At 45.2% G+C, this 72,089-nt stretch overlaps 3 protein-coding genes and 2 non-coding genes across 6 annotated transcripts; 4 read left to right on the forward strand and 1 right to left on the reverse strand.

Annotated features, from left to right (window-relative positions):
* Positions 1–9,337: 9,337 nt before the first annotated feature.
* Positions 9,338–9,411, reverse strand: TRNAI-AAU. Its single transcript has one exon. It is a non-coding gene; the product is annotated as a tRNA-Ile (tRNA).
* Positions 9,412–12,719: 3,308 nt separating this feature from the next.
* On the forward strand, positions 12,720–12,793 carry TRNAV-AAC. Its single transcript has one exon. It is a non-coding gene; the product is annotated as a tRNA-Val (tRNA).
* Positions 12,794–16,142: 3,349 nt separating this feature from the next.
* Positions 16,143–43,053, forward strand: LOC125546365 (metallothionein-like protein 2C). Of its 2 annotated transcripts, XM_048710613.1 has the most exons (3): positions 16,143–16,380; positions 16,495–16,594; positions 42,854–43,053. In XM_048710613.1, the coding sequence occupies exons 1-2, from the start codon at positions 16,244–16,246 to the stop codon at positions 16,592–16,594; spliced, it is 237 nt and encodes a 78-aa protein (XP_048566570.1). In that variant the 5' UTR covers positions 16,143–16,243; the 3' UTR covers positions 42,854–43,053. The 2 variants fall into 2 exon arrangements, with proteins under 2 accessions (XP_048566570.1, XP_048566569.1); XM_048710612.1 differs by lacking the exon at positions 42,854–43,053 and having other exon boundaries at positions 16,495–16,780.
* LOC125546364 (metallothionein-like protein 2C) lies at positions 20,447–21,064 on the forward strand. The gene is made up of 2 exons (XM_048710611.1): positions 20,447–20,680; positions 20,780–21,064. The coding sequence occupies exons 1-2, from the start codon at positions 20,544–20,546 to the stop codon at positions 20,877–20,879; spliced, it is 237 nt and encodes a 78-aa protein (XP_048566568.1). The 5' UTR covers positions 20,447–20,543; the 3' UTR covers positions 20,880–21,064.
* LOC125546363 (metallothionein-like protein 2C) lies at positions 42,395–43,053 on the forward strand. Its single transcript, XM_048710610.1, has 2 exons — positions 42,395–42,654; positions 42,754–43,053. The coding sequence occupies exons 1-2, from the start codon at positions 42,518–42,520 to the stop codon at positions 42,851–42,853; spliced, it is 237 nt and encodes a 78-aa protein (XP_048566567.1). The 5' UTR covers positions 42,395–42,517; the 3' UTR covers positions 42,854–43,053.
* Positions 43,054–72,089: the final 29,036 nt, after the last annotated feature.

Here is a 72,089-nt window from a genome sequence, read left to right on the forward strand (position 1 = left end):
CGAGATTATATCTATTATTCGAGACGACGTATCCGAGATTATATTCGATGATGCTTATTATGTACTATGATTGATCCTGTTTTTCCTTATTAATTGACTGCATCCATGCATTGTAATTTGAATATATATCTTTTGGATTAGTTAAATAAAACCTATGGCGGACAATACCGGCAGAGAGGGAGAAGAGGCCCTGTTCAATATCATACGCAATCCTCACGGGCCATATGATGATCAGAATGAAGAAGATTATGACGGCTCCGAATATCTAAACAACACCGGGGAGGGTGATATGATATTCGATCACGATGACCGAATTGATGAAGTCATGAACTATGAACATGACGAAGAAAATGTTGATCTTGAAACAACAAAGAAAAAAGAATCACTGAAAAATCTATTTTCAAAGTTAAGTTATTCACAAACTATTGATTCACACAAATTTCAAATAATTCAAAATTTAAACTATTCAAATTTGTAAACTACCGGTACTAATAGAAAGTTTGTAAATTTTTGTACCTAAAGCAAAAATATTCACAAAGAAACTCTAAATACAGCAAAAAAAATTCAAAAATAAATAAAACAAAAATAAATAAAGCAAAAAAATAAGAAAAAAGCCCACCTACTGCGCCACAGCGGCCTGCATACGACTAGAAACCCAACCTGTTGTTCCGCCAGGATGCAGGCCCGCAAAGGCCCAGTAGGCCCACAGGGCAGCACAGAACATTTAGGCCCAGTAGGCCTGCTTTGGAGAGGAGCTCGAGGGAGCTACCACCTCGAGCTACCACACTGGGGCTTATAAACCAGTGCGGACGCCCCTCGGCTAGCGAGGTGGGACTAAACATTTCGCACCGCATCTGCGCCAGCGCACCCCCTTTAGTACCGGGTGGTGGCTCAAACCGGTACTAAAAGGGGGGTCTTTAGTACCGATTGGAGCCACCACCCGGTACTAAAGGGGTGCCGTCCCCGCCGCTTGGCCTGGCCAGAACAGACGTTTAGTATCGGTTGGTGGCTCCAACCGGTACTAAAGGTTGTTCTATATAAGAAAACACTTCAAAAAATTTGTCAGTTTCTCATCTCTCCCTCTGCTTCTTTCTCCTCTGCCCCGTCGCCGCCGCCCCTCGTCGCCGCCCCCGTCGCCGTCCGTCGTCGTCGCCGTCCCCGTCCCCGTCGTCCCCGTTGCCGCGCCGTGCCCCGTCCTCCCGTCGTCCCCGCCCGGCCCGTCCCCGTCCCCGTCGTCGCCGCCCCGTCCCCGTCCGCCGTCTCCGTCTCCGTCCCCGTCCCCGTCGCCGCCCCCCGTCGTCGCGCCTCGCCGGTGAGCTCCTGCCCCGGCCGCCATGTACCACACATACACACACACACACACACACACCCACACCCGCACACACACAAGCACGCACACAATCTTTCTGTTTTTTAGTTATAGAATTATTAGAAATGTTAGTTATATAGAAATGTTTTTTAGTTATAGAAATATTAGAAATGTTAGTTATATAGAAATGTTAGTTATATAGAAATATTAGAAATGTTAGTTCTATAGAAATGTTAGTTATATTAGAAATGTTAGTTATATAGAAATGTTTTTAGTTATAAAAATATTAGAAATGTTAGTTTTAGTTATAGAAATAATAGAAATGTTAGATTTAGTTATAAAATTTAGAATTTGCATATATGAAATCACAATCCATCATTTAAAAATGTTACTTTACTTTTGCGGCATATAGTATTTGTTGTCGATGATGCCCGGCCCGCATCCTCGCCGTCGACCCGTTCGCGATGACATCCTGCTTCAGAGGACCCATGTCCGGGACTGGGCTCCGCCGGGCTGGCACTGGGAGGTGCTACCTTCAGGGGCGTGACGCTTGGTGAGGAACCCGGCCCTGGGTCCCGTCGTCGACCCTCATCTCCTCTTGTGGCGTTCGCGTGGGCCACTTTCGGTGCGTAGGGAGCCGGCCCCGCCAGAGGTGGTACGTCGTCGTGTTAGGGAGGAGGACGAGCACGTCCAGCGCTACATGGCTTCTATGGACGTCAGGTTCTCCAATACCTGGCAGGTATTTTGGGGAGATCACCCGAGCTATGATCCAATGATGGTTCCTTCACTTTGGTTGTCCACCGCCTAAATTACTCTCTAGTATTCGATCTTTATTAGCTAGCTAGCTAGCTAGCTAGTGATGTATTTGATATATAATATTCGAGATGATTTATTCGAGATTATATATATTATTCGAGACGATGTATTCGAGATTATATCTATTATTCGAGACGATGTATCCAAGATTATATTCGATGATGCTTATTATGTACTATGATTGATTCTGTTTTTCCTTATTAATTGATTGCATCCATGCATTGTAATTTGAATATATATCTTTTGGATTAGTTAAATAAAACCTATGGCGGACAATACCGGCAGAGAGGGAGAAGAGGCCCTGTTCAATATCATACGCAATCCTCGCGGGCTAGATGATGATCAGAATGAAGAAGATTATGACGGCTCCGAATATCTAAACAACACCGGGGAGGGTGATATGATATTCGATCGTGACGACCGAATTGATGAAGTCATGAACTATGAACATAACGAAGAAAATGTTGATCTTGAAACAACAAAGACCGGCGAGGTATATATATTTATATAAGCAGGCATCTGGTGATCATCACATGATTTAAATGACTTGAATATAGATTAACGAATCGATCTTTCTTCTTTCAGCCATCCGGATCGAGCAAATCTTCAGGCAACAGGAAACCAGGCCCGAACAAAAAGTTGAAGGAGGGCGTAAAGTACAATATCGAGGCCATCAAACCTAATGGCGAACCATTAGCGCCTAAGAAGATTGCGGACAAGTTCATTCGTCAGTACGGAGTTCTTGTGAAGGACCAACTCCCGATCTCCCTTCAAGAATGGAGAGAGCCAGCAAAGCCACGTCCAGGAGTTACTTTTGTCGACGACAGACAACAGCTTCTGCTTTGGGAAACGCTCATGGAACATTTCACCCTACCAGATCATTTCACAGATGCAGATGTGGAGAAAGTCAAGGACGCTGCTCTTAGGAAGATGGCGGTTGCATTCAACAACCACAAGAATCATGAATGGGCCAAGTACGTCAAGGGAGGAAGGAAGACTCCGGTATTCGAGGGAACACTAGAGAAGCAAAGTGCTCATTGGGACGATTTCGTGGAATTCAAGGATTCGGAATTATCTAAGGAACGGTCGAGAATAAACAAGGCCAATGCCGCAAAAAGGGTAAGTTCCATAAGCTGGGGCCAGGTGGCTATGCGGTGGGAATGCCTAAGTGGGATAAGTCTGAGAAAGAGATGGAGGATGCAGGTGTCACTCCAGAAACATTGAGCTGGCCCCCCAGGTGCAGGACTTGGTTCTATGCGCATGGTGGGGAGTTGGACCCGAAGACAGGCAAAGTTTCGAAGAAGGCATGTCTGGACGGAGCCAAAGATAAGCTACTTGTTGCAATAGAAGAGGCTCGATCGGGGGTGTTCCAGTCCAACAGAAAGAACGACGAGCTTACGCGTGCCCTGGGAAATCCTGAACACCCGGGAAGAACACGAGGCATGGGCGCTATTCCGTGGTATGAGGGGTTTTCGGACTGGAACGCCGACTACAGAACCCGTGCGAGAAAGAAGATTGCGGAGGAGAAGAAGAGGAAGATGGAGGAGGAGCAGAGGAAGCTGGACTATGAACGCCTTCAAGGCCTAGAATCAGCGCACGCGGACTTGGAAGTCAAATTCCAGCGGCGGCAGGAGCAGATCGACTCACTTAGCCAGCAAAGGGGGTCTCAGCAGCTAGCGGATGATCCGGCATTGGATAGCACCGTCCCATCCATGTCGAGAAGCAGCGTGGGTTCCGCCCCGGGCGACGCATTGCTGGATAGCTACCCAGTGGATGACATCATGGAGAACACTAACTGCGAGCTACACTTCAAAATGAAGAACATATCCATGAAGGTGGCAGACGCCCTTGCTTTTACAAATCCCCCTGAGGCAACCTTCCATTGCAACCCGTTTCCAGCGGGCTATGCTCGTGTCTTGGTTGATGAGGTGGTGGACCAATATTCGGGGCTAGAGCTTGACATTCCTGGAGGTGACGATGAGCACACACTGGGAGAGGCCAACCATCGTATCATCCTATGGAGAAAGGATTGCATCATCTTTCGAAGGCCACCGACACCGCGTCATCCGACTCCTCGTCGAAGTCCGCCACCAAGTCAGCAGACTCCCGCTCCTCCAAGTCCACCAATGCGTCAGGCCACTCCTCCTCCAAGTCCGGCACAGCTTCAGGCCACTCCTCCTCCTCCAAGTCCGGCAAAGCGTCATGCCACTCCTCCTCCAAGTCCGGCACAGCTTCAGGCCACTCCTCCTCCAAGTCCGGCACAGCTTCAGGCCACTCCTCCTCCTCCTCTAACTCAGCCACGTCAGCCGTCTTCGCCGCCTCAGCAATCACGGAAGAGAGCTGCCTCAGCTAAGGTGCGTAGCGGTACAAGTCGAGGTAGTACTGGAGGTACAGGCGGAGGCAAGCGATTTCAATATGGTTCAAGCCTCGCGCCTCTTCCGCAGAGGCCTTAGGACAAGCCCGAGGAGGAAAATGTAGCCATATCGAAGGCCGAGGTGGAAACCCATTTTGCACCGAAACCGCCACCGCCGCCAAGGGAGAAAGTGCCTGAGGAAAAGATTGACCACTTCATTCGTATGGCTAGAGCACCAGCTCCCAAGCCTGTTGACACAGACTATGAGCGCCACATCAAGAAGTTAAATCGAGCATGTCTACAGAAAGAGGTGAGCTCGAGCTCGAGCAAATCAGCTAGCAAAAGGAGCGGTAAAACCGTTCCCCAGCTAGGAGAACAGGCGGCGCAATCAATCCCCCCGCTTGTTGTGCCAACAACACATGAGAGTAGGCGCTCCCAATATTATTGTGGGCAAACCGTTAATGTTTCCCGGGCTGGGCGATGTGGTAATAACCGAGGAGCATATTGAGCGGGCTGAAATGCTCATGATCACTGTTGGACAACTCCTCGATATCGAGCCCATGTCTCCGACTAGAGAGTAGGAAATAAAACGGAAATATGTCCGGGGCCAACCTTTGGTCAAGCCAGACGAGGTCAAGAAGCTCCCAACGAGAATGTATGAATTGCATCAATGATACATGGACATTACCAAGATTTCCAATCGAGAGTCCCTCATGGTGAATGTCAAGAAGGATCATTACTACCATGAGAAAGCTATGTCCGTTGAGTATTCAGAACTATTTCAGCTATACAATCAAGACGCACTCGACAAATCTATCGTCAGTTGCTATTGTCTGTAAGTGATTTCTTTCTGTAATTTAAGTCTCAAGCTAGTTGTAGTGATCATTTTGATCAATCATTACCTGTATAATTATCCTCACTATATTCTTTTCTATGGTATTATGCAGGATGAAGATTTATGAAATGAAAAAAGGTGGACGCTATGGCATTGGGTCGACCCAAATACCATTAATGAATACACATGGAAATTAGATCCATATTACGAAAAAAGTGTAGACGAAAGCATGCTAGAGTTCTTCAAGCGCCTCAAATACAATAAAGATATACTACTTCCTTACAACTTCGAGTGAGTCACACTGTCTTGTACTACAAATTCTATTTTTGCCTACTAGCTAGCTACATGTTTTTGCTTACATATGCCCGCTTAATTAAGACACGCAAAGGTGTGTGCATGCAGATTTCACTGTATCTTGTTAATCATTAAAGTTGATGAAGGAACAGTTGAAGTACTAGACCCACTACTTAAGAAACCAGCTAACTACACCATCGTGAAGGGGATAGTCAACAGGTAATTTCAATCATTATTAACTATATCTCGGCCTATTTAATTAGTTCGTCATTTCCTGATAACAACTATTTAATAACCCATTTATTCATTTTCTTTGTCGGCGGGCAAGGCTTGGTCAAAGTTCATCAGCGTCACTCCAGGCCAATGGAAACCAAATCTGAAATGGTATCGACCCAGGTAAGTAATTAAGTAGTACTAGCTAGCTACCATCTCTTTAATTATCATGCTTGATTAATTATTATCTGATCAAATTCCATTCTCGTAAAGGCCTTGAAGCAGGCGCCGGGGAATAATCTGTGTGCATACTACGTTTGCGAGAACATTCGCATGATGGCGTCCGAAAGGAGCAGATCTCAAAGACAGGAGTGGGTACGTTTGTCAGAATACTATTCACAATTTTTACACCATTATCGATATCTAGTCACACAACTAATACACATGCATATTGATCTCCTTCTTAACAGTTCAAAGAGGTGCGGAAGAAGCTCCTACCCGAGGACCGCATAGAAGCAATTCAAGAGGAAATAGCGGGATTTTTGCTCGACCAGGTCATAGATCCCAAAGGAGAATACTATTACCCGCTATCGTCCCCATGAACCACTTCCAATTGTTATCGTGCTCCGAAGGCACCAATTAGAAGAAATTGTATAGCTAGCTAATTGTATATATATATATATATGATCGGTTCTACTAGAAATTCTATTTATATATATGCATAACGTGTACAATATGTAGTATCGTAAAATACCAGCAAACGAGAAAGAATTAAATGGAAAACACAAAACTAAATGAAAAAGAAATCATAAACCCAAAAACCCACAACCTTTTAATACCGGTTGGTGTCACCAACCGGTACTAAAGGGCTCCCTGCCCCCGGAGCTGGCTCGTGCCACGTGGTTGCCCTTTAGCACCTATTCGTGCTGAGCCGGTACTAAGGGGGGGGGCTTTAGTGCCCACACTTTAGTGCCGGTTACCGAACCGGCACTAAAGGGTCTTACGAACCGGTGCTATTGCCCGGTTCTGCACTAGTGTACCCACGACCACAAGGGGTTAGGCTCCGGCAACGCGGAATTCATTAACCTCTCATTCAATGATGAGTAGTTTTAGCTTAGTTTAGCTTTAATCTAGGAGCAGTATTGTGTAATTAAGGTACTTTTATGTTTAATGCAGGAAATATTGTATCCTTAAGCAGTAAGTTATGTAAATCTAGTTTTAATTTGTGTTTTAATTAATATTTGCGCAAATTTTAGCATTCGAGGAGTTAAGAATATGGGGGCAGAGGTAGATGCAAAAAGCTTAAATTTGAGGAGTTAAGTTTTAGGGAATCATTTGAGGGGTAAAGCATAGGAGAAGAGCTAGAGATACTCTTAGCTAGTGAGTAGCCCCCTCAAGTACGGAGGTCGTCTGCAGGTGATCTTGATCTTGTGGAAGTAACTACAACTGGATATGTTGTTTTGCTTGAGACTCACACTTGCACTGTTTTGTTCGGCGGAAAAATTGCACTCAACCGTACTATAAGTTTCGGCCCACGTGCCCTGCCGGGTGAAGAGCTAAAGACGTTCTTTCTTTGCTTTGATAATATGCTCTTCTTTAATTTACCATCTTGAACATTTACCCTTTTTATTTACTTTAAGTTATTTTCATGTTGCTGGTTGGATAATGATCAGTATTCTGATCGATTTTGTTGGAGGTGATAACTGATTAACCAGAGTATTTGCTACCGAAACAGGCCCTAAGTAGATGCTCTCCTTTGAGCACCACCTTTCATCTCATGTTCACCCCCACCCGTCACTGCCTCCCAATTTCTTTGCGGACTATGTTTCCCTATTGAAGGGTCGCATCTCCTCTTCATCCTACTCTTTCAAGCGGAATTAACTAAATGCGCGAGGACATTAAAATGTTTGCTATCACTGAGAAAAAATGATAAGCAATGATAAAATAATCTCCGACCAAAAGCCACCAAGCAAAATCTTATCCAAGGACATCAAAGAACACTTCAACCACACACAAAATCATTCAATAGCTGCTAGCGAATACGATATCTACAACAACAAAATCATCGATGATATATATGAAGGCATTTTAACATCGAAGTACCTTGAAAAAGGATACCCGGCACACCATAAGAAAATATCTCTCCAGTAAAATATTGTTTGACGGCATAAAACGGTTTGCGAACACACAAGAAATGAACAAAAAATAGTTATCTGTGAAATTATCCCGGCTGAGAAAGCGAGTCCACCAAACATAACAACCATGAAATATGGGAAAGTTGCTCGAGGAGATCACATTCTCGGAACAAAAGCATTTCAGAGAACAACATAAAGTATGTGCTAACACGAGAGAAATATGTAAAGAAAACATAAAATATGTGATAATATCCCATCACTTAGAAACCAGTTTATGCAGCAATGCGGAAACACACGAGGACAACAATTGTGGTAGACGCCCAAAATTACTTTACATGGTAGCATGCCACAGATGTGTGCGTAGTATGACATGGACGAGTGTACGATATTGTTAAAACAATGTATGCAACCAAAAAAGTTCATATAACTAGCATCTTATTTTAAAAGATGGCTTGGACTTGATGTTGTTTGAATGCATGCCATGTCAATAAAGGTGGTGCAATTTGCTCATAATTGCTTCCTGTTGAAAGATTTGATGTTTGGTTTTATAAAGAAGCTTGTTGTGACTCTGATGAATATAAGAACTTGTACGAAATTGTAGACCAGAGACCAACATTTGCTCTGTTGAATAGGTTAACCAAGCTGTGTGGTTTTTTTTTTTTTGCTTTGAAGTCTGTGTCATTTTGACATATGATATATCATGTTTATCTACTTATTGGAGATTAGTGTTCTTTGTATAATGATTGGATCCTTCTAGGCTGTTGAGCAAAAACAAGCATTGGATTGTTTCTGAGGTTCTTCACAGAGCTAAGATGTGGAAAATTCTTGTAAGATTAGAGGATTTGCCTGTTTTGTAAGCGTTGAGTACAAAATGGTGACGAAAGAAAAAAAATTGATCTCAGAAAAGTGGAACAGTTGATATAAAGAAGCGTTGAGTTACAGATGTGTTGAGCCAGCTATATAGTGCATTTGAGCTTATACTCCCTCCGTTCCTAAATATAAGTCTTTTTAGACATTTCAAATAAACTATAATATACCGATGTATGTAGACATATTTTTATAGTGTAAATTTATTTATTTTGCTTCATATATAGTCACTTGTTGAAATCTCTAGAAAAACTTATATTTGTGAATGGAGGGAGTACTAAAAGGTTGCATGATTTTCCAGCATCTACGGTGAAAGCCACTGCAAGATTAGTGGGTCTGCATGTCTTCTAAATAGTTTGGACACACTAATCATCGAGGTTTCATGGTGTAGTTGGTTATCACGTCCTTCTAACACACTGAAGTTCTCCGGTTCAAACCCGGGCGAAGCCACTCTTGATTTTTGTTTTTTTTCTCGCGTTTTCCATTGTGTAGAAAAGAAAAAGAAAAAAACAAATTGGCCCATACATGTCTCGAACCTGTGACCTTCGCGTTATTAGCACGACGCTCTAACCAGCTGAGCTAATAGGCCTTTTTCTATGTCAATGGTCGGGTCTCAATGCTCTGGTTCGCTCGTCGAACTCGCCCTCGGTGCTCTAGTTCGTGCCCGTGATCGGGTCGAGGCAGACAACTTTCCATGCTTCGGCGAGGCATTTCTCCTTCTTGGACGCCCACTTGATGCGCGGCTCGTCGGAACTGGCCGCCTACTTCTTCTTCTTGCTCCTCCTCCTCCTCTTCGTCCTCCTCCTCCTGCTCCTCCTCCTCCTCTTCGTCCTCCTCCTCCTGCTCCTCCTCGCCGTAGACGTAGCCGAGCTCGCCTTCCATGCCGCCACTCAGATCCACGGTGTCGTCCGGGGTGGCGAACCTGGGAGACATGGCGGCCGCGGCCAAGCCTGTCGCGATGATGTCATCCATGTCGGCCTCAGTCTCGTCGGTGTCGCCGAGGTGTGAGAAGGGCAGCGCGCCACGGCGGAGAGGGGGCGTCGAGGAGGACGTGTAGGCGGGTGGCGAGTAGTTGTATGGAGGGTACTGCATGCCGGTGAAGGCGGGCGAGGGCGTCCGCTGGGCCGGTTGTCCATGGGGGAAGGCGACGTTAGGGTTAAACCCACCGTGCGCGTCCCCGTCGGCGTAGCCCGATGAGGGCGTGCATCCCCATGGCTGCGGCGACGGATAACCAACGCCTTGCTGGCCCCAGGGCGCGTACTGGGCGTGGCTGCCGAGTGGATTCATCATCCCCGCGCGAGTCGCCTCGGCCTCGGCTTGGTCCGCCGAAGCTGCCGCCGCACGCGCCGCGTTGTCACGGGCCTTCTTGGCGATCGCCCTATTCCGCCGGTCGGCGGTGACATCCTCCCGTCGCTGAACTTCCACCCTCCACTCGGCGTTTGTCATGCCCAGTGGCTTGGACGGCGGCGCCCTCGGCTTCCTCTGCTTTGGCTGGGCGATGGGGGCGGTCGCGGTTGCCGCGGCGCGGGGGGCGACGTACTTCTTCGGTGGCATGGCGGCGGAGGCGAGCGGGAGATTGGCGGGAGGGATGGAGAGAATGGGAGGGAAGTAGGGGGAAAGCGGGATGAAAAGGCGGGAAGAGGCGCTCGACTCGCCGACAGGGCGGACCCACGTGACCTTTTCGCTTGTGCCGGTGCCCCCAGGCGCCCCGCAGGGCGTCGGGTTCGGCCTGGGTCCGCCGGCACCAGTTTCGGCCCGAGCCGGCGAAAAACGGGCGTCTGGGGATGCGGCTGGGCCATTTTTTCGGCGCCGGCGAGGCAAAAACGCATGAGGAGGGCCTGTTGGGGGCGCGGCTGGAGATGCTCTAATGTTCACCTCTTGAAGCAAACAAGAACACGGAAGAACAAGTTGCTAACATTGAATGATATTTTTTATATACTTAGCTAAGATGATTTGAGTGTAGGGCAGACTTTTGAAACTACACAATGCATACAGTAACTAGTAATCCTCTGCGGTCTATATTTAGGCCTTATCCAAGAAAAAAAAGGAATTCCAAACCTCAGGGTACCCAGACTCGACCCCAAACATGAAGCTTACTAGATTTGATTATAGAACATGGTAGCGAAATCAGAAAATATGAAACCTACCATGGTGTCACAATGTCATCTCTAAAGGGTGTGCTGAAATTTTGAGAAGGTTTTCACAAAAGTTGCAACGTACACTGCTCAGAAACCGAAAGAATCATGGTTTCGAGAGGGAATTGGTCAGGTTTTAAGGCCAAGAGTCGGTGGCTTCGTCGGTTGACCTGGATTTCTTTTATACGCCCAACATGCACCATCACATATTTCATGCCAAATTTTGGTATCTTTCCGGTTTTGGTTGCTATATTTAGGCCATTAACTGCACTTATGGGCTTTAAAATATATAATTCAAGTTTTAACAAATAGTGCGTGAAAAAGTTAGCAAAAGTGGGTTGAAAAAAGAAGACATGTTTGGGGTGATATAATCCATGGTAGACATCATCACCGGACGCAAGGCGACCTCCTATTACCGAGCTGGTGCGCTCCTCCCTCTGTATCCATTGCAAGTCGCCCCCCCCCCCAATCCGGGCTCTTGCTGCTCCGTGAGGCGTTGTCTCCGTCACGACTAATGTTGGAAATATGCTCTAGATGCAATAATAAATGTTATTATTTATTTCCATGTTTGTAAGTCATTCATATTTCTATGCTAGAATTGATATGGCACTTGAATGTGAGATTCCAAGGAAAACTCATATGCATGTGTAGAAACATAAACACAAAGTAGGTTCGTAGTCTCACCTCTCCATAGTGGGAGATTACACAGTTCAAACAATTAGGAATTTTTCTGAACGTAAAATAAACGAAGAAAAATCTTTGAATTCAAGAACAACTACTGATTACTAAACTCTGATTTTGCCTTTTTTGTTATAAAAAATAATTATTATTTATTAAACTAAAAAACTAACTACTGCTTATTGGAAATTATTTCTTAGTCTGAATCATACTAGATTTTCGTGATATAATATAATTTCTAACTATATACAACTTATACACAGAAAATTTACCTTGATCTTTTTTTCCTCTTGAATCCTTTAGTTTTAGTTAGCTCATGAAAAATTTAAATTTCTAACTATATACAACTTATACACAGAAAATTTACCTTGATCTTTTTTTCCTCTTGAATCCTTTAGTTTTAGTTAGCTCATGAAAAATTTAAAACTATTAATTTAGTATTATCCATAATGGATTTATCTAGACCAATATATTAGATTTTTATGCTATTTGGGGGATTTCTTCTTCTACTAGGGGGTTTACCAGTAGTATTAGTTACCGACCCTATTTATTCTGCCTTTTCGTTGGGATTAGTTCTTGTTTATATATCCGTATTCCATTTTATTATTTAATTCATACTTTGTAGCTGTCGCACAACTTCTTATTTATGTGGGAGCCATAAATGTCGCAATCATATTCACCATAATGTTCATAAATCGCTCAGAATGGTCTGAAGATAAGAATCGTTGGACTATTGGAGATGGGTTTACTTCACTCTTTTGTATAACTATTGTTCTTTCACTAATGACTACTATCCCAGATACATCATGGTAGAAGGGGATTTCTGAAGCAGCATGTATTCATGTTGGACAGGTGTGTTTGGGTGTCTTTTCCATGTGCTTTCATTTGGCACCGATGTATAATTTATTGCAGGTTTGTCTCCATAAATCTTAGAACATAATGCAGTGAATTATTGCTATGGAAAACTTAAAGGACAACCGTCTTGTAAAAATAGTGGTCAACAGTGAGTGATGATATTCATGTCTTTGGAGATTGCTGGACGCTTATACTGATCTTATAAGCTTTACCGATCAAAAAGTCCACTGGTTTCGTGGTGTAGTTGGTTATCACGTCAGTCTAACACACTGAAGGTCTCCGGTTCGAACCTGGGCGAAGCCATCGAATTAATTTTAATTTTGCTCGCATTTTCGAGTAAAGAAAGAAAAAGAAAAAAAGATATATTTGGCCCATACAGGTCTCGAACCTGTGACCTTCATTGATATTTACGTTATATATCTATACGCTCATTACAAGGGGTTTATTGGCTAATTACCTTTATTACCTCGTTGCCACGACGATCCATAAATCAGTTTGTGCCTTATATTATTGGCTAATTGCCCATTTCACTGTCTATATTTGCAAGTATCCTTCCCTGTTGGAATCTCCTTTTTGCCACTGTTTCTCACTTTCTGTGGTGTGATGTGTGCGCAAATATTCCCACAGCAACTACACAATAATAAAGCCATATACGCAGGCGACCGAATAATGGCAATGATATATTACTGCTCAAGGTGCATCTCCAAACCAACCTACGGGACTAGTAGGGCTGGGAACAAGTATCCTTCCCTGTTGGAATCTCCTTTTTGCCACTGTTTCTCACTTTCTGTGGTGTGATGTGTGCGCAAATATTCCCACAGCAACTACACAATAATAAAGCCATATACGCAGGCGACCGAATAATGGCAATGATATATTACTGCTCAAGGTGCATCTCCAAACCAACCTACGGGACTAGTAGGGCTGGGAACAAGTATCCTTCCCTGTTGGAATCTCCTTTTTGCCACTGTTTCTCACTTTCTGTGGTGTGATGTGTGCGCAAATATTCCCACAGCAACTACACAATAATAAAGCCATATACGCAGGCGACCGAATAATGGCAATGATATATTACTGCTCAAGGTGCATCTCCAAACCAACCTACGGGACTAGTAGGGCTGGGAACAAGTATCCTTCCCTGTTGGAATCTCCTTTTTGCCACTGTTTCTCACTTTCTGTGGTGTGATGTGTGCGCAAATATTCCCACAGCAACTACACAATAATAAAGCCATATACGCAGGCGACCGAATAATGGCAATGATATATTACTGCTCAAGGTGCATCTCCAAACCAACCTACGGGACTAGTAGGGCTGGGAACCATAAGTTGTTTTCTATGGACTACTTGACGTGTATTTTTTTTTCCTTTCCCCTTGACATGTATTCGTTAGGAAAATTTATGTCGAGCCAAATCTCGTGGAAATAATTTTGTTGGTTCAGTGACAACTATGTGCTTGCAACTAATGCTTTCGACAATTCTTGCGTTTTTTTTCCTTCTGTAGTAAATAAACATCCTTATTTTAATCATTAGTCTATCTTCATTCCCACAGGATTCAACGCAGCATGACATGAAATATGAATGGTAATTTTACCAGTTCCCTTCTTTTAAAATGCTACAAACAGATGCGGCATGTAATATTCAAAAATAGTGGTAGTGTGATAGTTATTGAAATGCATGTAGGATGGAGACTAAATTTCAGTAAAATTCAGCTTATAACACTGAAACTGGAAAAGTTGCCAGCAGGGACGAAGCTAGAAAAAATCGGCACTGGTGTCAGCCAGTACCCACTACATACTAAACTACAGCAGGGAGATATAAATAAAACATACAAATCCGAAGATAATACAAAGAATGAAAATATGCAATCAGCAAACAATATGAGAAAAGCTTGCCATACCCAGTAAACTCAAGAAATCACTTACATACAAATTAAGAAGAAAAAAATCTAAGAAAAAAATGGCTACTTTGGAGTTAGATTTGTAATTTCGAGAAATAGATGAACAAACAAAACATATCAGACTACCAAAAATGAATATCGTCAAGCGAAAATATAAAGTGACTCCAGACTCACATTTCCCTTCACGCCCTTTCACCTCTTTCTTTTACGAGAACATGAACTTTCACCTTCTTAAAGAGATCAGTCATGCCATCATTTGTAATGGAAGAAAATATATTTTTCCCCACATACGGAGTAGCAAATTAGTCAATCACTCATAATCTGCTCACCCATTTTGTTATGCAAAATATGGTTGCCAATATTTTTTTTTAAATCATCGACAATCAACAAAATTAGCACCAAATTTAGAAGTAGATGCACCAAATTTTGCGTATCTACGTACGATCATGGTGTACCTTGCAGGAAACAAGGACTAGGGGACTTCCGTCAGCGACTATATTAGATTAAAATTGTGTCGTTGCCGCTGTGGCCGCCCGCCCGCCATCAAAACAAACTGTTGTTGATTCGCACTTGTGTTGTTCCACTGAGAGGTGAGAGAGAGATTGGAGATTTCTGCGGTTTTTTTTTTGGGGTGCGAGAATTCAGGACCGAGGCGGCGAAGAGACGAATAGGCACATGGGACGTGCGACCTGCACGTACGGCCGCGTATATCGGAGGCCAAGCAGCGATCATATCAATGTTTTGTGGGCTTTGTGTTGGCTACTTATTACCTTTTTGTTTGCACGACTGTAAATCAGGCTGACACTTTGGGCCTGTGCTGCTTTTTAGCATCTAGGCTGGGGTCAATCGATTTTTCTGGCTGGGGTCAAATGTAAAACTTGTTAAGCGTGTTAGAAGTAACGTTGAACTGCACCGGTGTCAGTTGACACCAGTGCTTGTACGGGAGCTCCGTCCCTGGTTGCCAGACCTATGGCAACCAAGAGCAGCCAAGATTTCTTAAATAAAAAAGATTTTCGGCGACCTCCCCCTAAGAAGCCATAACTTTTCCTTGTCTTGACATTTAAAAACATTGAGTGAGGGTTATCGACCCAATATATTTACTAAGGGCGTGCACGAAAGAGGGCTATCTATTTTTATTTTTGCTAAGGTTTCAGAATTTAGTTTGACTTTGATTTAATTTAAATTCATAACTTACCGAGAAATACCGCTATAAAGTCAAGCAGCCCTAAACCTGACCATTATGGCTGCATGCATCAATGTATGCCGAAGGCCGCGCGCGGGGGGTCTTGTTTGGAAAATAATAATGATCTTATAGTGCAATGATTGGTCATTGCCTAAGGTATTTCCCTCTGTTCCAAGATACAAGGTGTATTAAAAACATTCTCTATAAACATCTCTATGTTTGATCAAATTTAAAATAAAATGTCTCTTGGTGAAACATAGAAACATTTGACTTCTGAGAAAAAAAATGAGTACAGGTTATATTTTGAAAGCCGGGGTTAGTAGGTACACCAATAATTCGATATACCCACAAAATGCTGGCTCTTGTTCCTTTCATGGTTCCTTTGATGTAAGAAAGAAGCTAGTAGAGACAAAGGGAATCAAATTATGAGAGGAGGCGGCCCTATCCTTATTCCTCTTCCCCACGCGGTTGCTCCCGTCCGTCCTTTCCCAAAAGTGCAGCATCTCTCATTTCCTTCTTCATCTTCTCCTCCCCCTCCTTCCGTGATGCTCACTCGCCTATAAATAGCCCTCGCTGCCTGCCATTGTTCCTCAAGCCAGCAAGCAAGAAGCACACAGGAAGCTCCTAGCCAACACCAATCAAGGCCTCCATCCAATCCCAAGCAACCTCGAATATGTCTTGCTGCGGAGGAAACTGCGGATGCGGCACCGCCTGCAAGTGCGGCAACGGCTGCGGTGGCTGCAACATGTACCCCGAGGTTGAGGCCGCCGGCGCCACCCTCCTCGTCTCCGCCACTGCCACTCACAAGGCGTACGTCCCTTCTCTTGACAAAATTTTCTCCACAGCTCATACATCATCATGCACTCGATCTTAGTAATACAATATGACTGTATGTTGATCTTGGTATGGATGGGGTACGTGCAGGAGCTCCGGCGGCATGGAGATGGCGGCCGAGAACGGCGGCTGCGGCTGCACCCAGTGCAAGTGCGGCACCAGCTGCGGCTGCTCCTGCTGCAGCTGCTAGATCATTGATCATGCATGCGCCGCGTGCATCATATCTATGATCTACGTATCCATCTACTACCATGTAATGCCACCTGATCGAGGGTCTTTGTATGTATGTAGTATGTACGCACCTGCCTGCATGAGCAGAGCAGGTGCCATTCCATGCATGTAAACCCCTAAATAAAATCTCCCGTGGTTTTGCTTACATCGTGTTGTTAGATCCTCCTCCTATTAGTGTTGCTTTCGGGTACTTCTTATGCACTAGCAGGATCAGAGGCCGGTCTTTTGTTCTTGGTCTTCTCCTCAAACTGTCGTTTTCCTCTTCTCTATGGTTCCATGTGCGGCAGTATTTTCTTCTTCTGTTGCCGAGTGTTGTATCAGACTGTACCTTGTTTTGTGGTTTATTCCTATCCATCTCGAAATATAGTGCAGGAATTTATTTGCAAAAGGTGGATCTCAACAAGACACGACGGTATGTGTATCTTGCAGGATTTATTGATCGGTCTATCTTATGCGTCTTATTAAAAAAATACATTAAGGTCTCATGGTCAAGCCAAATTATCATTGTTTTTCCTTGCATGCAAAATGCAGCAATAAATCTTCGTCCTTGGCTTGTTTCCCATTTCACTGCCTACGTTGCAGGTATCCGACCCTGTTGGAATCTCCTTTTCTGTCATTGTGTTCACTTTCTGTGATGTGATGTGTGCGCAAATATTCCCACAACAACATAATAATAATAAAGCCATATACGCAAGCAACCGAATAATGGCAATGATATATTACTGCTCAAGGCGCATCTCCAAATCAACCTGTCATGTCCATGGCTGCGTCTAAGCACTCGGGGCAGAAATACTCACTCTCCGCCACTGATTCATATCACCGAATCCACACGGCCAAATTACGTCCTCCATGTTTTAAGCGATGCCACTATATCTCGTGGGAAAATTGTTTCCACAGTTCGATATCCCTCCCTTTGATGAAAAAAATTCACGCTTGGCTTCTGCATCACAGAGTGCAGATAACGAATATTGTTTTCTATGTTCTGAACTGGAACACTATATCTTGTGTAAAAAATTGTGTCAACAATATCGATATTCCCTCCCATAAAATAAAATCATCAATAGCTCACTTCTCTATATAACTGGATGCAAAGTAATGGGCGGTGTGGAGCACCCAAGACAGCACGCAAAATATCGGTGTTATTTTAACTCCACTACGTAGACAAGTCACTATATTTACACAATTATGTAAGAAAAAGAGCTCTTTTATGGTACCCTGTATTGAATATTGACCGTCCATCTGCAAAGATCCAATGGTGGGTACCTATCTGTACTGGTGAAACTGGATTAGCAGCATCGCTAGTACCGCACGTCTCACGTCCACCGGTATACTGCTCGGAGGGCATTATCGGTGACTCTGCATCACCGGCACCCGCCCCCCGGGGCTCGCCTCCTCTTCGACCCCATGCCCGCCGGGGCGCCTCCTCCCTGCCTTTAATCCGCCGTGCTATGCATGCTTCTATGGTTTTGGACTTCTGGCATGCCACCGTGCGCCCCATCCCCCTTCTACGCTACGGCCGCGATGTTCTTTGCCGCCCCGCATGGCTGAGCAGTGAGCACCTTAGCATCGCGTTTATTGTGTTGCCTCGTTCATGACGACAGTGCATGCCAAACCACCCTGCGTCACGGACAAGCTCGCCGTCGTTGACGATGAGGCCAGGATGTGTACAACGTCGTGGTCTTCATGGAGAGCTGTGGCTACGAGAGTGCCGGAGCCTGGCGGAACCTCGCCTATTTTGTGCTAACCATGCCCTCGCTACGCTCATGGCCGTCCTCCTTTATTTTACTACCGCTTGCCTTCATGATCGAGCTCTTCATGGCCTGGATCACGCTTTACTTTAGCCTCAGCTTGCCGGACGTGGAGCAGCTACTCATCTGCCTTTGCTGTGAGGTCGACGACCACGTCATTGTTCAAAAGCTCACCCAGGCAGGGCTCAACATACCTGTTTCCTCGCCGTCACCCCGCTGTCACAGACTCACAGGAGTGCACGATGCATTCCAAAATATTGATCCGCCAGAGCAATTCCCTTCACGAACACAAGAAGAGCTTTCACCGTCACATATACTGCTCCCTCCCCAGTAGCAGTATAGGGTACCATAAAAACCCTCAAGAAAAATAAATAACTCGAGAACTGTCTGGCCATAGATGGAGCTTTCTACAAATGGGGACAAGAATTTGGCACCACCCACTCAATTTCCCTCTCACCTTTTTGCATTGCTTTCATATGTAAAAAAACTAAAACAAAATAGTGAGTTGACTTGCGATCTGCCTTAAAATGACAAGATGACGGTTGGGGGTTAAAAAAACATTCAAATGCATTTTATATATTCATATGTTTACTTATTTTGTATTTGTTTGTGCATGTCATAAAAATCATCAATTTCCACAAGCATACATAATACTCAATGATCTACATTGACAATAGGCTTTGAGATTTTTCAACGCATGACAAAAAAAATCAAATGAGGTCAGCTGGAAATTAAAGATCAGTTTTGACTTCCAAAAAATTATGATCTCTTTTGTCCAAACTTAAAAGGAATCATTACAGAAAATTTGGAGATTCCAATTGTTAGAATATTTTCCTACAGGACTAGTAGGGCTGGGAACCATAATGATATTTTCTATGGCCTAATTGACATGTTTATGTTGAGCCAAATCTTTTGGAAATAGTTTCGTTGATTCAGTGACAACTATGTGCTTGCACCTAACGCTTGAGAAAATTCTTGTATTTTTTCCCTCTTGCAATAAATCAACATCCATATTTTACGCATTTACTCCATCTTCAATTCCCACAGAATTCAACACAGCATGACCTGAAATCTGTGTGTTAATTTTTCCGGTTCCTGTCTTTTTAAAATGCTGCAAAAGTATGTGCCATGTAATCTTTAAAAATAGTGGGAGTGTGATAGTTATTGAAATGCATGTAGGATGGAAACTAAAATTTCAGTAAAATTCAGCTTATAACACTAAAATTGAAAAGGTTGCCAAGCCTATGGCAACCAAGAGCCGCCAAGATTTCTTAAATAACAAATATTTTCGGCGACCTCCCCCAAAGAAGACATAGCTTTTTCCTTGTCTTGACATTCAAAAGCACTGAGTGAGGGGTATCGGCTGAATATATTCACTAAGGGCATGCACAAAAGAGAGTTGACTATTATTATTTTGCAATGCTTTCAGAATTTAGTTTGATATTGGTTTAATTCATAGTTCATAATTTACCGAGAAATACCACTACGAGGTCAAGCAACCCTAAACTTGACCGTTATGGCTGCATGCATCAATGTATGCCGAAGGCCGCGCGCGGGGGGTCTTGTTTGGAAAATAATAATGATCTTATAGTGCAATGATTGGTCATTGCCTAAGGTATTTCCCTCTGTTCCAAGATACAAGGTGTATTTTTTATTAAAAAAACAAAATTCCCTATGTTTGACCAAATTTAAAATAAAACGTCTCTGTGTTTGGAAACCATTTATATTTTTATAAGCTAGATCAAACATAGAAGATTTGACTTCAGAAAAAAAATTAGTACAACTTATATTATGAAACGGGAGTTAGTAGGTACACCAATAATTCGATATACGCACAAAATGCTGGCTGTAGTTCCTTTCATGGCTCCTTTGATGTAAGAAAGATGCTAGTAGAGATTAGAGACAAAGGGAATCAAATTATGGGAGGAGGCGGCCCTATCTATATTCCTCTTCCCCAAGCGGTTGCTCCCGTCCATCCTTTGCCAAAAGTGGAGCATCTCTCATTTCCTTCTTCATCTTCTCCTCCTCCTCCTTCCTTCGTACTCACTCACCTATAAATAGCCCTCGCTACCTGCCATTGTTACTCAAGCCAGCAAGCAAGAAGCACAAAAGAAGCCAACACCAATCAAGGCCTCCATCCAATCCCAAGCAACCTCGAAGATGTCTTGCTGCGGAGGAAGCTGCGGCTGCGGCAGCGCCTGCAAGTGCGGCAACGGCTGCGGCGGCTGCAACATGTACCCTGAGGTCGAGGCCGCCGGCGCCACCCTCCTCGTCGCCGCCACCGCCACCCACAAGGCGTACGTCCCTTCTCTTTCCTCATACATCATGCGCCTCGCTGTAATATGACTATATATGTTGATCTTGCTATGGGACTAAGGATGGATGGATGGGTGCAGGAGCTCCGGCAGGATGGAGATGGCAGCGGAGAACGGCGGCTGCGGCTGCACCCAGTGCAAGTGCGGCACCAGCTGTGGCTGCTCCTGCTGCAGCTGCTAGATCATCGGTCATGCATGCACCGCGTGCCTCATATCTATGATCTATCTATATATCCATCTACCACCATGTAACGCTACCTGATCACGGTCTTTGTATGTATGTACGCACCTGCCTGCATGAGCAGAGCAGGTGCCATGCCATGCATGTAAACCCCTAAATAAAATCTCCCGTGGTTTAACCCCCTATACATGTGTTTGTGTTATAGTCTTATAGACCAACTTCTGGCCCATGTTTACTATGAACTTGCGACTTGCGAGGTGCCTGGGTTGTTAATAGACCAGCTGGATGCTCTCTTGAAGCAACGTATGCACCGCTTGGAGTCGGTGTATCTTTATACACATGTATTTATTTTACAGGTGTATATCATCGGCCACACCTGGGAAAAAACGATGGATGGAGAAGTGTAAATTTACAGGGGTATTGCTCTGTGAAACGAGAATCGAATCAGGGCCTTAAGGGTAGGGATGGCAATGGGTAGGGTATGGGCGGGTACGACCTTTTTCTGCCCAAACCCATACCCAAATCTTTTTTCTATACCCATCCATTTCAATATCCATGGACACAAATTGGTACCCATGCCCATACCCATCGGGTATATTATACCCAATGGATATCCAATGGGTATAGTATCTAACATTGGCATGATAAAGGTAAGCCAAGAAAAGGGCCTAAAACTAAATTTAGGTACTCAGCCATCACAATCCGGTTTGCACTTACATCAAAATTTTACAATGTGGATTGACACACAAATGTCTTAATCTTCATTACAAACTAACTTAAAAAAACAAGTTTGCAAACTTGTAATGCCAATCACCGTAGGTATTATAGGGTTTAATTTATTTATTAATTTTTCTGGGTATCCATTGGGATACCCATGGGTATAATTTCATACCCATACCCTACCCATGCATTTTGCGGGTATGGATACCCATTACCCATGGGTATGAAGTAGTAAAAAGTCTTATCCATGCCCACTGTTTTCGGGTAGGGTACCCGCGGGTACCCATACCCATGGGCAAAACTGCCATCCCTACTTAAGGGCGTTTGATACGTGTGAATATTACTAGCCAAAGTTGAGTATGAGATACATACAATACAAACTTGACACTTTTGAAAGTCGTGCTTGTTGGAAATATGCCCTAGAGGCAATAATAAATTAGTTATTATTATATTTCCTTGTTCATGATAATCGTTTATTATCCATGCTAGAATTGTATTGATAGGAAACTCAGATACATGTGTGGATACATAGACAACACCATGTCCCTAGTAAGCCTCTAGTTGACTAGCTCGTTGATCAATAGATGGTTACGGTTTCCTGACCATGGACATTGGATGTCATTGATAACGGGATCACATCATTAGGAGAATGATGTGATGGACAAAGACCCAATCCTAAGCCTAGCACAAGATCATGTAGTTCGTATGCTAAAGCTTTTCTAATGTCAAGTATCATTTCCTTAGACCATGAGATTGTGCAACTCCCGGATACCGTAGGAGTGCTTTGGGTGTGCCAAACGTCACAACGTAACTGGGTGGCTATAAAGGTACACTACAGGTATCTCCGAAAGTGTCTGTTGGGTTGGGACGAATCGAGACTGGGATTTGTCACTCCGTGTAAACGGAGAGGTATCTCTGGGCCCACTCGGTAGGACATCATCATAATGTGCACAATGTGATCAAGGAGTTGATCACGGGATGATGTGTTACGGAACGAGTAAAGAGACTTGCCGGTAACGAGATTGAACAAAGGTATCGGGATACCGACGGTCGAATCTCAGGCAAGTAACATACCGATAGACAAAGGGAATTGTATGCGGGATTGATTGAATCCTCGACATCGTGGTTCATCCGATGAGATCATCGTGGAACATGTGGGAGCCAACATGGGTATCCAGATCCCGCTGATGGTTATTGACCGGAGAGTCATCTCGGTCATGTCTGCATGGTTCCCGAACCCGTAGGGTCTACACACTTAAGGTTCGGTGACGCTAGGGTTGTAGGGATATGTATATGCAGTAACCCGAATGTTGTTCGGAGTCCCGGATGAGATCCCGGACGTCACAGGAGTTCCGGAATGGTCCGGAGGTAAAGAATTATATATAGGAAGTGCTGTTTCGGCCATCGGGACAAGTTTCGGGGTCACCGGTATTGTACCGAGACCACCGGAAGGGTCCCAGGGGTCCACCGGGTGGGGCCACCTATCCCGGAGGGCCCCATGGGCTGAAGTGGGAAGGGATCCAGCCCAAAGTGGGCTGGGGCGCCACTTCCCCCTAGGGCCCATGCGCCTAAGGGTGGGGGAAACCCTAAGGAAGAGTCCTAAGAGGGGAAGGCACCTCCTAGGTGCCTTGGGGAGGAGGGATTCCTCCCTTGGCCGCCGCCCCCCTAGGAGATTCGATCTCCTAGGGCCGGCGGCCCGCGCCCTAGGCCCTCCTATATATAGTGGGGGAGATGGAGGACTTCTTACCTTGGCCTTTGGTGCCTCCCTCTCCCTCTCCAACACCTCCTCCTCCTCCATAGTGCTTAGCGAAGCCCTGCTGGAGTACTGCAGCTTCACCACCACCACGCCGCCGTGCTGCTGCTGGAGCCATCTTCCATCAACCTCTCCTCCCCCCTTGCTGGATCAAGAAGGAGGAGACGTTGCTGCTCCGTACGTGTGTTGAACGCGGAGGTGCCGTCCGTTCGGCGCTAGGATCATCGGTGATTTGGATCACGATGAGTACGACTCCATCAACCCCGTTCTCTTGAACGCTTCCGCGCGCGATCTACATGGGTATGTAGATCCACTCCTCCCTCGTTACTAGATGACTCCATAGATAGATCTTGGTGACACGTAGGAAAATTTTGAATTTATGCTACGTTCCCAACAGTGCTATCAATCATGAGACGCATAGTCTAGCCAAATTCTCGCTTAATCTTTGTCAAAGGGTGTCACATCTGGTTTGGCCAACCCCATGATCCGATATGTATCCTACTCTCTGTGGTTTTCGATGAATAAAATTTGGTCAAACCCTAAAAAAACTTATTTGACGCGCCTTAGTTTTTTTCGAGAATTTTTTTTAAATCCATTCATCAATCATGGCAGTACAAAAATCACAACCAGGTCCATGAACCACCTAGCGACGACTACACTCACTGGAGCGAGCTAAACGTGCGCCGCCATTATCGCCCCTCCCTTATTGGAGTCGGACAAACCTTATTGTAGTAGACAGTTGGAAAGTTATCGTGCTAAGACCCTCAAGGACCACCGCACTAGCGTAGCAACCATCGTCGATGAAAAGAGTTGTAGATTGGAAAGATCAAACCTATAACCACACAAGCGAAGACGACCAAAAATGGATCCAATAGATCCACCAAAGTCCAGCACGACAGAATCCTGTGAGATCCGGCGGGGACACACCTCCACATGTCCTCCTCCGATGTTATTCGCACCACCGGGACGAGGATCGGATGTGGGAGACATTATTCCTACCCAGGGACATCACTACCGTCACACAGCCCCAACCAAGACGTTAAACCTAACAAAAACGAGAACGGGTCCCTCCGGCTGCCGGGGGGCCAAGATCCTCCGCACTTCGGGGAATCGGCGCCGGGTGCAACGCGATGAGAAAGGAAACTTTTCTTGAGAAGGAGGAAAGACAGACACATACTGTTGTGTCTAAATTACCGCGTCTTAGTTTGATGTACTATTTGCACCAGCTACTTCATAACTAGATTGCCATGGTTGACGATGGGTGTGTTCCCCTCTACTAATAGTGCGGCAGTGCCCTAGCGGCGACAACTATATCATGAACAATTAAAACTTCACGAAATTGGTGGCCTGGTGACTTATGCCTTGGTGCCTATATCGCACGCTCTTTTGTGATGACAAAGAAACAAATTATCATTTTCGGAGGTTAAATGGAAACAGATGGAGTGAACCACATGTATGTTGTACCAGCAAAACAATATTTAAATCGATTCGTTGATGATTTCCTTGATATAAAATTTGAGGTGTGCTCTACAACAACCCAACCTACCCCCGGAGCTCCTATTTGGCACGCTAAGCGCTAGCGGTCGAGCCAGTGCGTGTCCCCTTCCCTTGCACACCCATTTGGGACGGCCCATGCGCGGGGCGGGACACGCCATTTTTATTTTTTATTTTTCGTTTATTTATTTTTTAAATAATTCAGGATTTCAAAAAGTTTCAAATTTAAAAAATATGTCAACTTTGAAAAAACAAAGAAATCATAAAATGTTCATGGATTCAAAAAATATCTTGAATTTGAAAGACATGTCTGGACATTCCCAAAATGTTCATAAATTTGAACAAAATGTTCACAAATTAAAAAACATGTTCAAAAAACTACATAAATGATTCTCAATTACGAAAATATTGAAAAATCAAAAAATGTTCGTTGATTCAAAAAATGTTAATTAATTTCAAAAAATATTTGTCAAACAAATAGTATTCATGAATGTCAAAAATTGTTCCCAGATTTCAAAAACTATTTCTTGTCAAAAATTATTCAGCGATTCAAATGTCCATGAGTTTTAAAACAATGTTTACAATTTTGAAAAAATTCTTAGATATAAAAAAATGTTTGTGAATTCAAAAAATATTCAAGATTAAATTAAATTCATGAATTTTTAAACATGTTCATGAATTTGAAAAATAATCACAACAAAACAATGTTCATGAAATTGGAAAATGCTCACAATTTAAATAATGTTAAAAATCATTAAAAAGTTCATAAATTTGAAAATAAGTTCAAAAAATGAAAGAATGAAAAAAGAAAAGAAAAACTGACATCAAAATAGGAAAATATAAATAAGGTAAAAACGAAAACGAAAAATAGAAATGAAATAATGAAAATGAAAAAACAAAAATAACCCGAAAGGAAAAAACTGGTATGGAAAGGTTCTAGAACGTTCCCAAAACCGAAAAGGAGGTACTTGGGCCGGCCCAAAATGTGTACCTAGTGGGAGGGGCGTATGCGCTAGGATTAGCCCCCTAAAAAGCTTGACAACTTTTGAGCAGATCAATGGTCTAGATTAAAACATGTCCTTTACTTTAGAAGGGGTAATATAAAAAATTCACATTATAAAAACACTTGCAATAAAAAAGATAACGGGCGCTCTAGAAACCCATGGCGGCTAGTGCGACTTGTTTGGAGCTATTCGTCTCCTTCCCAACCCATATCCACTACCCCGGTCGTCCATGTATCTGTCAAAAGTGTTAGATGAAAGAAATATGCCCTAGAGGCAATAATAAAGTTATTATTTATTTCCTTATTTCATGATAAATGTTTATTATTCATGCTAGATTTGTATTAACCGAAAACATAATACATGTGTGAATACATAGACAAACATAGTGTCACTAGTATGCCTCTACTTGACTAGCCCGTTAATCAAAGATGGTTAAGTTTCCTAACCATAGACATGAGTTGTCATTTGATTAACGGGATCACATCATTAGGAGAATGATATGATTGACTTGACCCATTCCGTTAGCTTAGCACTTGATCGTTTAGTATTCTGCTATTGCTTTCTTCATGACTTATACATGTTCCTATGACTATGAGATTATGCAACTCCCGTTTACCGGAGGAACACTTTGTGTGCTACCAAACGTCACAACGTAACTGGGTGATTATAAAGGTGCTCTACAGGTGTCTCCGAAGGTACTTGTTGGGTTGGCGTATTTCGAGATTACGATTTGTCACTCCGATTGTCGGAGAGGTATCTCTGGCCCACTCGGTAATACACATCACTTAAGCCTTGCAAGCATTGCAACTAATGAGTTAGTTGCGGGATGATGTGTTACGGAACGAGTAAAGAGACTTGCCGGTAACAAAATTGAACTAGGTATTGAGATACCGACGATCGAATCTCGGGCAAGTAACATACCGATGGCAAAGGGAACAACGTATGTTGTTATGCGGTTTGACCAATAAAGATCTTCGTAGAATATGTAGGAGCCAATATAAGCATCCATGTTCCGCTATTGGTTACTGACCGGAGACGTGTCTCGGTCATGTCTACATAGTTCTCAAACCCGTAGGCTCCGCACGCTTAAAGTTCGATGACGGTTATATTATGAGTTTATGGTTTTTGATGTACCGAAGGTAATTCGGAGTCCTGGATGTGATCACGGACAAGACGAGGAGTCTCGAAATGTTTGAGACGTAAATATCAATATATTGGACGACTATATTTGGATACCGGAATGGTTTCGGGTGAGATCAGGATAATACCGGAGCACCGGGAGGTTATTGGAACCCTCCCCCCCGGAGGTATATGGGCCTTAATGGGCTTTAGTGGAAAGGAGGGAAAAGGAGCAAGGGAGGGGGCGCCCCCCCCCCAAGCCCAATCCGAATTGGGAAGGGGGCCACCCCCCATTTCCTTCCTCCCTCCTTCCTCTTCCTTCCCTCCCCCTCTCCAAATAGGAAAAGGAGGAGTCCTACTCCCGATGGGAGTAGGACTCCCCCCTTGGGCGCACCTCCTCCCCTTGACCAGCGCTCTCCTCTCCTTTATATACAGAGGAGAGGGGCACCCCATAGACAGAACAATTGATCTCTTGGATCTTTTAGCCGTGTGCGGTGCCCCTCTCCACCATAGTCCACCTCGATAATATCGTAGCGGTGCTTAGGCGAAGCCCTGCGACGGTAGAACAACATCGTCACCACGCCCTCGTGCTGATAGAACTCTCCCTCACAGCTCGGCTGGATAGGAGTTCGAGGGATGAAACTGAGTTGAACGTGTGCAGAACTCGGAGGTGCCGTGCGTTCGGTACTTGATCGGTCGGATCGTGAAGACATACGACTACATCAACCGCGTTGTGCTAATGCTTCCGCTTTCGGTCTACAAGGGTACGCGGACACACTCTCCCCTCTCGTTGCTATGCATCACCATGATCTTGCGTGTGCGTAGGAATTTTTTTGAAATTACTACGTTACCCAATAGTGGTATCAGAGCCAGGTTTTATGCATTGATGTTATATGCACGAGTAGAACACAAGTGAGTTGTGGGCGATACAAGTCATACTGCTTACCAGCATGTCATACTTTGGTTCGGCGGTATTGTTGGATGAAGCGGCACGGACCGACATTACGTGTACGCTTACGCGAGACTGGTTCTACCGACGTGCTTTGCACACAAGTGGCCGGCGGGTGTCAGTTTCTCCAACTTTAGTTGAACCGAGTGTGGCTACGCCCGGTCCTTGAGAAGGTTAAAACAACACTAACTTGATGAACTATCGTTGTGGTTTTGATGCGTAGGTAAGAACGGTTCTTGCTCAGCCCGTAGCAGCCACGTAAAACTTGCAACAACAAAGTAGAGGACGTCTAACTTGTTTTTGCAGGGCATGTTGTGATGTGATATGGTCAAGATATGATGCTATATTTTATTGTATGAGATGATCATGTTTTGTAATCGAGTTATCGGCAACTGGCAAGAGCCATATGGTTGTCGCTTTATTGTATGCAATGCAATCGCCCTGTAATTGCTCTACTTTATCACTAGGCAGTAGCGATAGTCATAGAAGCAATAGTTGGCGAGACGACAACGATGCTACGATGGAGATCAAGGTGTCGCACTGGTGACGATGGTGATCATGACGGTGCTTCAGAGATTGAGATCACAAGCACAAGATGATGATGGCCATATCATATCACTTATATTGATTGCATGTGATGTTTATCTTTTATGAATCTTATTTTGCTTTGATTGACGGTAGCATTATAAGATGATCTCTCACTAAATTTCAAGATAAAAGTATTCTCCCTGAGTATGCACCGTTGCCAAAGTTCATCGTGCCCAGACACCATGTGATGATCGGGTATGATAAGCTCTATGTCCATCTACAATGGGTGCAAGCCAGTTTTGCACACGCAGAATACTCAGGTTAAACTTGACGAGCCTAGCATATGCAGATATGGCCTCGGAACACTGAGACCGAAAAGTCGAGCGTGAATCATATAGTACATATGATCAACATAATGATGTTCACCATTGAAAACTATTCCATTTCACGTGATGATCAGTTATGGTTTAGTTGATTTGGATCACATGATCACTTAGATGATTAGAGAGATGTCTATCTAAGTGGGAGTTCTTAAAGTAATATGATTAATTGGACTTTAATTTATCATGAACTTAGTCCTGGTAGTGTTAGCATATCTATGTTGTATATCAATAGCTCGCGTTTAGCTCCCCTGTTTTATTTTTGATATGTTCCTAGAGAAAACTAAGTTGAAAGATGTTAATAGCAATGATGCGGATTGGATCCGTGATCTGAGGATTATCCTCATTGTTGCACAGAAATATTATGTCCTTGATGCACCACTAGGTGACAGACCTATTGCAGGAGCATATGCTGACGTTATGAACGTTTTGACAAAAGCTCGGTATGATGACTACTTGATAGTTTAGTGCACCATGCTTTACGGCTTAGAACCGGGACTTCAAAAATGTTTTGAATGGCATGGAGCATATAAGATATTCCAAGAATTGAAATTGGTATTTCATACTCATGCCCGTGTCGAGAGGTATGAGACCTCTGACATTACTTTCCCTACAAGATGGAGGAGAATAGCTCAACCAGTAAGCATGTGCTCAGATTGTCTGAGTACTACAATCACTTGAATCAAGTGGGAGTTAATCTTCTAGATAAGATAGTGATTGACACAGTTCTCTAGTCACTATCACCAAGTTGCTAGAACTTCATGATGAACTGTAATATGCAAGGGATAACAGAAACAATTCGCAAGCTCTTCATGATGCTGAAATCGACAAAGGTAGAAATCAAGAAAAGCATCAAGTGTTGATGGTTAACAAGACCACTATTTTCAAGAAAAGGGGAAAGGGAAGAAGGGGAATTTCAAGAAGAACGGCAAGCAAGTTGCTGCTCAAGTGAAGAAGCCCAAATCTAGACCTAAGCCTGAGACTAAGTGCTTTTACTGCAAAGGGACTAGTCACTGGAAGCGGAACTGCCCCAAGTATTTGGCAGATAAGAAGGATGGCAAAGTGAACAAGGTATATTGGATATACATGTTATTGATGTGTACTTTACTAGTGTTTATAGCAACCCCTCGGTATTTGATACTAGTTCAGTTGCTAAGAGTAGTAACTTGAAATGGTAGTTGCAGAATGAACAAAGACTAGTTAAGGGTGGAGCAACGATGTGTGTTGGAACTAGTTCCAAGAATGATATGATCGTCATCGCACACTCCCTATACTTTCAGGATTAGTGTTGAACCTAAATAAGTGTTATTTGGTGTTTTCGTTGAGCATGAATATGATTTGATCATGTTTATTGCAATACGGTTATTCATTTAAGTTAGAGAATAATTGTTATTCTGTTTACATGAATAAAACCTTCTATGGTTATACACCCAATGAAAATGGTTTGTTGAATCTCGATTGTAGTGATACACATATTCATAATATTGAAGCCAAAAGATGCAAAGTTAATAATGATAGTGCAACTTATTTGTGGCACTGTCGTTTAGGTCATATTGGTGTAAAGCGCATGAAGAAAATCCATGCTGATGGGCTTTTGAAATCACTTGATTATAAATCAGTTGATGCTTGCGAACCATGCCTCATGGGTAAAGATGACTAAGACTCCGTTCTCCAGAACAATGGAGCGAGCAACTGACTTATTGGATATAATACATACTGATGTATGAGGTCCGATGAGTGTTGAGGCTCGCGGCGGGTATCGTTATTTTCTGACCTTCACAGATAATTTGAGCTGATATGGGTATATCTACTTGAAGAAACATAAGTCCGAAACATTTGAAAAGTTTAAAGAATTTCAGAGTGAAGTGGAAAATCATCGTAAGAAGAAAATAAAGTTTCTACGATCTGATCGCAGAGGCAAATATTTGAGTTACGAGTTTGGTCTTCAATTAAAACAATGTGGAATAGTTTCACAAACTCATGCCACCTGGAACACTACAGCGTAATGGTGTGTCCGAACGTCATAACTGTGCTTTATTTGATATAGTGCAATCTATGATGTCTCATACCGATTTACCACTATCGTTTTGGGGTTATGCATTAGAGACAGCTGCATTCACATTAAAAATGGCACAATCTAAATCTGTTGAGATGACACCGTATGAACTGTGGTTTAGCAAGAAACCTAAGCTGTCGTTTCTTAAAGTTTGGGGTTGCGATGCTTATGTGAAAAAGTTTCATCTTGATAAGCTCAAACCCAAATCGAAGAAGTGCGTCTTCATAGGATACCCAAAAGTAACTGTTGGGTACACCTTCTATCACAGATCCGAAGGCAAGATATTTGTTGCTGAGAATAGATCCTTTCTAGAGAAGGAGTTTCTCTCGAAAGAAGTGAGTGTGAGGAAAGTAGAACTTGATGAGGTAACTGTACCTGCTCCCTTATTAGAAAGTAGTTCATCACAGAAATATGTTTCTGTGACTCCTACACCAATTAGTGAGGAAACTAATGATGATGATCATGTAACTTCAGATCAAGTTACTACCAAACCTCGTAGGTCAACCAGAGTGAGATCCGCACCAGAGTGGTACGGTAATCCTGTTCTGGAGGTCATGTTACTTGACCATGATGAACCTACGAACTATGAGGAAGCGATGATGAGACCAGATTCCACAAAATGGCTTGAGGCCATGATATCTGAGATGGGATCCATGTATGAGAACAAAGTGTGGACTTTGGTTAACTTGCCCGATGATCGGCAAGCCATAGAAAATAAATGGATCTTCAAGAGGAAGACAGACAGTGATAGTAGTGTTGCTATCTACAAAGCTCGAATTGTCGCAAAATGTTTTCGACAAGTTCAAGGTGTTGACTACGATGAGATTTTCTCACTCGTATCGATGCTTAAGTCCGTCCGAATCATGTTAGCAATTGCCGCATTTTATGATTATGAAATTTGGCAAATGGATGTAAAGACTGCATTCCTGAATGGATTTCTGGAAGAAGAGTTGTATATGATGCAACCTGAAGGTTTTGTCGATCCTAAAGGTGCTAACAAAGTGAGCAAGCTCCAGCGATCCATCAATGGACTGGTGCAAGCTTCTCGAAGTTGGAATAAACGTTTTGATAGTGTGATCAAAGCATATGGTTTTATACAGACTTTTGGAGAAGCCTGTGTTTACAAAAAAGTGAGTGGGAGCTCTGCAGCATTTCTAATATTATATGTGGATGACATATTATTGATTGGAAATGATATAGAATTTCCGGATAGCATAAAAGGATACTTGAATAAGAGGTTTTCAATGAAAGACCTCGGTGAAGCTGCTTACATATTACGCATCAAGATCTATAGAGATAGATCAAGACGCTTAATTGGACTTTCACAAAGCACATACCTTGACAAAGTTTTGAAGAAGTTCAAAATGGATCAGACAAAGAAAGGGTTCTTGCCTGTGTTACAAGGTGTGAAATTGAGTAAGACTCAAAGCCTGACCACGGCAGAAGATAGAAAGAGAATGAAAGTCATTCCCTATGCCTCAACCATAGTTTCTATAAAGTATGCCATGCTGTGTACCAGATCTATTGTATACCCTACACTGAGTTTAGCAAGGGAGTACAATAGTGATCTAGGAGTAGATCACTGGATAGCAGTCAAAATTATCCTTAGTGGAATAAGGAAATATTTCTCGACTATGGAGGTGATAAAAGAGTTCGTCGTAAAGAGTTACGTCGATGCAAGCTTTTTACATCGATCTAGATGACTCTAAGTCTCGATCTGGATACATATTAAAAGTGGGAGCAATTAGCTAGAGTAGCTCCGTGCAGAGCATTGTTGACACAGAAATTTTCAAAATACATATGGATCTGAATGTGGCAGACCCGTAGACTAAACTTCTCTCACAAGAAAACATGATCACACCTTAGTACTCTTTGGGTGTTAATCACATAGCGATGTGAACTAGATTATTGACTCTAGTAAACCCTTTGGGTGTTGATCACATGACGATGTGAACTATGGGTGTTAATCACATGGTGATGTGAACTATTGGTGTTAAATCACATGGCGATGTGAACTAGATTATTGACTCTAGTGCAAGTGGGAGACTGAAGGAAATATGCCCTAGAGGCAATAATAAAGTTATTATTTATTTCCTTATTTCATGATAAATGTTTATTATTCATGCTAGAATTGTATTAACCAGAAACATGATACATGTGTGAATACATAGACAAACATAGTGTCACTAGTATGCCTCTACTTGACTAGCTCGTTAATCAAAGATGGTTAAGTTTCCTAACCATAGACATGAGTTGTCATTTGATTAACGGGATCACATCATTAGGAGAATGATATGATTGACTTGACCCATTCCGTTAGCTTAGCACTTGATCGTTTAGTTTGTTGCTATTGCTTTCTTCATGACTTATACATGTTCCTATGACTATGAGATTATGCAACTCCCGTTTACCGGAGGAACACTTTGTGTGCTACCAAATCTCCCAACGTAACTGGGTGATTATAAAGGTGCTCTACAGGTGTCTCCGAAGGTACTTGTTGGGTTGGTGTATTTCGAGATTAGGATTTGTCACTCCGATTGTCGGAGAGGTATCTCTGGCCCACTCGGTAATACACATCACTTAAGCCTTGCAAGCATTGCAACTAATGAGTTAGTTGCGGGATGATGTCTTACGGAATGAGTAAAGAGACTTGCCGGTAACGAGATTGAACTAGGTATTGAGATACCGACGATCGAATCTCGGGCAAGTAACATACCGATGGCAAAGGAAACAACGTATGTTGTTATGCGGTTTGACTGATAAAGATCTTCGTAGAATATGTAGGAGCCAATATGAGCATCCAGGTTCCGCTATTGGTTATTGAACGGAGACGTGTCTCAGTCATGTCTACATAGTTCTCGAACCCGTAGGGTCCGCACGCTTAAAGTTCGATGACGGTTATATTTTGAGTTTATGGTTTTTGATGTACCAAAGGTAATTCAGAGTCCCGGATGTGATCACGGACAAGACGAGGAGTCTCGAAATGTTCGAGACGTAAAGATCGATATATTGGATGACTATATTTGGATACCAGAATGGTTCCGGGTGAGATCGGGATAATACCGGAGCACCGGGAGGTTATCGGAACCCCCCCCCCCGGAGGTATATGGGCCTTAATGGGCTTTAGTGGAAAGGAGGGAAAAGGAGAAAGGGAGGGGGCGCCCCCCCCAAGCCCAATCCGAACTGGGAAGGCCCCCCCTTTCCTTCCTCCCTCCTTCCTCTTCCTTCCCTCTCCCTCTCCAAATAGGAAAAGGAGGAGTCCTACTCCCGGTGGGAGTAGGGCTCCCCCCTTAGGCGCACCTCCTCCCCTTGGCCGGCCCTCTCCTCCCCTCCTTTATATACGGAGGAGAGGGGCACCCCACAAACACAACAATTGATCTCTTGGATCTTTTTGCTGTGTGCGGTGCCCCTCTCCACCATAGTCCACCTCGATAATATTGTAGCGGTGCTTAGGCGAAGCCCTGTGACGATAGAACATCAACATCGTCACCACGCCGTCGTGCTGACGGAACTCTCCCTCAAAGCTCGGCTGGATCGGAGTTTGAGGGACGTCATCGAGTTGAACGTGTGCAGAACTCATAGGTGTCGTGCGTTTGGTACTTGATCGGTCGGATCGTGAAGACATACGACTACATCAACCGCATTGTGCTAACGCTTCCGCTTGCGGTCTACAAGGGTACGTGGACACACTCTCCCCTCTCGTTGTTATGCATCACCATGATCTTGCGTGTGCGTAGGATTTTTTTTTTTGAAATTACTATGTTACCCAACATTAGACTCCTCCACTTTATCTTACTCCTCACATTCCCATCATCCGACATAGTATGACGACATCTCAGCCCGTTGTATTCACATCACACGCTGTTCAAATCGCACGAGCCACGAGGCCTTGTTTTTTAAACAGAAGTGGTGTACCCAAGCACCCCTAATGAAATTGGCGTTCCCTTGATCCAAAGAAAAAGAGAGTAAAAAGAAACCAAACACTCCCCCCTCCCCCCCACCACACCTCCAGCGTTCCTATGCACCGAATTGTACACAACCAATAGTTTCTACATTGCTACACATGAATGATGCTTACAGTTGAAATAAAAGGCAACTCATTGTCGCTTACAACTAAATAGCAAAAGGATACTAGGAGTAGAGTTTGACATAGGCCAGAGTAAGTGCATTATATATCCTTATTTCTATTTCGCAAAAAAATTCCTTATTTCTAGTGTGTGATTGCCACCCAAGATTCCAATAGAACACCAGGTCAACTGACAATCCAATCCCTGGTGTTCTATTATATGTCGAGTTAAATACTAAAAAGAGCTACTAGGAGTAGAGTATGAGATGAACCAGAGTAAGTGCATTATGTATATCCTCAATTATAGTGTGCGGTCACCACCCAAGATTGCAACAGAACACCAAGTTGGCTGACGAAACCAATCTAGTCCAATCCCTTATTGAACTAAAAGTCGGTATATGTACTTAGGAGTTGCCTAACTAAAGCATGCGGTTCAACTTGATAGATCTAGTAAGATTCAACTCGATAATCGTTTAATTCCTTATGGTTTCTATAAAAAATAGTTACAATAACTAACTCAAACGAAATATAAGCAAACAATCAAACATCGACCGGCTCCACATGGCTTCCAAATAAAACTAATTAACAGATCGAGTAATAAATTGTTTATTCCTTGCTCTTAATATGAGGTTATAGATAACATATTTTGGTCCATCCTGAAGTAAGTATTACGTAACAAGTACTAGCTAGTATTTCAGTCTCTACTAGCAAATGTTGCAATAGCAAACAGCCTTGATGGCGTTCTTCTTCTCACAGTGGTAGTCCTTGAGGCTGCCCTTCCTATCACGTGCAAACACCTCACACGTGGCCTTGCACAGCGGCTTGGTGCAGAAAAACTCCCCGCCGTCGTCAACGACCGCGCAATTCTCTGCACAACACCAAGAAAACACAAACCATTATACGTATTTGACAAACACAATTAAACACACCTGCAGAAATAGGAGTACCCACAAGTGTTAGCACCACGAGGAAGCAAACAATAGCAGCCCGTGTGTCCATCCCAAGAGTTCTCTCCTTTTTTGAACTAGGAAGGAAAAATATGTGTTCTCTTCGTCTATTTTAATTTGGCTATGGGACTAATGTTTATGTCTTGGAGTGCTTGGAGTGTTGTCTTATATAGACTTATTGAAAGGGACAAAAATAAAAGCATTTAAATGATTGTTAAACTTAGCAAAAGAGATAGAGGTGAGTCACACCCCAAAAATGGAAGCACTTAATGCTTGGTGAGAAATTAAATGACAAAGGCAAAGAATATATGAGTGATGTTTATCCAATAAACAAGGCTTTAATTTTCGACTACAAAATAAGCAAGACCATTCAAAAAATGGAGTCATCTTTTTGCCGTTGGTGACATTGATCAAACATGTTTTTTTATAAAAAAATGTATAGCCACTTTAATTGAAAACACCATTGTGCATTGAAATTCAATTGACTTCAACAAAACAATCAATATGAATTACATGCTTGATATGTAACCAACTAAAACTAAAATTGTATGTTGTCTCGAGTTGACTAAATCACCATGTTTGGCTAGACAATGTTTAAAACTGTGTCAACTGTGTCAATTTGCACGGCGCCTGGGACAATGCAATGTCAAATCTTGCACTATTTTAAACCACCACAAGATAAGCAAGCTGAGTTGGCCCGGGCCTCTTGCCAACCGCTGGCGTCCACCTCGAAATCTATATCAATATAATTTTTGTGTCACATGAATCATATAGTATTGGTCGAAAATATATTTTCTCTTGTTGCAAAATATAAAAGAAAAATCGGCACAACAATATTATATAGACCCATCGCAACAATAGCATGCTTCACAGTGGGTGGGTCCCATGTAAATACATTTGGAAATACCTCAAAAATGCATATGTGTATTATTTATTATTGTCCAAGAATTTCACATGCTCACTCATAACAAACTGTTGAAGAATTCCGTGCAACTTAGAAACTAACGTATGCAACAATGCGAGCACAACATTTGTGTTAGGACTAACAAAATTACATTACATTGTAGCATGTCACACATGTGTATGTAGTATGACGCAAATGAGTTCACAGCATACCAAAACAACGAATGGTAACTACAAAAAATTCCCATAAATCTAACATTTTACAACCAAAAAATTTGGTGGGCACTGACCTCACCTCATCAAACTTGCTCTAATATTCTAGTTAGTGTACAGTTTTGGATTAAGCTAAAGTTGCTCTAGTATTATACCACAACAAAAAGGAAAGAAATGGGGGAAAACAAAGAAGAGCGGAGCAGGGTGGCTTACTCGGATCTAAGTCGGCCAATATCAATCGCATTTCCCTCCTAAATCCTGATTACTCAAGCCGGCCCAAAATTGAGGGGCCACTAAAATAGAAGTTGAGCCTATGGTGCAAGAACAGAAAACCCGCCTAAGCCATTGGATTGGATATGGATAGCACATGATCTGGTGGAGCGATCTCAGGCCACTTAATGTATATTTTATGAAAAAACCCTATTAACAGTTAGGTATAAAACAAAACATTTGCAGTGACCACCTTAAGTATCTCATCTCCCAATCCAATAGTGGAGTTAACGACCATTTACAGATTTCAGGTTTTTTCCAGCGACCATTTATAGAATTTGCACATCCTCATATCCTATCAGTTTTATAAAATATATTTTCACATACCGAGCACAAATATATGGTTGTAAGAATGAAGAACTCATACTCATGCTTGTTTTAATTCTAGTATTTACACCCCTAAGGTTGTTAAGGTCCGGTTACAAAAACTCGAATTTAATTCTCTTATAAGAACTTGTTAGAGTCCTGTCATAGTGCACATCCTCTCGTGGATTCGATAACTCAGGGTTGCTCCTTCGGGAAAAGGGAGGGAAACCTTTGTTGTCCAAACCGGATCTCAAAGAGCACCACCCATCTCTCACCCTACTCGATGATACAACATCGACGACAAGGTACGTGTGTAACCAACCGTCTGCTCCCTCGCTCTGTCACTGTGGTGCTATTCATTACATCAAGTCGGGGCCCATTTCCATCCTTTTGAGGTTAACAATTAAGGTTTCTAGTCTATATGAGGGCCTTCGGATTCAACTTATAAGAATGTTAGTTCAAATTTAATGATGATTATTTCAAGTGGATGGTTATGTGAACTAGGTTGGTAGAGTGGTGGCCGACCACTGTTGCGGCGGACTTCAGGGATGTTTGATCTATCCACCTGGCTTGATCAAGCAGCGTCGACATTTGTGCATCATTATTTTGTTGAATGTGTTCGTTCGATTTGCTTGTTGCAGGGGTGATAGCCTCTGGTCCGACGTTTGGTTACACGAGACAATAAGCTCCCCTTGCAAAAGTGTATGATGTGGGAATTACGTGTTGTACTCCTCAGGTGCAAACGCACGTATATATGATGTACAGGAGTAGGCCATGACCTCAACTATACAAGGCAACTAGGAGGTGGGCCCAATACACAAATATGCACAACAAAGACTGGACCGGAACTCCTCAAAATGACGCCGTAGGCAAGTCCTTGGTCATGATATATGCAAATTGTTGGGAAGTAGGGACGTGTAAAACACGAATATGGCCAAGGGCCACCTGTTCCCGAACAAAATGAATATCCAACTCAATATGCTTGGTCCGTCGATGATGCACTGGGTTAGCGGAGAGGTAGACTGCCGAGACGTTGTCGCAATAGACCACAGTGGCACGGTCAACATGGAAAGAGAGCTCCTGAAGCAGCTGGCGAAGCCACGAACACTCGGCGACGGTGTTGGCCACCGCAGGATACTTAGCCTCAGCATTGGAACGAGAGACCGTAGGCTCCCGCGTGGATGACCACGAGATAAGTGAGGGTCCAAGGTAGACACAATAGCCCGAGGTGGAGCGACGAGTGTCAGGGCAGCCCGCCCAGTCTGCATTGGAGTAGGCAGCGAGGGCAGTGTCGGCGGAGGCATGAAGCGTGACACCAAGATCCATAGTGCCACAGACATAGCGGAGAATCCGTTTGACAACGGCCCAGTGCATCTCGAGGAGCATGCATATGAAGACGCACCTGCTGCACGACATACTGGATCTCTGGTTGAGTTAAAGTGAGGTACTGAAGAGCACCAACAATAGACGGATAAAAAGCAGCATCCGAAGCAGGAGAACCATCCGTGGCAGAAAGCTTGGCCTTCGTATAAACAGGCGTAGCAGCGGGCTTGCAGTTAAGCATGTTGGCCCACTCCAGGAGCTCACGAGCATACTTCCGCTGATGAAAGAAGAAGCCATCCGGACGGCACACCACCTCGACACCAAGGAAGTTGTGCAAAGGACCCAAGTCCTTGATGGCAAACTCAGCGCGAAGACGAGCCGTGAGCTGACTGAGGAGACCAATCGTACATGCCGTCAGGATGATGTCGTCGACATAGAGCAGAAAGTAGGCCGTGTTAGAGCCCTGATGATAGACGGAGAGCGAGGCGTCCGAGCGGGTGGAGCGGAACCCAAGCTGGTGGAGAAACGCTGCGATGCGCTGGTACCAAGCACGCAGAGCCTTCTTAAGTCCATACAAGGACCGCGAAAGCAGGCACACGTGGTCGGGAAGCGTCGGGTCAACAAACCCGGTGTGCTGCTGGCAGAAGACCTGCTACTCCAGGTGACCATGGAGCAAGGCGTTGGAGACGTCCATCTGGTGCACCGGCCAAGCACGGGAGACCGCAAGGTGGAGAACCGTGTGTATCGTGTCGGGCTTGACGACCAGAGCGAAGGTGTCGATGAAGTCGATGCCAGCACGCTGTCGGAAGCCACGAACGACCCAGCGCGGTTTGTAGCGATCAAGGGTACCATCGGGACGGAGCTTGTGTTTGAAGACCCACTTCCCGGTAATCACGTTGGCATGCTGAGGACAGGGAACAAACATAGAAGATTTGACTTTAGGAAAAAAATAGTACAATTTATCTATACCTAGTATTAAAGGACGGAGATTTTCGTAGTTCTCCATACATCTAACTTTATTAATAGTCTTCATCGGCCCACCGGAGCAAGGCAATAAGTAGGCTTGGAAACACTCGATTCAATGGGCCTGAAAAATAAATGGGCATGCATCCTCTCTCGCTCATCTCTCTCCTCTCGAACCCCTCATAAAAAATTTCTCTCCTCTCGATCCCTTCGCTCTCTACTACGAGCGCTGCTGGGGCAGACATGTTCTCCCTTCTCTCTACCGCTGCGGATGGCCCAACTTAACTCCGAGACGAACTCTGCTCGAGCACGCACCCATAGGGTGTCCCGACAGGTTCTTTGCGGTTCCGCAGGCTGGTCTAGGAACATATAAAAACAAATTGACGCCATCGAACGAAGCCCCAGCTCAATTGCCTGGTTGCGGAGTGCAGCGGCATGTCGAGCCGAACGCTGGCAAGATCATACAGGATGAGGCGGTAGATGCCAACGATAGTGTGCGTCACCCAACTCGACGCAGGACGGCGTTGGAGCTCAGCAGGGCGCCGACAAGAACGTACGGGAAGAGGCGGTAGACGCCGATGGCGGTGTAGGTAACCCACCCAGCTCGACGAAGGTGAGGAAGATGAGTAGGACGGGGGGTAGCCAGGGATTTGAAGAGGACTCGGAAGGGCTACACGAGCATGACCAGGTCGTCACTGAATCGGATCCGTCACCTCATGCGGCTGAGCTGTTAGAGGACGATGCAGAGGCTCTGGTCAATGGCGACCATGATGGATGTGTCACCGCCGGCCACGCGAGAGAGGAAGAAGGTGAGGCTCAAGAGCCGGCCAGCCGAGTGGACGTGCCGGTGCAGTTGTGACCGCTCGGGAGGTTGAAGGCAAGCGAGGGAGCTCATGCGGCGACGTCGGCAAGGCTCGGTGGCGAGATAGCGCAGAAGAGCGGTGCAATGCTAGGGCGTTGCGGAGAGAAAGGATGAAGAGAGATAGGGCAAGGGAGTCCTACTGCTGGTGGAGGCACGCAGGAGGAGCTCGAGCACCAGTTGGCGGGCGAAGCAAGGAGTCGCAGGGCTTTCCAGCGACTATGATGATGCGGGTTGATCTGGGGAGGCTGGGAGAGCTGCCTCCTAGGGGCGCTGGTTCGGGTTGACGTGTGCGTCATGTGCACTGCTACAAAATTGCTGGATATGTGTATCTATATGTGTGCGGCTGCGATTTGAAAGTCGTAGCAATGCACAGGCTTATAATTAAATAATTATATATCTTTACTTGTTCAGTAGCAACACATGCTAGCAAGCAGCAGAGACAGTATACTATGTTGGCGATCATTTGGCGAGCGAGCAGTTGAATTGCTGCTGGCATGCATTGTGCAGGGGCATGTTCGCTTGGGTCTTGGGACGAAATCGACTGAGTCAATAAATAATTTTTTAGAAGGATATTAGACCCTCGGCCTCTGCATCATTCATTATGATGCACACAAATATTTTTAGCAAAGTTAGCCATGGGTCGAACCATTAGATATCAAATAGACATCTACAACTAAGTCGACTTCTGCTGCAACATCTCTTCAAGAAGGGATAAACTTTCTCGCCATCGACCGAAACAATCCGTAAGAAGAAGAAAATGATCACACATGTGAAACATAATTGTCAATACAAATACATGACACATGGTGGTACGAACACACATCACGATGGAAGAATACCAGCAACTTAAAAGCAAGCCTACATCAAATCTATATTTCATTAGTATTTAGTCCATATTTTTATTTCTATCAACCTAAACTCCAATTACGTTAAAATTTAGGTTTGAACTACAGATATGAGATTTCGAATTTAAAGATTGAACGTATATTTAAAGTTCTCATAGTATGTGTCTATTTTTTGGGGTGTCTTTTTACTCGATAGGAATCCAATTCAATGCTCAAAATCAAATAACAAGATGATTGCTACATATTTTGATAAAGCTAAATTTTACTTGAATTTTGGATGTACTTTAGACAAATAATTCTCACTAAATCTTACTATGGGCCAATTTTTCTCTACCGTTGCAACACACCGGATCGAGAGTTTCCAAGAAAACATTGTCAGTCAGATGCATTTACTCCAGATCATAACCCATGTCCTAAGCTTCACGTCGTGATCCTCAAATCATGCATCTTTTTATTTTCTCATTGTCAACCGTTCTGACATGGCACAGTTCCTCGACCTGGCCAACCATGGTTCATAGGAACTGGTATATTTCTCCAGCTGCAACGCACGGGCATTCGTGCTAGTATTTTGAAACGGGAGTTAGTAGGTACACCAATAATTCGATATACCCACAAAATGCTGGCTCTAGTTCCTTTCATGGCTCCTTTGATGTAAGAAAGATGCTAGCAGAGACTAGAGACAAAGGGAATCAAATTATGGGAGGAGGCGGCCCTATCTAAATTCCTCTTCTCCAAGCGGTAGCTCCCGTCCATCCTTTGCCAAAAGTGGAGCATCTCTCATTTCCTTCTTCATCTTCTCCTCCTCCTCCTTCCTTGACGCTCACTCGCCTATAAATAGCTCTCGCTGCCTGCCATTGTTACTCCAGCTAGCAAGCAAGAAGCACAAAAGAAGCCAACACCAATCAAAGCCTCCATCCAATCCTAAGCAACTTCGAAGATGTCTTGCTGCGGAGGAAGCTGCGGCTGCGGCAGCGCCTGCAAGTGCGGCAACGGCTGCGGCGGCTGCAACATGTACCCCGAGGTCGAGGCCGCCGGCGCCACCCTCCTCGTCGCCGCCACCGCCACCCACAAGGCGTACGTCCCTTCTCTTTCCTCATACATCATGCGCCTCGCTGTAATATGACTATATATGTTGATCTTGCTATGGGACTAAGGATGGATGGATGGGTGCAGGAGCTCCGGCGGGATGGAGATGGCGGCGGAGAACGGCAGCTGCGGCTGCACCCAGTGCAAGTGCGGCACCAGCTGCGGCTGCTCCTGCTGCAGCTGCTAGATCATTGATCATCGATCATGCATGCACCGCGCGCATGCATCATATCTATGATCGATCCATCCATCCATCTAGTACCATGTAACGCTACCTGATCGAGGGTCTTTGTATGTATGTAAGCACCTGCCAGCATGAGCAGAGCAGGTGCACTCCCATGCATGTAAACCGACCCCTAAATAAAATCTCCCGTGGTTTAACCTATACATGTGTTTGTGTTATAGACCAGCTTCTGGCCCATGTTTACTATCAACTTGCGAGGTGCCTGGGTTGCTAATAGACCAGCTGAATGCTCTCTTAAAGCAACGTATGCACCGCTTGGAATCGGTGTATCTTTCTTTATACACATGTATTTATTTTACAGGTGTATATCATCGGCCACACCTGGGAAAAACGATGGATGGAGAAGTGTAAATTTACAGGGGTATTGCTCTGTGAAACGAGGGTCGAATCAGGGCCGTAAGGGTGTTTGATACGTGTGAATATTACTGGCCGAAGTTGAGTATGAGATACATACAATACAAACTTGACACTTTTGAAAGTCGTGCTATCAATCATGAGACACATAGTTTAGCCAAATTCTCACGTAATCTTTGTCAAAGGGTGTCACGTACTCACGTCTGGTTTGGCCAACCCCATGATCCGATATGTATCCCACTCTTTGTGGTTTTCGATGAATAAAATTTGATTAAACCCTAAAAAAAACTTATTTTGCGCGCCTTAGTTTTTTTTTTCAAGAAATTTTTTTAATCTATTCATCAATCATGGTAGTACAAAAATTATAACCAGGTCCATGAACCACCTAGCGACGACTACACTCACTGGAGCGAGCCGAACGTGCGTCACCGTTATCGCCCCTCCCTTACCGGAGTCAGGCAAACCTTATTGTAGTAGACAGTCGGTAAGTCATCGTGCTAAGACTCTAAAAGACCATCGCACTAGTGTAGCAACCATCGCCGATGAAAAGAGTTGTAGATTGGAAAGATCAAACCTATAACCACACAAACAAAGACAAACAAAAATGGATCCAATAGATCCACCAAAGTCCAGCACGACAGAATCATGTGAGATCCGGCAGGGACGCACCTCCACATGTCCTCCTCCGATGTTATTCGCACCACCGGGACGAGGATCGGATGTGGGAGACATTATTCCTATCCAGGGACATCGCTACCGTCACACAGCCCCAACCAAGACGTTAAACCTAACAAAAACGAGAATGGGTCCCTCCCACTGCCGGGGGGCCAAGATCCTCCGCACTCCGGGGAATCGGCGCCGGCGGCAGCGGGATGAGAAAGGAAACTTTTCTTGAGGAGGAGGAAAGACAGACACCTGCTGTTGTGTCTAAATTACCGTGTCTTAGTTTGATGTACTATTTGCCCCAGCTACTTCATAACTAGATTGCCATGGTTGAGGATGGATGTGTTCCCCTCTACTAATAGTGCAGCAGTGCCCTAGCGGCGACAACTATATCATGAACAATTGAAACTTGATGAAATTGGTGGCCTGGTGACTTATGCCGTGGTGCCTATATCGCACGCTCTTTTGTGATGTCAAAGAAACAAATTATCATTTTCGGAGGTTAAATGGAAACGGAGGGAGTGAACCTCATGTATGTTGTACCAGTAAAACAATATTTAAAAGGATTCGTTGATGATTTCCTTGATATAAAATTTGAGGTGTGCTCTACAACACCCCACCCTACCCCCGGAGCTCCTATTTGGCACGCTAAGCGCTAGCGGTCAAGCCAGTGCGCATCCCCTTCCCTTGCACACCCATTTGAGTCGGCCCATGCGCGGAGCGGGACACGCCTTTTTTATTTATTTATTTTTATTTTTCCTTTATTTCTTTTTTAAATAATTCAGGATTGCAAAAAAAATTCAAATTTCAAAAAACGTCAATTTTGAAAGAAATAAACAAAGAAATCATAAAATGTTCATGTATTCAAAAAAGATCTTGATTTCCAAAGACATGTTCGCATATTCCAAAAATGTTCAAGAATTTGAACAAAATGTTCACAAATTAAAACAACTGTTCAAAAAACTAAATAAATGATTCTCAATTACGAAAATATTCATAAATCAAAAAATGTTTGTTGATTCAAAAAATGTTAATTAATTTCGAAAAATATTTGTCAAACAAATAGTATTCATGAATGTCAAAAATTGTTCCCAGATTTCAAAAAATATTTATATTCAAAAATTATTCAGCGATTCAAATGTCCATGAGTTTCAAAAGAGTGTTTACAATTTTAAAAAATTGTTCTCAGATATAAAAAAATATTTGTGAATTCAAAAAATATTCAAGATTAAATTAAATTCATGAACTTTTAAACATGTTCGTGAATTTGAAAGATAATCACAATAAAACAATGTTCATGAAATTGGAAAATGCTCAGAATTTAAAATAATGTTAAAAAATCCTTAAAAAGTTCATAAATTTGAAAAGAAGTTCAAAAAAAGAAAGAGTGAAAAAAGAAAATAAAAAAATGACATGAAAATAGGAAAAATATAAATAAGGTAAAAACAAAAAAGAAAAATAGAAATGAAATAATCAAAATGAAAAAACAAAAATAACCCGAAAGGAAAAAAACTGGTCTGGAAAGGTTCTAGAACGTTCCCAAAACCGAAAATGAGGTACTTGGGCCGGCCCAAAATGTGTGCCTAGTGGGAGGGGGTATGTGATGAAGCTTTGTACCTAGGGTAGGGTCATGGACCTGTCCTAACTGCCCTACCGAAGGACATCTCTAGAATAAATCACCTTTCAATCGACTTGGAGGTGTTCCACTCGACAGACTCGAAGACACTCGACCAAGAAGCAATCACTCGACCAAGATCCAACCACTCGACGGCCAGGAGACCTAAAGTCACTCCGCACGCTAACGGTCGGTCATTAAGTAGCTTTTATGGTCATCATAGCACTTTATTAGGGGCGTTACCAGTAACGCCCGACCTTAATGTATTTGAAACCCTGCATAACTGAGGGCCGGAGGGGTCTGGCGAACTCTATATAAGCCACCCCCCTCCTCAGTGTAAAGGGTTCACACCCCTGTAATTCATACACACATAATCTAGTCGACCGCCTCCGGGCTCCGAGACGTAGGGCTATTACTTCCTCCGAGAAGGGCCTGAACTCGTAAACCTCGTGTGCTTACAACTACTCCATAGCTAAGATCTTGCCTCTCCATACCTACCCCCCTACATTACTGTCAGACTTAGAACCACGACAGTTGGCGCCCACCTTGGGGCAGGTGTCTTAGCGATTTGTTGGAGGAGTTGCAATCTTTTCCGATCCAAATCATCATGGTTTCTGGCGGAGTTTTGGTGGAGGGCCGCGAGATCCGTCTCGGCGCACTCACGTTCATCGCCGACGACTCCGCTTGGCTTCAGGAGGCTCCGCTCGACGTCGACGCACTCCCTGTCCGCGGGGCAACACACTTTCGCGTGTGCATTCGCGGCGTCCTCTTGCGGCAACCGTCGACCCGTTATCGGTCGGCCCCTGTGTTGTCCTCCCTCCCTGTTTCCCGCCGGCGCAAGCGCTCCTGTCGGTCGAGACTTCAGCGGTGGGTGAGACACGCGGTGGCACGCCAGTCAGCCACCCCTCAAGTCGCGGCGATCGAGCCCGACGAATCCCTCTACGGCCTATTCGACCTGTCGACTGGCTCGGCAGAGACCGCATCCGAGTGCGACAGCAGTGATCCGGCGGCGGAGATTCTGATGGTCGATGGACCGCGCAGTCCTCCCGGTTTTCCCTGCACCGACGGAGGCGCAGGTGGAGGCGACCCGTCGCATCCCCATGAGGAATATCTCCCCGAGCCTCTCACGTCGCTGCAGAGAGAAGAACTTCGTCGCCGGAACATGGATGCACTGCACACTCCTATCGTTGGAGAAACCCCCGAGGCTCGTGCCTTGGAGGACGCGTGCCTGGCAAACTTGGCTGCGCGCACTCAACTGGAGAACCTCCAGCGAGCACTTGACGAGTGTGTGAGACAACGGGTTCCAGAATCCAGTCGACGTCAGCTCTTTCCGCCCCCGCGGGTATATCGAACTCCGATTCAGAATTTAGCAGCTGCAGCCCGTATAGCAGAGTCGATCCAGCCTTCCCAATCAGAGGCTGGCAGAGGCTTGCTGCAGATCAGAGCGTTACTCCGGGCAGCAGGAGACCAGAATTCCGCTGTTTCTCAGTCGCGGAACAGGATTCATAGCAGATCCATTGCTGCAGACACAGTCCAGTCGGCTCATAGTCCAAGATCGCCCCCGAGGCGTGAGGGACGTGGGGACCGGCGTGATCAATACGGAAACCGTGAACAGTGTGATCACCGATTCGATCGTGACGACCGACGTCGAGTGCCCACCCCTCCCCCGAGGAGTGGCTCGTATGTGCCTCGACAGCAGGATGACAGGCGCCCTCATAGTGTTGGGCGAAGGATTCCAGTCGACCCCAGGGAACCATACTTTGATGCGAGATCCATTCTCGTTCAAGGTTTGGTCGACAGGAACAGAGCTTGCGAGAAGGTCACGACAGAGATGCACCTACCAGCAGCAGAGTACATGTTTCAGGGCCAGAGTGCTTTAGTAGAGCCATCAGGGCCGCTGTGATTCCTCCCAATTTCAGGTTGGCGACTGGAGTCAGTAAGTTCACTGGTGACTCCAAGCCCAATACTTGGCTTGAAGACTACCGAGTGGCTGTCCAGATTGGCGGTGGCAATGATGAAGTGGCCATGAAGCACCTGGCTCTCATGTTGGAGGGCTCGGCCAGAGCGTGGCTGAACCAGTTAGCACCCAGCAGCATCTACACTTGGGAAGATCTCGCCCGAGTGTTTGTCACTACATTTGAAGGAACATGCAAGCGACCGGCAGGACTGACGGAACTGCGGTCTTGCGTGCAGAAGCCGAATGAAACCTTGAGGGATTACATCTAGAGATGGATCACGTTACATCACACGGTAGAGAATGTGCCTGATCACCAAGCAGTCTGTGCCTTCAAAGAAGGCGTCAAGTACAGAGAACTGAATCTGAAATTCGGTCGAACCGGAGACATGTCTCTGAATCGGATGATGGATATTGCCACCAAGTACGCTAATGGTGAAGATGAGGATCGACTCCGGAGTGGCAAGCACAAGTCAGTCGCCCAAGAAACCGGAGGAGGAAATTCCAATCGGAAACAGAAGCGGAAAGCCGAGCCAGCTGCTCCTGGGGAATCCTTGGCTGTAACTCAAGGAAAGTTTAAGGGGAAACCCAAAGGGCCTTGGAACCCCAAGAAAGTTAAAGATCAAGACGGAAATGATGTGTTGGATTTGCCATGTCACATCCACACCAAGAAAGATGAAGAGGGTAAGCTCATTTACCCGAAACATACCACTCGACAGTGTCGGCTCTTGATCCAGCAGTTCCAGGGCAAACAGTCCAAAGATAAGGAAAAGGAGTCAGACAAAGTTGAGGACAAGGAAGACAGTGATGATGGATACCCCCACGTCAATTCCACCTTGATGATTTTTTATGATGTTGAAAGCAAAAGTCGACTGAAAGTTATCAACCGTGAGGTGAATATGGTTGCTCTGGTGACATCCAGTTATCTGAAGTGGTCTCAGACTGCCATCACATTCGACCAGTCCAATCACCCAACGCACATTGCCACCCCTGGGAGGCAAGCTTTGGTGGTCGACCCAGTTGTTGAAGGCACTCGACTGACCAAAGTCTTGATGGATGGTGGCAGTGGTTTGAACATACTGTATGCTAAGACGTTGAAAGGGATGTGCATTCCGATGTCCAGACTCAGTACCAGCAACATGAGTTTCCATGGAGTCATTCCTGGGAAGAAGGCTGAGTCACTCGGTCAAATTGCGCTTGATGTGGTTTTCGGTGATTCCAAGAATTACCGCAAAGAAAAGTTGACGTTCGAAGTTGTGGATTTCCAGAGTGCTTATCACGCTATTTTGGGCAGGCCAGCTTACGCACGCTTCATGGCTCGACCATGTTATGTGTATCTCAAATTGAAGATGCCTGGTCCCAAAGGTGTGATCACTGTTACGGGCAATCGGAAGAAAGCAGAAGGGTGTTTTCAGAAAGGCTCAAAGATCGCTGATGCTCAGATGGCAGTGGTGGGGCTGTAGGAGTACCAGAAGACTGCAGACCCGAGTGATTTGTTGCGAGCCAAGAAGCCCGCTACAGAATCAGCTTTTCAGTCGTCTGGTGAAATGAAGCCGGTTCACATTCACCCGACCGATCCCAGTGCTGCTCTGACTCATATCTCAACAACACTCGACTCCAAATAGGAAGAAGCGCTCATCCAGTTCCTCCATGAGAACTGGGACATCTTCGCATGGAAGCCTTCTGACATGACGGGTGTTCCCAGGGGGCTGGCTGAGCACCGCCTACGAGTCGACTCGAAAGTGAAACCCGTCAAAGAACATCTCCGATGGTCCGCCGTCCAGAAGAGAAAGGCTATTGGTGAGGAGGTGGCTCGGCTCATAGCAGCGGAGTTCATCCAAGAGATTTACCACTCCGAGTGGCTCGCCAACGTTGTTATGGTCCCCAAGAAGGACAAGTCACTTCGCATGTGCATTGACTTTAAACATATCAATCGGGCCTACCCGAAAGATCATTTTCCTCTCCCCCGCATCGACCAGATAGTCGACTCGACTGCGGGATGTGAGCGACTGTCTTTTTTAGACGCCTATTCCGAGTACCATCAGATCCGTCTGTATGGACCTGACGAGATCAAATCAGCTTTCATCACTCCATTCGGGTGCTTCTGTTACGTTACCATGCCATTCGGCCTCAAGAATGCCGGAGCCACATTCATGAGGATGATTCAGAAGTGTTTGCTCACTCAAATCAGTCGGAATGTGGAAGCATACATGGATGATATTGTGTTCAAGTCATGGAAGGGTTCCGACCTGCTGACTGACCTTGCTGAAACCTTTGCCAACCTCAGGAGGTATGATATCAAGCTTAATCCATCAAAGTACACATTCGGAGTTCCTGGCGGAGAGTTACTCTGTTTTCTTGTTTTCGAACGGGGAATCGACGCCAATCCAGAAAAAGTCGGTACTATACTCCGGATGAAATGTTCCGTGCGAGTGCACGACGTCCAGAAGCTTACTGGTTGCTTGGCCGCTTTAAGTCGATTCATCTCTCGTCTCGGTGAAAAGGCATTGCCTCTTTACCGATTGATGAAGAAGTCAGACAAGTTCGAGTGGACTCCTGAAGCTGATGCAGCGTTTGCAGAGCTCAAAGCTCTGCTCTCCACCTAGCCGGTGCTTGCTGCTCCAATCAGCAAAGAGCCTTTGCTGCTTTACATCACAGCCACAGGACAAGTCGTCAGTACGGTACTTACGGTCGAGCGGGAAGAAGAAGGAAAAGCCTTCAAAGTTCAGCGCCCAGTATATTATGTTTCTGAAGTTTTGACCCCGTCGAAGCAATGATATCCTCATTATCAGAAGCTTGTATATGGGATTTATATGACCACAAAGAAGGTTGCTCACTACTTCTCTGATCATTCCATTACGGTCGTCAGCGACGCTCCATTGTCAGAGATCCTGCACAATAGAGATGCAACTGGTCGAGTGGCAAAATGGGCGATTGAACTCCTTCCTCTAGATATCAAGTTTGAGGCAAAGAAAGCTATCAAGTTCCAAGCAATAGCAGATTTCGTCGCCGAGTGGATTGAACAACAACTGCCGACTCAGGTTAACTCGGAGCATTGGACCATGTTCTTCGACGGTTCCAAAATGCTGAATGGTTCCGGTGCCGGAGTAGTATTGGTCTCTCCCCGAGGAGATAAGCTCAGATATGTTCTTCAAATCCACTTTGATTCCTCCAATAACGAAGCAGAATACGAAGCACTTTTATATGGGTTGCGCATGGCCATTTCACTCGGCGTCCGTCGCCTCATGGTCTATGGCGACTCAGATTTGGTGTTTAATCAAGTGATGAAAGAGTGGGACGTCAGAAGTCCGGCCATGATTGGTTATTGCAATGCAGTGAGAAAGCTGGAGAAGAAATTCGAGGGGTTAGAACTTCATCACATACCCCGACTAAAAAATCAAGCAGCTGATGATTTGGCGAAAATTGGTTCCAAAAGAGAAGCCATTCCCAGCAATGTGTTTTTGGAACACATCCACACACCATCAGTTCAGGAGGATCCCTTCACTGAAGAAGCCCCGCAGCCAAAAACTGCCACGGATCCGATTGAAGTTGAAGTTCCAGCTGTGGTCGACCTGATCATGGAAGTTTTGGTCATCACTCCCGACTGGACGGTACTGTACATCGCGTACATCCTAAGGAAAGAACTCCCAGAGGACGAAGAAGAGGCTCGACAGATCGTCCGTCGATCCAAGGCCTTTACAGTCATAAAGGGACAGTTGTATAGAGAAAGCGCGACTGGAGTCAGTCAGAAGTGTATAACACCAGAAGAAGGTCAGATAATCCTTGATGATATCCACTCGGGGACCTGTGGTCATCATGCGTCCTCTCAGACCATTGTGGCTAAAGCATACCGAGCGGGATTCTACTGGCCAAGAGCGAATGAAATGGCGAAAGAGATAGTCGACAAATGTGAAGGATGTCAGCTTTACTCCAATATGTCGCACAAACCCGCGTCAGCCCTGAAAACCATTCCACTCGTCTGGCCCTTCGCTGTTTGGGGACCGGACATGGTTGGACCACTGAGAACGGGCAGGAGCGGCTTCAGTCATGTGCTAGTAGCAGTCAACAAGTTCACCAAATGGATTGAAGCTAAGCCTATCAAGAATCTTGATGCTTGCACTGCTATCAGTTTCATCAGAGAGTTGATATTCAGATATGGAGTTCCGCACGGCATCATCACTGACAATGGGTCAAACTTCGATTCCGACAAATTCAGAGCCTTTTGCGCCTCTCAAGGCACACGAGTCGACTATGCTTCAGTCGCTCACCCCCAGTCGAATGGAAAAGCGGAAAGAGCAATCGGCTTAATTCTCAAAGGACTGAAACCCCGACTGATGCGCTATCTCAAGCACGCCGCAGGTGCATGGGTCGACGAGCTTCCATTAGTTCTTTGGGGATTGAGGACAACCCCGAACCGATCGACTGGAAGAACCCCATTCTTTCTGGTCTACGGAGCCGAAGCAGTTTTGCCGAGTGACCTGCTTCACAACGCACCCCGAGTCGAGCTCTACTCTGAAGATGAAGCAGAACAAGCCCGGCAGGACGCAGTCGACCTCCTGGAAGAAGAAAGAGAAATGGCCATGATCCGATCGACCATCTATCAGCAAGACTTGCGTCGATTCCATGCCAGAAATGTGAAGAGTCGAGCCTTCCAAGAAGGAGACTTGGTCCTCCGAGTGGATCAACAGAAACCACACAAACTCGCTCCTACATGGGAAGGTCCCTTCATAGTCACCAGAGTCCTCCACAATGGAGCGTACCACCTTTATAATGTCGATCGCCAGATTGATGAGCCACGAGCCTGGAATGCGGAGCTGCTCCGCCCCTTTTATACTTGAATTCTCACTCGGATGAGATGTAATAAGAAAAACTTCTGAAGTTTATTTATCAAAGACAAGAGCGTTATAATTTTCCCAGTGATTGTTTTTGTTTGCATGAGAAATCCCCCACTGGGTGGCTTAGCTGCGAATCCGTTTCGCCTAAGTTTGTAAAAATAATTTCCTACCGAGTGGTGAGCCAGCCTCCCACTCGGGGGCTTAGCTGCGAACCCGTTTCGCCTAAGTGTTCGAAAATCCTACCGAGTGGTGAGCCAGCCTCCCACTCGAGGGCTTAGCTGTAGTCAAGTACTCACCTAAGTATTTGAAAATCCTACCGAGTGGTGAGTCAGCCTCCCACTCGGGGGCTTAGCTGCAGTCCAGTACTCGCCTAAGTATTTGAAAATCCTACCGAGTGGTGAGCCAGCCTCCCACTCGGGGGCTTAGCTGCAGTCCAGTACTCGCCTAAGTATTTGAAAATCCTACCGAGTGGGGAGCCAGCCTCCCACTAGGGGGCTTAGCTGCAGTCCAGTACTCGCCTAAGCTTGAAAAATCCTACCGAGTGGAGAGCGACCCTCGCACTCGGGGGCTTAGCTGCAGTCCAGTACTCGCCTAAGTTTGAAAAATCCTACCGAGTGGAGAGCGACCCTCCCACTCGGGGGCTTAGCTGCAGTCCAGTACTCGCCTAAGTTTGAAAAATCCTACCGAGTGGAGAGCGACCCTCCCACTCGGGGGCTTAGCTGCAGTCCAGTACTCGCCTAAGTTTGAAAAATCCTACCGAGTGGAGAGCGACCCTCCCACTCGGGGGCTTAGCTGCAGTCCAGTACTCGCCTAAGTTTGAAAAATCCTACCGAGTGGAGAGTGACCCTCCCACTCGGGGGCTTAGCTGCAGTCCAGTACTCTCCTAAGTTTGAAAAATCCTACCGAGTGGAGAGCAACCCTCCCACTCGGGGGCTTAGCTGCAGTCCAGTACTCGCCTAAGTTTGAGAAATCCTACCGAGTGGAGAGCGACCCTCCCACTCGGGGGCTTAGCTGCAGTCCAGTACTCGCCTAAGTTTGAGAAATCCAACCGAGTGGAGAGCGACCCTCCCACTCGGGGGCTTAGCTACAGTCCAGTACTCGCCTATGTTTGAAAAATCCTACCGAGTGGAGAACGACCCTCCCACTCGGGGGCTTAGCTGCAGTCGAGTACTCGCCTAAGTTTGAGAAATCCTACCGAGTGGAGAGCGACCCTCCCACTCGGGGGCTTAGCTGCAGTCCAGTACTCGCCTAAGTTTGAAAAATCCTACCGAGTGGAGAGCGACCCTCCCACTCGGAGGCTTAGCTGCAGTCCAGTACTCGCCTAAGTACGAAACACTTCCCAATCCGCAAGGACGACGAGGTGCAGGTCGACTGTCACCTTCTCCTTCGGAGCTTCGCCACAAATACAACGTGCGCTCCATCCCAATCCGCAAGGACGATGAGGTGCAGGTCGACTGCCACCTTCTCCTTCAGAGCTTCGCCACAAAACAACGTGCGCTCCATCCCAATCCGCAAGGATGACGAGGTGCAGGTCAACTGCCACCTTCTTCGGAGCTTCGCCACAAACACAACGTGCGCTCCATCCCGACCTGCAAGGATGACGAGGTGCAGGTCGACTGCTACCTTCCCCTTCGGAGCTGCGCCACAAATACAAAAATTGTCTCGAGTGAAGAATGAGTTCCACTCGACGGAGAATTCGTGAAGATATTCAATGATAAACCAAGTTCAGATATATCCTAAAGGTTCCAGACCGCAGATCGAAGTGCTCGGGCATTCAGCCCGAAAGATTTTAACGGTTACAAAAACCACTCGGCATTCCGAGGTAAATTTAAGGTGGGGCATAAAAGTTTGTTCACTCCGCAGGAGGAGGACTGGCAGGCTCGACGAACTCGTCCAGGTCGACGCCGTCGGCGATCCGAGTGGCTGCAGCAATAAAAGTCTCCATAAAAGATCGGAAGTTATGCCTCTGGGTGTTGGCGACCTTGATTGCTGCCAGCTTATCTTGTCGCACTTCCTTGCAGTGGACACGAACCAAAGACAAAGCCACATCAGCACCACACCAGGCAGAAGATTTCTTCCATTCCTGCACTCGACCAGGGATCTCGTTAAGTCGAGTCATCAGAGACTCGCGATCATTCCGGAGCGTGGCCCCTGGCCAAAGTGCCGTGTCGATCCGTGACGTGGCGACCTTCAGTCGAGCCAAGTAGTCCACAACACCGTCGATGCGGGATTCCAGTCGGAGCAGATTCATGGCAGTTTCATCTTTCACGGGAGAGTTGATGGGGTCCAAACCTGGCTCAATCCGCCCAGTCTCCTCCTCAAAGTTCTGGCAAAACTCTGCATTCACGATCCAAGGATAAGTCAATTTTCGTATGCTGAGTCGACAAAAAAACATCAGTCGGAACAAAATGTATACCTTCAAGCTTGATGAACAACTTCTTGGCAAGGCTCCTCAGATAACTCTCCAGATCGTCCCTCCTGCGAGCGATGCCTTCCATCTTCTCGTACAGGTTGACATTGTTTTTCTTCAAGCGCGTGCACTCCTTGTTGTCTTCGTTTAGGGCAGATTTCATCTTGGCGTTCTCTTCTTCCAATTGGCCGACTGAAGCCAGTTTCTGTTCAGCCAGAGCGGTTCTGTCGTCAGCTTTCTTTTGAGCAGCAGCCAAATCCTGATCCTTCTTCGCCAGAGCTTTGTTCAGTTTTTCTGCAAAGAAATGGTGCTTGATTCAGAAAGAGCAGAAGGGTACTCAATCCTAAGACAAACTAGTCGACAAGCTCGTCTTACCATTGGCGTCGTCCTTGGCATTTTGCAGCTTTGTCTTGGCCAATTCCAAGTCAATGTTTAGCTAGATCTGCTGTTTCTCCAAGTCAGCAAAGCGAGCTCCAAGATCGCAAGATTTCTGCAAACAGGGAGGGGAAGTTATTTTACAGCGAAAAACGACAAAGACAATCAATACTAAGACTACGGTCGACTGCCCGCAGTCCACCATAGTCTCAGGGACTACACCCAGTGGGTGCACTTTGCATGCCCCCACCGGTTCGGTTTACACTCGACACAGCCAGACCAGATCGAGCAAAACAATCAAAATACAAAGACTACAGTCGACTGCCAGCAGTCCACCGTAGTCCCGGGGACTACACCCAGTGGGGGCACTCAGCGTGCCCCCACTAGTCCAAAAATTCAATCGACGCACCCAGTGGGTGTACAGATGCAAAGATTTTCGGAAAGAGAGTCTCCAGATAGCATATCCTAAGAGAACAAGTGGTGACAAGCTAACCTGAACATTGCTTTGGAGAGCCGAGCTGGCGTCATAGGCGGCCAGACTGGCGTCCCGCACCATCTTCACCTTCTCCATCATAATGCCTGCCTGGCGTATGGCTTCCTTGGCAGCATTCACTTCGTCCTCTGGGACATGATGGATCGCAAAAACTGAAGGTGGGTCGGCAGGAGCTTGAGCAGTCGACGAAGAAGGCAGGGCACTCGACAATGGTACGGCGAAGGTAACAGAACCCCGATTGGCATCACCAGCGTCCTGAACGACTGGTTCCGCCATCGGCGTCGACTGTGGCACCTTGCTTGGAGGAGCTTTCCTATTTTTCCTCGTCAAAGGCCTCTCAGGCTCCTCATCATTATCATCGGGGAGGTCAATAGTGTTAGGAGCTGTTCAAATATCAATCGCCAAAATCACATCACCCAATGGTACACATTGCAGTTGAGTCGACCAAATAAAGCCAGAATGACAGAAATCATACCCAGATTGGAAGTGACTGCATCCTCCATTACCTCATCCTCATCTCTGTAAGCTGAGGTCCCGGAAGTAGCAGCGCTGCCAGTTCCAAAGTTCGTCTGGTTAAATCAAGAAAAAATAAACAGCACGGAGCGTTGAGTGAATACAAAGGGGGACACTCACGCAGAAGCGACGGGGATGTCAATCTTAATCTTCGGCAACGCCTTCCGAGGCTTCTGCTCTGCAACTTTGAGATGCTTTGACACTTTTTCAGTTGGGGTTGGTGAAGATGTCCAAGGACGCTTTGAAGACTAACCAGTCTGAGCAATCGCCTTTTCACGGGCGCTCGGTCGTTCTTGGTCAAGCTTGGATCGCCTCTCCCTGCAAGGAGGCGACTCGACTTCTTCTTCGTCACTTGAGTCGTCGCTTTCTTCGTCCTCTTCTCCGTCAGAATGCCATTCGCCACTGTCGCCGCCGCTCGCCTCTCCTTCCAGATCTTGCTCTTGCTCTCCGTTGGGCACTGAGTACATTTTGATAAGGGCCTGAAAGAAAGCAGGAAGAATAAAGTCAGTCGACGCAGTATAGACAGCTGCGCAAGTGGATTCAGATTATAATCAAAGGCTTAGAATCGGACCTTTTCTGGTTCGTGGGACTGGTCGAATGGAGGAACTATCCTGGCTCCCCTGGGGTTGTCCTTGTTTCTGGTGATGCCTGACAGCCACCCCTCCAGTGTGTCGTCATCAACCTCCTCCGGGTGAATCCGAGTGGTGTCGTCAAGACCCAAATACATCCACATCGGATGGTCTCGAGCTTGAAGAGGCTGGATGCACCGCTGAAGGAAAACCTCCAAGAGATCCATACCAGTGACCCCATCACGGATAAGCTGGACCACTCGTTCGACCAGCACCCTAACTTGCGCCTTCTCCTCTGGGAGCACCTTCAAAGAGGAGGGTTTCCTCACTCGGTCCATGGTAAAAGGAGGGAGGCCAGTCGACTGCCCTGGCGTCGGCTGGTCTTTGCAGTAAAACCAGGTCGACTGCCATCCGCGGACCGAGTCGGGAAGAATCATGGCCGGAAAGGAACTTTTCCCTCTCATCTGAACACCAAGACCCCCACACATCTGAATCACTTGTGTTCTCTCGTCACTCGGATTGGCCTTTTTCACCGTTTGAGAATGACAGGTGAAATGTGCTTGAAAAGACCCCAGTGAGGCCGACAACCCAAGAAATTCTCGCACAAAGACACGAAAGCAGCGAGATACACGATTGTGTTGGGAGTGAAGTGGTGGAGTTGTGCCCCAAAGAAATTCAGAAATCCCCGAAAGAAAGGGTGAGGAGGCAAGGAAAATCCACGGTCGACGTGGGTGGCAAGGAGAACGCGCTCACCCTCCCGAGGTTGCGGCTCGGATTCCTTCCCCGGAAGCCGCGCCGATCCATGGGGTATCAGTCCTCCGTCAGCTAGATCATCGAGGTCTTCTTGGCGGATCGCCGAGCGGATCCAGTCGCCCTGGATCCAGCCCTTCGGCAGGCCGGCTCGTGAGGAAGATCCACCCCGACTGGTCGCCTTCCCCTTCGCCTTTGTTTTCGCCTTCTTCGCCCGCTCCAGAGCCATCGTCTTCTCCTTCCCCATCGTCGCCGGCGAGATGCGTACGGAGCGGCGGCGCTGGGGCGAGAGCGAGTGCGACGAAGAAGCCTGAAGAGGAGAAGAGGAAATGAGAACGCACTGTTCAAGGAACCCCGGTCCGACGCCTTATATGAGGTCGCTTCCGAGTGGCTGACTGGTAGGCCCGGACGATCCTGTCAAATCCTGTAACAATCGCACGCGCGATACGTGGCGAAAAAGGTGGCGCGGGGATCGAGGCGGCTCCACCCTATCCCATCCGATTACTGCGGCCTCCCCCGTCCCACGCGCTTCCCAAAATTTGAATCCCATGAAACCTGTGAGCAGCAGAACAACTTGTCAGACGGAAGATCTCCTCCACACCGTCACTCGGAGCTTTTCGAGTAAAGAAACTCACTCGACAAAAAACTAAGAATGGATCAAGGCGACTGAAAAGGAAGTTGTTGTCATCACCCGGGTTCATTGATCCGAAACAAGATATGCTCATGGCATGAAAAATGAGTCAGAGAAGTTCTCAACTCCTTGCCCACTCAAACCTCGATCCATTCGGGGGCTAATGATGAAGCTATGTACCTAGGGTAGGGTCATGGACCTGTCCTAACGGCCCTACCCAAGGACATCTCTAGAAGAAATCACCTTTTAATCGACTTGGGGGTGTTCCACTCGATAGTCTCGAAGACACTCGACCAAGAAGCAATCACTCGACCAAGATCCAACCACTCGACGGCTAGGAGACCGAAAGTCACTCCGCACGCTAACGGTCGGTCATTAAGTAGCTTTTATGGTCATCATAGCACTTTATTAGGGGCGTTACCAGTAACGCCCGACCTTAATGTATTTGAAACCCTGCATAACTGAGGGCCGGATGGGTCTGGCGAACTCTATATAAGCCACCCCCCCTCCTCAGTGTAAAGGGTTCGCACCCCTGTAATTCATACACACATAATCGAGTCGACCGCCTCCGGGCTCCGAGACGTAGGGCTATTACTTCCTCCGAGAAGGGCCTGAACTCGTAAACCTTGTGTGCTTACAACTACTCCATAGCTAAGATCTTGCCTCTCCATACCTACCCCACTACATTATTGTCAGACTTCGAACCACGACAGTATGCGCTAGGATTCCCCCCTTAAAAAGCTTCACAACTTTTGAGCAGATCATGGTCTAGATTAAAACATGTCCTTTACTTAAGAAGGGGTAATATAGAAAATTCACATTCTAAAAACACTTGAAATAAAAAAGATAACGGGCGCTCTAGAAACCCATGGCGGCTAGTGCGACTTTTTTGGAGGTATTCGTATCCTTCCCAACCCTAATCCACTACCCCGGTCGTCCATGTATCTGTCAGAAGTGTTAGACTCCTCCACTTTATCTTACTCCTCACATTCCCATCATCCGACATAGTATGACGACATCTCATCCCCTTGTATTCACATCACGCGGTGTTCAAACCGCACGAGCCACGAGGCCTTTTTTAAGGGGAGTGGTGTACCCAAGCACCCCTACTGAAATTGGCATTCCCTTGATCCAAAGAAAGAAAGAGTAAAAAGAAAGCAAACACCCCCCCCTCACACACACACCTCCAGCGTTCCTATGCACCGAATTGTACACAACCAATAGTTTCTACATTACTACATATGAATGATGCTTACAGTTGAAATAAAAGGCAACTCATTGTCGCTTACAACTAAATAGCAAAAGGCTACTAGGAGTAGAGTTTGACATGGGCCAAAGTAAGTGCATTATATATCCTTATTTCTAGTGCGTGATTGCCACCCAAGATTGCAATAGAACACCGGGTCAACTGACAATCCAATCCCTGGTGTTCTATTATATGTCAAGTTAAATACTAAAAAGAGCTACTATGAGTAGAGTATGAGATGAACCAGAGTAAGTGCATTATGTATATCCTCAATTATAGTGTGCGGTCACCACCCAAGATTGCAACAGAACACCAAGTTGGTTGATGAAACCAATCTAGTACAATCCCTTATTGAACTAAAAGTCGGTATATGTACTTAGGAGTTGCCTAACTAAAGCATGCGGTTCAACTTGATAGATCTAGTAAGATTCAACTCGATAATCATTTAATTCCTAATGGTTTTTAGAAAAAAAAATAGTTACAATAACTAACTCAAACGAAATATAAGTGAACAACCGAACATCCAACGGCTCCACATGGCTTCCAAATAAAACTAATTATCAGATCGAGTAATAAATTGTTTATTCCTTGCTCTCAATATGAGGTTATACATAACATATTTTGGTCTATCGTAACAAGTACTAGCTAGTATTTCAGTCTCTACTAGCAAATGTTGCAATAGCAAACAGCCTTGATTGCGTTCTTCTTCTCACAGTGGTAGTCCTTGAGGCTGCCCTTCCTATCACGTGCAAACACCTCACACGTGGCCTTGCACAGCGGCTTGGTGCAGAAAAACTCCCCGCCGTCGTCAACGACCGCGCAATTATCTGCACAACACCAAGAAAATAGAAACCATTATATTAGAATATTAGCGACAAACCCCCCATTAGATTAGATTATACGTGTTTGACAAACACACCTGCAGAAATAGGAGTACCCACAAGTGCTAGCACCACGAGGAAGCAAACAATAGCAGCCTGTGTGTCCATCCCAAGAGTTCTCTCCTTTTTTGAACTTGGAAGGAAAAATATGTGTTCTCTTCGTCTATTTTAATTTGGCTATGGGGCTAACGTTTATGTCTTGGAGTGCTTGGAGTGTTGTCTTATATAGACTTATTGAAAGGGACAAAAATAAAAGCATTTAAATGCTTGTTAAACTTAGAAAAAGAGGTAGAGGTGAGTCACACCCCCAAAATGGAAGCACTTAATGCTAGGTGAGAAATTAAATGAAAAAGGCAAAGAATATATGAGTGATGTTTATCCAATAATTAAGGCTTTAATTTTCAAATACAAAATAAGCATGACCATTCAAAAAATGGAGTCATCTTTTTGTGGCTGGTGACATTGATCAAACATGTTTTTGTTATAAAAAATGTCTAGCCACTTTAATTGCAAGCACCATTGTGCATTGAAATTCAATTGACTTCAACAAAACAATCAATATGAATTGCATCTTGATATGTAACCAGCTAAAACTAAAATTGTATGTAGTCTCGAGTTGACTAAATCACCATGTTTGGCTAGACAATGTTTAAAACTGTGTCAATTTGCACGGCACCTGGGACAATGCAATGTCAAATCTTGCACTATTTTAAACCACCACAAGATAAGCAACCTGAGTTGGGCCCATGCCTCTTGCCACCCGCTGGCGTCCACCTCGAAATCTATACCAATATAATTTTTGTGTCACATGAATCATATAGTATTGGTCTAAAATATCTTTTCTCTCGTTGCAAAATATAAAAGAAAAAACGGAACAACAATATTATATAGACCCATCGCAACAATAGCATGCTTCACAGTGGGTGGGTCCCATGTAAATACATTTGGAAATACCTCAAAAATGCATATGTGTATTATTTATTATTGTCCAAGAATTCCACATGCTCACTCACAACAAACTGTTGAAGAATTCCGTGCAACTTAGAAACTAACGTATGCAACAATGCAAGCACAACATTTGTGTTAGGACTTACAAAACTACATTACATTGTAGCATGTCACACATGTGTATGTAGTATAACACAAATGAGTTCACAGCAGACCAAAACAACGAATGGTAACTACAAAAAATTTCCATAAATCTAACATTTTACAACCAAAAAATTTGGTGGGCACTGACCTCACCTCATCAAACTTGCTCTAATATTCTAGTTAGTGTAAAGTTTTGGTTCAAGCTAAAGTTGCTCTAGTATTATACCACAACAAAAAGGAAAGAAATGGGGGAAAACAAAGAAGAGCGGAGCAGGGTGGCTTACATGGATCTAAGCCGACCAATATAAATCGCATTGCCCACCTAAATCCTGATTACTCAAGCCGGCCCAAAATTGAGGGGCCACTAAAATAGAAGTTGAGCCTACGGTGCAAGAACAGAAAACCCGACTAAGCCATTGGATTGGATATGGATGGCACATGATCTGGTGGAGCGATCTCAGGCCACTTAATGTATATTTTCTGAAAAAAACCCTATTAACAGTTAGGTATAAAACAAAACATTTGCAGTGACCACCTTAAGTATGTCATCTCCCAATCCAATAGTGGAGTTAACGACCATTTACAGATTTCAGGTTTTTTCTAGCGACCATTTATAGAATTTGCACATCCTCATATCCTATAAGTTTTATAAAATATATTTTCACATATCGAGCACAAATATATGGTTGTAAGAATGAAGAACTCATACTCATGCTTATTTTAATTCTAGTATTTACGCCCCTAAGGTTGTTAAGGTCCGGTTACAAAAACTCGAATTTAATTCTCTTATAAGAACTTGTTAGAGCCATGTCATAGTGCACATCCTCTCGTGGATTCGATAACTCAGGGTTGCTCCTTCGGGAAAAGGCAGGGACACCTTTGCTATCCAAACCAGATCTCAAAGAGCACCACCCATCTCTCACCCTACTCGATGATACAACATCGACGACAAGGTACGTGTGTAACCAACCGTCTGCTCCCTCGCTCTGCCACTGTGGTGCTATTCATCACATCAAGTCGGGAACCATTTCCTTCCTTTTGAGGTTAACAATTAAGGTTTCTAGTCTATATGAGGGCCTTCGGATTCAACTTATAGGAATGTTAGTTCGAATATAATGATGATTATTTCAAGTGGATGGTTATGTGAACTAGGTTGGTAGAGTGGTGGGCGACGACTGTTGCGGCGGACTTCAGGGATGTTTGATCTATCCACCTGGCTTGATCAATCAGCGTCGACATTCATGCATCATTGTTTTGTTGAATGTGTTGGTTCGATTTGCTTGTTGCAGGGGTGATAGCCTCTGGTCCGACGTTTGGTTACACGAGACAATAAGCTCCCGTTGCAAAGGTGTATGATGTGGGAATTATGTGTTGTACTCCTCAGGTGCAAACGCACGTATATGTGATGTACATGAGTAGGCCATGACCTCAACTATACAAGGCAACTAGGAGGTGGGCCCAATACACAAATATGCACAACACATATACTCAAACCCCCCCCCCCCCCCCCCCCCCCCCCCCGCGCAGTCGAAGCGGCACTGCGCTGACGCAAAGACTGGACCGGAACTCCTCAAATGATGCCGTAGGCAAGTCGTTGGTCATGATATCTGCAAATTGTTGGGAAATAGGGACATGTAAAACATGGATATGGCCGAGGGCCACCTTTTCCCGAACAAAATGAATATCCAACTCAATATGCTTGGTCCGTCGATGATGCACCGGGTTAGCAGAGAGGTAGACCGCCGAGACGTTGTCGTAATAGACCACCGTGGCACGGTCAACAGGGCAATAGAGCTCCTGAAGAAGCTGGCGAAGCCACGAACACTCGGCGATGGTGTTGGCCACCGCACGATACTCAACCTCAGCACTGGAACAAGAGACCGTAAGCTGTCACGTGGATGACCACGAGATAAGTGAGGGTCCAAGGTAGACACAATAGCGCGAGGTGGAGCGACGAGTGTCAGGGCAGCCCGCCCAGTCTGCATTGGAGTAGGCGGTGAGGGCAGTGTCGGCGGAGGCATGAACCGTGACACCAAGATCCATAGTGCCATAGACATAGCAGAGAATCCGTTTGACAACAGCCCAGTGAACATCTCGAGGAGCATGCATATGAAGACACACCTACTGCATGACATACTGGATCTCCGTTCGAGTTAAAGTGAGGTACTGAAGAGCACCAATAATAGACCGATAAAAAGCAGCATCCAAAGCAGGAGACCCATCCGTGCAGAAAGCTTGGCCTTCGTATCAACAGGCGTAGCAGCGGGCTTGCAGTTAAGCATGTTGGCCCGCTCCAGGAGCTCATGAGCATACTTCCGCTTATGAAGGAAGAATCCATCCGGACGACACAGCACCTCAACACCGAGGAAGTTGTGCAAAGGACCCAAGTCCTTGATGGCAAACTCAGTGCGAAGACGAGCCGTGAGCTGACTGAGGAGACCAGCCGTACATGCCGTCAGGATGATGTCGTCGACATAGAGAAAAAAGTAGGCCGTGTCAGAGCCCTAATGATAGACGAAGAGCGAGGCATCCGAGCGGGTGGAGCGGAACCCAAGTTGGTGGAGAAACGCTGCGATGTAGTGGTACCAAGCACGCAGAGCCTGCTTGAGTCCATACAAGGACCGCGAAAGCAGGCACACGTGGTCGGGAAGCGCCGGGTCAACAAATCCAGTGTGCTGCTGGTAGAAGACCTGCTACTCCAGGTGACCATGGAGGAAGGCGTTGGAGACGTCCATCTGGTGCACCGGCCAAGCACGGGAGACCGCAAGGTGGAGAACCGTGCGTATCGTGCTGGGCTTGACGACCGGAGCGAATGTGTCGATGAAGTCGATGCCAGCACGCTGTCGGAAGCCACGGACGACCTAGCGTGGTTTGTAGCGATCAAGGGTACCATCGGGACGGAGCTTGTGTTTGAAGACCCACTTCCCGGTAATCACGTTGGCGTGCTGGGGTTGGTTAACAAGCTGCCACGTTCAGTTGTGCATGTAACATCCCAAATTTTCAATTTGGAATGTTATACACTAGATCATCATTGCATATCATATTTATTGCATTTCTCAACTCAAGGACCATCGGAGAGAGTTGGGGATTTCGTTATTTTCATATTTGAGTTGTCTCTAATTTTGAAAATAGGGTCATTTGATTTTATTTATTTTATCTTCAATAAATTTCTATCATAAAAATATGAGAGAGGGAATAAAATGACTTTCCCAAAATAAAGAAATATTGAGGATTTAATAAAAAATCAAATAAGATTTTATTTGGTTTTATTTGCTATTTATTTGAATTAGGAAAAAATGCGTGTTTTTCAAAATTGTATTTAGGCCCCAAATAAATGTTCATCCTGTGCGGCTTGATTTTAGAAGCCGGGGAAAATTTATTTCGGGATTTTTGGAGTCCGTTTAGTATTTCTTTTATTTGTTTTTCTGCACGTTATTATTAAAAAAACGCGAACCGACTCCCAGCCGTACCCGAGCGGGACTCCGCTCGGGGCAGCACTTATAAGCCGCCGCCCGGGGCCCGAGTCAACCCACCCGGGCCGAAACCCTCGCCCCGATCCGCCGCCCGCGCCGCTGCCTCGCCCCGCCGCCGCCTCGCCGCTCGCCGGACCCGCCGCCCGAGGTAGCCGCCCTCGTCGGCGATTTTCTTTAGAAAACCGCCCGGTTTTTTAAAGCCGCGGTTTATTTTTTTAGATTCTTTTTTTATTAGAACGCTTTTTCAGTTTAGACTAATTAAAGAGCGTTCGCTCGTTCGTTTGTTTTACCGAACGTGTTCGCCGTTTAGATCCAGTTAACGAACGTTCGTTCATTAGACTGTTCGTCGTTTTCCTTTTTCTCGGATTAAATCCACAATTTTTCTGATCACGATTTCTGATCCGATTTTCGTTTTAGTATAACTTTTCGCTCCTTTATCCGAATCAAGCGATTCAAGCGCCTGGAGTTTCGTCTCGAAACCCTCTTTCCGTTTAACCAACTTAAACAAGTTTTTGCCACTGTAAAAATTTCCCTAGATCCAGAATAGTAAACGAAGTCTGTTTCTTTTGCCATTTGTCTTTCGTTGCTTCGTTCGATTTGATTATTTTTGCCAACCGGAGTTCTTAAGTTGAACTTTCTGGTTAGATCTCTTATTTGAGTTTTACCTGTGCATTAGTTGAGTACTTACTGTATGCTTGTTTGTTTGCGATAGAGTACCCGGAGTGCGCCGCTTGTTACTTCGAATCACTAAGTTTTGCGGATCATCAGCAAGGCAAGTAACACTTTGATCATACCCTCTACTACCCAGTTTTATTGCATTAGATCAACCCTTATACATTGCATGATTAGGATCTAATTAAATTGTGGGTTTGGGAAGTAGTTGAGTTAGTACCTATTACCAGTTTATTATCAAACCTTTGGGAGTTACTTCTACGTTTGCTTATTTTTGCTATGCTATGCTAGTAGATGTGGATTGGGTGAGTGATATCCATGACAGATGTGAGATTTTTAAATCAATGGTTTATCTAAGGTGGCAACTTAAATACACATCTGGGTGGATTGAGGTACCTGGGTATTCCAGGATTGCCTATTTTCTTTTGGACCGCCACCCAGGCTCAAAGGGATCATGAGATTTTTCATGCTAGAAACTTCCGTGTGCAGCCACAAGCTATTATGGGCTCTAGCATAGTTGACTAAGTCATGCGAACTCTTACAATGGTAAACTAGCAGATGTAGGGGATGTAGGTGGTACGGTCTACCCATCGTAAGGTGCTAGCGCTTCTAAAAGACTATGCCTCGGTCATCCGTTTCTCAAACACCGTGTAGTGCGAGAATCCAAATGGAGGCGATCGAGTCTTGTGGGGAAAATTGCGCAAACCTCTGCAGAGTGTATAAACTAATCATGATTAGCCGTATCCCCAGTTATGGTGTTACTTAATTAGGATTGAGGATGCTGTCAACCATTCTCAATGTTCAATAACCACCATAATAGTTAAATAAAAATTTATTCCTTTGTAGTAGGGAAAAATTGGCTTTACGCAAAACTGTAACCATAGAGCTTTCCACCAGCCAAATATGCATATAGTATAGCTGTTTCATTCCATTACTCTCTACGTGTTACATTGCCAGCATATTTCATGTGCTGACCCATTTTCGGGCTGCAACGTTAATGTTGTAGACTTTTTCAGACGACGGTTAAGGAGTTTTAGGTCGTGGTTCTATACTCAGTGATGCCGTTGGAGTTGATGGACTCACGTATCTTCCAAGCCTTCCGCTGTTATCGTTATTAGATGGCCTTAAGCCATATTTATTGTAATAAGTTCTCTATTGAGACACTCGATGTAATAAGTTTGCGATTGCTACTCTGTTATTTTTCCCTTCAAGTACTGTGTGGTGTCAGCATACTGATCCAGGGATGACACCGGAGCACAGAGATTGGACCGTTTGAGGTCTGGTCGCTACAAGATGGTATCAGAGCACACGCTGACTGTAGGACACGACCACTAAGCTAAAGACCTAGATCGCTACTCACTCTTCTCTTTTGGCGTCTCCTCTTTTCTACTCTTTAGGATGGCGGATGCAAGGAACAAGTTCACACAACCAGACGAAGATACACCCTTTGGACGTCACTTGAAGGAAGTCACTAGATACCTGAACATAGGAGTACCAAGCTTCACCGAAACCTACAACGCCACTTTACCTGAAGAAGAGCGCTGGATGATTCAAGTTCAAGTTCCAGGAAGGACGTTCATGCCAGTCACCGAGCCCATAGAGTTTTCTTTTGATGCACCAACTTGGAGTCTAGCAAAGAGCATGGCAGCTCACATCGCCATGGGACGCATTGGAGAAGCCTACCGCAATGATCTCAAGGATACTATCTACCAGATTTGTGGGCGCCGAGATGAGCACTGTGAGATGATTAGCACCAGAAAGGATAGATCAATTGCAGCTTTTATCCAGGAGTTAAACCAGCACATTCGACATCATGAGAATCAGATGTGCGCCGACATGATAGACCTGAAGAAGGCAAGGACAAGAATCAAGGAACTGGAGGAAGAACTCAAGGCTACACGTGAAGATTATGAAGAGGAAATCGAAGTATTAGTGGGGAAGAATGACAATCTGATCAAGAAGATTGTAATATTTATGGGAGGCCCTACGCCAGTAGATGAAGACGAAGAACCCAAGGAGATTCGCCCGGAAGATTACATCATCATCGATGACACCGACTCGAATATAGATGATAGCGATGATGACTATGTTGATGAAGCTGGAGCAGATATCATGGAGTCTGCAACCGAAGAATATTTCTAGTAGACCACCTGATCAGTAGTAGTAGTCCACCATGTAAATATAGTAGTCCGAGCACTTTTGCGATAGTTAGATCGATTGTATGCCCTTGTTTGATTGAATGAAGTGAATTGTTTGCTTTTGCCTCATGTGCATATGGGTAGGGTTTTCTCTTTAGACCCCCTCTATTCTTAAATCTCATCTTTTCTAAACCCTCAGATGCCTCCGAGACGTGACCCCGGATTTACCTTTCCACCGGAGCTCACCCAGTTGATCCAGCAGCAGAACACATTAATGCAGTTGCTAGTCCAGAATCAGAATAAGGGGAACAACAACAACAACCCACCACCACCACCACCTGTTGATCACTTAGCCCGTTTTCTTAGGATGAATCCGCCGGTGTTTTCCAGTAGCACCGAGCCGATAGTAGTAGATGATTGGCTCCGCAAGACAGCTAGAGAGTTGACCACAGCAGGATGCACGGATGCGGAGAAGGTGAAGTTTGCCGCACATCAGCTTGAAGGACCCGCAGCATCATGGTGGGAGAATTTCACAGCCACTTTCCCTGTCGATACTGTCACATGGGACCAGTTTCAGTAGGCTTTTCGAACTGCCCACGTTTCAGCAGGAGCTATGGCCATGAAGAAGCGAGAGTTCCGCAACTTGCGCCAAGGAGGACGGACAGTTGGCCAGTATGTGGAGGACTTTAGTAAGCTAGCACGTTATGCCCCAGATGACGTTGCTACGGATGCCGCTAAGCAGGAGAAGTTTCTGGAAGGACTGAATGATGAGTTGAGCATGCAGTTGATGGTAGCAACGTTCAACAACTACCAGGAGTTGGTAGATCGCGCTCTTATGATTGAAGGGAAGCAACAGCAAATTGAAAATCGCAAGAGGAAGTATGCACAAGGAAAGTACAGTTTAGGAGCTCAGCAGAAGCCACGAATTACCCCTAGACCGGGAGGACATTTTCAGCACACCCATAGAGGAGGAAGCTCGCACAATCACAATGGCCCCAGGAATGGTAATGGGAATGGAGGAAGCAACGGCCAGAACCGCACCAACCCATCAAACCCAGCCAAGAAAGACCTGAGCCAAGTCACTTGCTTTAAATGCCAGAAGACCGGACATTATGCCAATGAATGTCCTGAATCATAGAATGGAAATGGCAATGGAAGCTCTGGGAAGAAGCTGAACCCTTTTAACAGGGGACAGGTGAACCACGTTAATGTGGAGGAGGTTGAAGAGCAGCCGGATGCAGTAATCGTTAAGTTTTTGGTTAAGTCATTTACTGCACTCGTTCTTTTCGATACTGGTGCATCGCATTCATACATATCAAGGGGATTTGTGGATAAGTATAAACTGCCAACCCAAGCCCTTAGGTCACCCATGTTAGTAACCTCGCCTGGAGCAGAATATATGGCTAGTCTATGGTGTGATCGGTTACCATTAAGGATTGGTAACTATGTTTTTCCCTCAGACCTAATATTATTGGAATCCCAAGGATTGGATGTGATATTAGGCATTGATTGGTTATCAAAGTATGAAGGGAATATTGAATGTGCTAGTAAGTCAATTTTGCTTACCACCGCAGAAGGGAGAAGGATCAAGTATGTATCTCGACATGTGCCAAAGAGGACTCAAGTAAATTGCTTAACAGGAGTTGTGCAGGAAGAAGTACCAGTAGTGAAGGATTTCCCTGAAGTATTTCCAGAAGAGTTGCCAGGCATGCCACCGGATAGAGATATTGAATTTTTGATTGAGCTATTGCCAGGCACAGGGCCAATATCAAAGAGACCATATAGGATGCCTGCAAAGGATTTGGTGGAAATTAAGAAGCAAATTAAGGAGTTACTAGATAAAGGTTATATTCGCCCAAGTTCTTCACCTTGGGGATCGCCAGTACTTCTAGTGGAGAAGAAGGATGGATCGTTAAGGATGGTTGTCGATTATCGAGGATTGAATGAAGTAACCATCAAGAACAAGTACCCACTACCGATGATCAATGATCTGTTTGATCAATTGCAAGGAGCTAAGGTATTTTCCAAGATCGATCTACGATCAGGATACCACCAGTTGAAGATTCGGGAACAGGATATACCCAAGACGGCTTTTACCACCAGTTATGGGCTGTACGAGTATACCATTATGTCATTTGGTCTGACTAACGCACCTGCATATTTTATGAACATGATGAACAATGTGTTTATGGAGTTCTTGGATAAGTTCGTCGTAGTGTTCATTGATGATATCCTGGTTTACTCAAAGAACGAAGAAGAGCATAAGGAACATTTGCGTTTGGTTCTTGGAAAGCTCAGGGAACATCAACTATATGCCAAGTTTAGCAAATGTGAATTTTGGTTGAAGGAAGTTGGATTTCTCGGACACGTTATATCCGGAGAAGGTATAGCAGTAGATCCCACTAAAGTTGAAACCGTGACCAAGTGGGAAGCACCAACCACCGTGGGAGAGATCCGGAGTTTTCTTGGACTCGCAGGATACTACCGGAGGTTTATTGAGAATTCCTCAAAGATTGCGAAGCCTATGACTGAGTTGTTGAAGAAGGATACCAAGTTCTTATGGACAGAGGAATGTGAGGCTAGTTTTCAGAGGTTGAAGAAACGTTTGGTTACTTCACCAGTGTTGATTTTGCCAGACCAGACCAAGGATTATGAGGTATATTGCGACGCTTCACGTCGAGGACTTGGAGCAGTGCTTACGCAGGAAGGGAGATTTGTTTCATATGCCTCACGACAGCTTAAGCCTCATGAGTTGAATTATGCTATGCATGATTTGGAGTTAGCAGCCGTAGTGCATGCACTGAAGACTTGGAGATATTTTCTGATTGGAAACCATTGCGAAGTGTACACGGATCATAAAGAGTCTGAAATATATTTTCACACAGAAGGAGCTGAACCTCAGACAAAGGAGATGGTTGGAGCTCATCAAGGATTATGATATGAAATTGCATTATCACCCCGGAAAGGCTAACGTAGTAGCTGACGCATTAAGGCGTAAGAGCCATGTCAACACCCTAATGACGGGAGAATTACCAAAGGATTTAGCCAAAAATCTTCGAGAGTTATGTTTAGAAATAGTCCCAAGAGGCTATGTAGCAGCATTGGAGACTCAGTCTACTTTGATGGATAAAATCAGATAAGCCTAAAGGACTGACAAGGAGATTGCTTCTATCAAAGAGAAAATCTGCAAAGGAAAAGCTAAGGGATTTCGTGAGGATGAGCATGATACCTTATGGTTTGAAGACCGTGTCTATGTACCAAATGATTCGGAGATCAGGAAACTAATTCTGCAAGAGGCCCATGACTCACCATACTCGATTCACCCAGGAAATACCAAGATGTATTTGGATTTGAAGGATATTTTCTAGTGGACCAGAATGAAGAAGGATATTGCGGAGTACGTAGCAGTTTGTGATGTATGTCAGAGAGTGAAGGCAGAGCATCAGAAGCCAGGAGGATTGCTACAACCATTGCCGATACCCGAATGGAAGTGGGATAAGCTAGGCATGGATTTTATTACAGGATTGCCCAGAACACGTTCAGGCTATGACTCGATATGGGTTGTAGTCGATCGTTTGACAAAGGTAGCTCATTTCATTCCAGTGAAGACTACCTATACCAGTGCGAAGTTGGCAAAGATATACATGACTAGGATCGTATGTCTGCATGGAGTTCCAAGGAGCATTGTATCAGATAGAGGAACCCAGTTTACTTCAAAGTTCTGGAATCAGTTGGGAACCAGACTAGAGTTTAGCACAGCTTTCCACCCGCAAACAGATGGACAGACTGAGAGAGTCAACCAGATCTTGGAGGATATGCTAAGAGCTTGTGCGCTAGATTACGGATCTAGTTGGGATGAGAATTTGCCATATGCAGAGTTCTGTTACAACAACAGCTATCAATCCAGTTTGAAGATGGCCCCTTTCGAAGCCCTTTACGGAAGGAGGTGCAGGACCCCATTGACCTGGGATGAAGTTGGAGATCGCCAGTTGTTTGGACCGGATCTGATAAAGGAATCTGAACAGAAAGTGAAATTAATTCACGACAGGCTAAAGGTAGCTCAATCCAGGCAGAAGAGTTATGCAGATTCTAAACGCAAGGAGACCGAGTTTATCTTCGAGTATCACCACTTCGAGGAGTTAAGCGCTTTGGAGCTAAGGGAAAGTTAGCGCCACGTTTTGTAGGCCCATACAAAGTATTGGAACGTATGGGAGAAGTAGCCTACAAGTTGGAATTGCCCGAAGGATTGTCAGGAGTTCACGACGTATTTCATGTATCCCAGTTGAAGAAGTGCCACGCGGAGATGGCTGACATACCACTGAGAGATACGGTACCACTGGAAGCAATTCAGTTGGACAGTGATTTGACTTATGATGAGGAACCAGTTAAGATTCTAGAGTATGCCAGTCGAGTCACCCGCAGCAAGGTTATCAAGTTTTGCAAGGATCAGTGGAGCCACCACACGGAGGATGAAGCCACCTGGGAACGAGAGGAAGATTTGCTGAAGGACCACCC

Source organism: Triticum urartu, chromosome 3 (assembly GCF_003073215.2).
Source record: "Triticum urartu cultivar G1812 chromosome 3, Tu2.1, whole genome shotgun sequence".
Taxonomy (NCBI): Eukaryota; Viridiplantae; Streptophyta; class Magnoliopsida; order Poales; family Poaceae; genus Triticum; species Triticum urartu.

Coding starts and splice junctions, on each gene's coding strand:
- LOC125546365 (XM_048710613.1), top strand. CDS start 16,244: ATGTCTTGCTGCGGAGGAAACTGCGGATGCGGCACCGCCTGCAAGTGC. Junction 16,381..16,494: donor GCCACTGCCACTCACAAGGC/GTACGTCCCTTC, acceptor GGGTACGTGCAG/GAGCTCCGGCGGCATGGAGA.
- LOC125546364 (XM_048710611.1), top strand. CDS start 20,544: ATGTCTTGCTGCGGAGGAAGCTGCGGCTGCGGCAGCGCCTGCAAGTGC. Junction 20,681..20,779: donor GCCACCGCCACCCACAAGGC/GTACGTCCCTTC, acceptor GGATGGGTGCAG/GAGCTCCGGCAGGATGGAGA.
- LOC125546363 (XM_048710610.1), top strand. CDS start 42,518: ATGTCTTGCTGCGGAGGAAGCTGCGGCTGCGGCAGCGCCTGCAAGTGC. Junction 42,655..42,753: donor GCCACCGCCACCCACAAGGC/GTACGTCCCTTC, acceptor GGATGGGTGCAG/GAGCTCCGGCGGGATGGAGA.